General features: G+C 37.0%; 4 protein-coding genes and 1 long non-coding RNA gene across 16 annotated transcripts; 3 read left to right on the forward strand and 2 right to left on the reverse strand.

The window, feature by feature from the left end:
- Positions 1-4,927: 4,927 nt before the first annotated feature.
- On the reverse strand, positions 4,928-7,077 carry LOC129445181 (high choriolytic enzyme 1). Its single transcript, XM_073859071.1, has 7 exons — positions 6,919-7,077; positions 6,550-6,693; positions 6,290-6,411; positions 5,900-6,074; positions 5,576-5,660; positions 5,348-5,475; positions 4,928-5,085 (listed from the first exon to the last, which is right to left on the reverse strand). Exons 2-6 carry the CDS (start codon positions 6,665-6,667, stop codon positions 5,352-5,354), a joined length of 624 nt encoding a protein of 207 aa, XP_073715172.1. The 5' UTR covers positions 6,668-6,693; positions 6,919-7,077; the 3' UTR covers positions 4,928-5,085; positions 5,348-5,351.
- Positions 7,078-10,534: 3,457 nt separating this feature from the next.
- LOC129445193 (hatching enzyme 1.2-like) lies at positions 10,535-45,746 on the reverse strand. 11 transcript variants are annotated; one of them, XM_073859063.1, is made up of 10 exons: positions 44,736-44,817; positions 41,058-41,088; positions 40,903-40,965; positions 40,738-40,803; positions 40,395-40,538; positions 40,135-40,252; positions 39,746-39,924; positions 39,576-39,657; positions 26,607-26,731; positions 26,178-26,341 (listed from the first exon to the last, which is right to left on the reverse strand). In XM_073859063.1, coding segments are annotated over exons 1-10 (876 nt in total). In that variant the 5' UTR covers positions 44,802-44,817; the 3' UTR covers positions 26,178-26,339. The 11 variants fall into 11 exon arrangements, with proteins under 11 accessions (XP_073715166.1, XP_073715167.1, XP_073715170.1 ...); XM_073859062.1 differs by lacking the exons at positions 39,576-39,657; positions 39,746-39,924; positions 40,135-40,252; ... (2 more) ...; positions 40,903-40,965; positions 41,058-41,088 and adding exons at positions 26,832-26,913; positions 27,002-27,180; positions 27,400-27,517; ... (2 more) ...; positions 28,213-28,275; positions 28,372-28,402 and having other exon boundaries at positions 44,736-44,816; XM_073859064.1 differs by lacking the exons at positions 26,178-26,341; positions 26,607-26,731 and adding exons at positions 38,918-39,081; positions 39,351-39,475 and having other exon boundaries at positions 44,736-44,824.
- Positions 45,747-49,555: 3,809 nt separating this feature from the next.
- On the forward strand, positions 49,556-53,862 carry mtch2 (mitochondrial carrier homolog 2). Its single transcript, XM_073859072.1, has 13 exons — positions 49,556-49,723; positions 50,582-50,661; positions 50,865-50,976; positions 51,146-51,169; positions 51,314-51,370; positions 51,624-51,681; positions 51,782-51,833; positions 51,919-51,978; positions 52,166-52,259; positions 52,392-52,439; positions 52,574-52,641; positions 52,817-52,892; positions 53,075-53,862. The coding sequence occupies exons 1-13, from the start codon at positions 49,637-49,639 to the stop codon at positions 53,159-53,161; spliced, it is 903 nt and encodes a 300-aa protein (XP_073715173.1). The 5' UTR covers positions 49,556-49,636; the 3' UTR covers positions 53,162-53,862.
- A 2,716-nt stretch (positions 53,863-56,578) lies between these two features.
- psmc3 (proteasome 26S subunit, ATPase 3) lies at positions 56,579-63,295 on the forward strand. Of its 2 annotated transcripts, none has more exons than XM_055206423.2 (11): positions 56,579-56,715; positions 57,279-57,359; positions 57,479-57,604; positions 57,750-57,854; positions 57,988-58,050; positions 58,795-58,932; positions 59,027-59,170; positions 59,283-59,528; positions 59,632-59,777; positions 62,368-62,449; positions 62,960-63,295. In XM_055206423.2, exons 1-11 carry the CDS (start codon positions 56,674-56,676, stop codon positions 63,068-63,070), a joined length of 1,284 nt encoding a protein of 427 aa, XP_055062398.1. In that variant the 5' UTR covers positions 56,579-56,673; the 3' UTR covers positions 63,071-63,295. The 2 variants fall into 2 exon arrangements, with proteins under 2 accessions (XP_055062398.1, XP_055062405.1); XM_055206430.2 differs by having other exon boundaries at positions 56,636-56,709.
- Positions 63,296-66,051: 2,756 nt separating this feature from the next.
- Positions 66,052-70,793, forward strand: LOC129421555 (uncharacterized). The gene is made up of 7 exons (XR_012359980.1): positions 66,052-66,196; positions 66,686-66,818; positions 67,556-67,624; positions 67,930-68,082; positions 68,564-68,643; positions 68,907-69,389; positions 69,500-70,793. It is a non-coding gene; the product is annotated as an uncharacterized lncRNA (long non-coding RNA).
- The last annotated feature ends 599 nt before the right edge of the window (positions 70,794-71,392 follow it).

Genomic DNA, 71,392 nt, shown 5'->3' on the forward strand with positions numbered 1-71,392 from the left:
GATTAAGCCATTGAGAGAAAAAGGCGCACGGATGCACCCTCCCATTCTCGGTAGGCCGCTGTGACAGAACGGCACCTACCCCGACATCCGAAGCGTCCACCTATACTATAAATTGAACAGCAGGATCTGGAATAGAAAGAACAGGAGCAGAGATAAAACGGGACTTTAATTCATCAAAGGCCTCCTGAGCCTTATTATTCCAACTGAAACAGACTTTAGTAGAGGTGAGAGCAGTAAGAGGGGCAGCAATCTGACCAATGTTTCTAATGAATTGCCGATAAAAGTTGGCGAAACCCAGAAACCGCTGCAAAGCCTTACGGGAGTTGGGAACTGGCCATTCAGCGACCGCTCTGACCTTGGCGGGGTCGGGACGTATCTCTCCAGCGGCGATAACAAACTCTAGGAACGAAACCGATTGCTTGTGGAATTCGCACTTCTCCGCCTTAATGAATAATTTATTCTCCAACAGCCGCCGTAAAACCCTGCGAACATGCTGAGTGTGTACCTGTAGAGAGGGGGAAAAGATGAGAATATCATCCAGGTACACAAAGACAAATCTATTAATCATGTCTCTCACCACGTCGTTAATCAGAGCCTGGAAGACAGAAGGTGCGTTTGCGAGGCCGAACGGGAGAACGGAATATTCAAAATGTCCGGAGGGTGTATTAAAGGCTGTCTTCCATTCATCTCCCTCTCTGATGGGCACCAGTTGGTACGTGTTGCAGAGGTCTAATTTGGTGAAGAGCTCCCTGTAATAACTCAAAGGCAGGAGAAAATAAAGGCAGGGGGTACCTATTCTTTACCGTAATGTCATTCAAACCTCAATTTTTCAGGCCGAAATCATGACAATTTCTTAAATTTGTATCATCTACAAAAATGTAGTCATACAATAGTAATAACAGCAAACTGTTATTTAGTTTATGAGCATTGCTGACAGCACTACATTAGCCTAACGGCCAAGGGAAGTTAAATGAGCAACATGAAATCAGTAACACAAGCTGCTGGTATGAGAGGTGCCAAAACTCATGCCTCATGGCAGCAATCCGTGATAAGAAATGTGTCTGTGCCTTTTTTGTGTATGTGTGCCCCCAAGAAAGAGACTGAGAGTAAATACATACATCCTCAAACTTAATCTGCAGCCTACCAAATCTCCCACCTCCCTCAATTCCTGAAAGTCTCAACGTCTCTCAAAGTCTCTTTTCACCTTTTCTTCATTTGGCCATTCTCATCAATTTTTGTCACTTCAAGCATTGAGATTTTGTGCTTTTAAAAGATGTCTTTGATGCTCTTTCACTGTCCAGGTAAATGTTTGGTTTTACATGCATACATGACTCATTTAGTTTGTTGCATTTTAATAATTTATGCTTTTGCTTGTTTACAATCTTTTTAAAGCTGGAGAAACTAAAGTGTGTAAACAAAACAAAGAATTGTAAACAAACTGTGCAGTAAGAGTAAGAGATAAAGAGAGATTGTTGGGTGGATTCAGGTTTGTTATTATGTTGAGTTTGCTAATAGACTCAGGGCCGTCGCCAGAACATATACAAAGGGTGTGGGGGGTATTTTGTTTTCATGGGAGGGCACACTTCATAAAGTGAGAAACTGGCCGTTTCTCAATCCGAAGGCTGCCTTTGGAGGTCACATACGCAGTCTGCATACATAAACAAACCTGATTTATTTAAGTTAACTGAGCATTACATTCGCAAGTCATAAGTACATTACAACGATTTACGAATAACTAATAATAATAGTCAAGTTTTTAATTGTTAATATTCTTGATGACGTATGCAGCCTTCAAATGCCACCTTTGGAGGCTGCAGCCTTCGGATTAAAATAAACGGCCACAGACTGAACCAACTCATTTGAAATAGATCAATATAAGTCCAGTCAAGCACAACAAAATACATAAGTTACCTCACCCCTATACACAATGTAACGAGTCTTCATTTCCACCAACAACGCAATAACAACAATACACACCAGGTAGCAATAAAACAAACGTGATCTGGACTGGAGCATATAAAAGTGTACCCACCTTAAAATAATTGCAGCGGGTCACAGGAGTAAAATCTCATAAGAACTCAATCTTTCCTCTCATGTTGATTTTTGCGCGTAAGTTTTTCTCAGACATGAGCTGATGATGGCACAATAACCAGCTGCCCCTTACGAAAATTACGAAAATGGTTTTACAGTTATAAACCTACAATACGTATGCTTACTGTATAAACATCTTATATCATTTATATCTACTATGTACCATACTACAACCAAACTCTTATTTTAATAAACAGAATGTCTGATACAAAAATCTAAACGTATTGAAAGGTATGCTGCTGGAGACTTGCCATTGGCTGTTGTATTTGAATAAATATTTAGGTGAGTCTATTCTTAATATTATTTTGTTTCATATAATTATGTTTTATGTTATTACGTTTAATGTAACAATGCGTTAATTTATCTTTTTAAGTTACCGTTGTAGAAATCAGTAGTACGTTTTCGGTGGTTAAATAGGCTCCTACTGAAGAGAACGCCTATTCACTAAGAGAGAGCAAGAACGTTCATACGTAATGAAAGTGAGCAGGTTCACGTCATTTTTTTACCTTCAAAAAGAAGTTTGACCATAAGATTAGGGGTGCACGTTGTGTCATCTGGGGTGGCACGGTCCCCTAATGAACCTCCATGGCGACAGGCCTAAATAGACTTTTTCATGAATAGCAACATATTACACAGAAATTACATGAGCTGACTTAGAGCAACTCTTTAAAAAATAAATAAATAAATAACCCTGCAGAATGCAAAACTAAAATACACTTTAAAACACTATCATATAAGAAGAAGATCCTCCTGGAGGAATATGAGAAGTTGTGGTTTAAAAGTGCATATTTTTATTTTTCTTGTCAAAAATGACAATCGTTTCGCTAGATAAGACCCTTATGCCTCGTTTGGGATCATTTATAGTCCTTTGAAACTCTGTTGAAAAAAAACTGTTACGTGTTGAGTTAAGTGTTAAGTGTTGGTGTCCATTAAAGTCCATCAAAATGAGAAAAATCCTGCAACGCTTTCCCCAAAAAACATAATTTCTTCTGGACTGAACAAAGAAAGACATCAACATTTTGGATGACATGGTGGTGAGTAAATTATCTGGATTTTTCTTTTGAGAAAATGGACTATTCCTTTAAGGCTGGTTTTATTAAGAAAATGATTTTAGCTGGATTTTCATTCGTCATTTTGCTATCTCAGCTTTAATTTGTGGTTACGAAGCTGAACACATAGCCGAAGCTAAAGGCATGAATGACAAATACCCTGATAAACGATTAATAAAGCTTATTAATATTTATTGAAATTAATTTAAAATCACTTTAAAAGCTTTGTCAAGGGAACAAACAAAGTGATATTAAGCATACAGTAATATTACTTGAAGTTAGTTGCAAGCAAGGTGGAACATCCCTTATGGATAACAAAATGTCAATCAAAATAAAGTGATACCAAACTTACACAAACATTTTTCTTTTATTATCTCCTCAATGTAAGACTAGAGGACCCACAGTGACCTTAAACACAGACAATGAACAACTGAAGTAGGATAAATGCAATTAATTAGATATCATATGTACTAACAATAAACCAGTGCCCCATGCAGAGCACAGAATCTTAAAATTTTTGCATATGAGTTTAATGACTCTTAACTTATTAATTCTGTTAAGTTACTGTATATTTCATTACCTTATTAGTTTTGTTTAATGTATTTGGTTGATGTCCTACATGGATATTAGCATAAATAAATACATTCATAAAAATAAAATAAATACAAATTAAAGCATTTAGATCACATTTATTATATATTTTCTTTGTATGTTTTCAACATAAAGTATCATTTTTGTTATGTAAAAACATTTTAAGTACATGTTTATTATATCACTTTAAGATAAGCTGTTAACATATATATCCCTGTGCATGGCTTATTAAAGTTAACACATACAAACCCCAATTCTCAAACATTTCCACTGTGAAAAATGTAAATGAAACAAGAATGCAATGATTTGCAATCTCATGAACCCCTATTTTAGACATAACATAAAAAACATATCAAATGTTTGAACTTGGCAAAAGGTACCATGCCAAGAGAAAAATGAGGTCAATTTAAAGTTGATGGCTGCAACATCTCCAAAAAGTAAAAAAAAATGTTACTAAAAAACACACAACTGGAGGGACATTTTGCAAATATTAGGTTAACTGGCAAAAGGTCAACAACATAGAAAAATATCTTATAAAGGCTGAGTCAAATAGTAACACATTTGAATATATCAGTAGTATTATCAAAATATGATATTCAGAGAATCTGGAGAAATCTCAAGGGACAAAGAAAAAATCTATAATGGATGGCTGTGATCTTTGGGCCCTCTGGTGGCACTACATTAAAACAGGCATGCTTCTGTCATGAAAATCATTGCATGAGTTTAGAAATCCATCCAGAAATAATTTTATTTAAAACAGTTGACTTTGCTGCCCACAAATGCTGTCTAAAGCTCTATCATGCAAAAAAGTGATACAGTATGTGAACATGACCCAGACATGGCATATCTATTATACCATCAAATAAGCATGTCATTATTTTTACTTAAAATGGTCTTCCCAGTTAAAACATTTGTTTCAGTGTTCAATTATGAAACACAAGGTGGGCTGTTTTCATCCTAAATTGTAAAAATGTTCCTTTTAAAAAAAGCCTGTAAATGCTCTGTAAATCGCTGATCTTAATTCAGGATTAATCAGTTTCTTTTGGACAGTTTTAAAAATTATGCGTTCACCCAAATATTGCAACTTTCTTAATTGTGATATGTATTAGCAATTGTGAAAGATGCTTTTAATTGCAGAAACGTGTATCTACAATCACAATGACTTTTGATGAATAAACTGACAAAGAGGCTTAATGTTCTTATTCATTAAAGCTTTATTGGTGTATTATTTAGCTTATTACATAACTGATAAAGTGAGCACAGGAGACAAAACCATCAGGGAGACTGAGACTGCGATGAATGTCTTTTCTGCATGTTTTCTGTGCTGCATGTCAGGGTGCTGAAGGTTATTCAGGTCTCTCTAAATAATGAAACAATCATCCAGGGTCAATAAAAAATATGCATAGGAAAGTTTCAAGTAGCTTTGTGCATATCATGATCAGTAAGCATAACTATCATTAATGTTCTTTTGTTAAACTTTAATCAATGTTATGTGAATGAAGACAATGAGCTTAAAAACTAAGCACAATAACTTCACTGTTCAAACAAAAACTCTGCAAGCATGTTTTGGGCAATTTTTTGAAAAAGAGAGAGAAAAATGAATATGTCTATTTCATGTCTCTAACAATTGTAGAGTCTGTTGAGTCTGGTGATGTCATTCTGGCTCATCTGAGTAGCTCCGCCCAGCTGAACGTTGCTATTTGGAATAGGGACCATAGTGGCATAGCCATTCTTTGAGAAAGCATATCTGATGATTCAGGAGACAGGTACAGTTAGAAACAATCTACAATCTGTAACATTTTACATACAGTGAACACATATCTCGTCTTAAGCCAAAGTGATTTTATCTCTCGTACTGCATCACAGAACGATAGTCATAGGAAGTTCCCTGGTTTAGGGTGTTGATTTTGTTGAAGTTGTACTTCATGTCTGATAAATAAACATAACATTTACTTTTCTCATTCAGAAATTTAAAAGTCTTTAAGATTTAATGTGTATTTTTATTCATATCTTGTTTTATTATTTTATTTCTTATTCTTATTTTTTGTTAACTGTGTGTCGTTGTTGTCTCTGTCTACTGGAAGCTGTGACACTAAAACAAATTCCTTATATGTGCAAACATACTTGGCAATAAAGCTTCTGATTAATGTAATTTTGATCTAACTTACCATCTTGGATGTTGTCCCAGACGATCTGGATGTAACTGTCGCGGTCACTGCGGGTTTGCTCGTGGTTGAAGCCAAGAGCATGGAGCAGCTCATGCTGAATAGTACTGTGGTAAATACAGCCATTACGGGCCAGAGACACAGTCTGGGCATTTCCCTGACGACCGACGTATGAGTAGCATCTGTAATGTCAAAATAATGCATCAATTTCTTTATCATTATCTCGGATCCGTGTCCGCCTGTAAAAAAAACTTGATTTAATATCAATCTTATTTTGATTGAAATTCTACTTCTATCTCTTCTGGTTTGTTATTTGAATGATTGTGATATGCTAAGAGTCACATGATGCTGATGTAAACCTTTATTTGTGTAATATTTTCTCTAATCTGTTACGCATCCACTGCGAGACTCAATGCTGATGTAGTCTCTTTCATTGGAACGAGGGAAAAAACGAATACAGGAGACAGACGAGAAAGAGTCCAGACCACGCTGAATTGCTTGTAGCTCACTGGAGGCTGAGAGGGCAAAGAGCAGAGGTTACTTATTCGATTTTAACTTCACATTTACATTGCACTGATTATAAAACTCTAGCATTCATCTACTATTTTATTTTTTTGTACTCTAGAGGAAACATCATTATATATGTTACTTACAGTAGTGATTGGCAATGACATAAGGTACCCAAATATTGCCATCGCTGTACTTTTGCCAAAGGCAACCATAGGATGTGCAGGGATCAGCATTTTTTTCATTCACAGCAATATCATCCATTAGCTTGGGCTCATCAGGTTCAGGAACTGAAACAGAAAAAAACTTTTTAGCTGTGATCTTAATTCATCTATTAAAAGTCTTCCATTACAAGATGGACATTGTTTGTTCTTGTTGATTGATCTAAGTATAAATGTTGAAATATCACAGATAAAGAAACAATGAATCTAAAACAAAATTATGTGAATCATAAAATAGTTTTGGTGTACCTGTGCTATATTATGTCTTTTGTTAAGTGTATGATGTATGCTTACCGATGCCTCTGTTTGCTCTATGCAACAGTTCACCCACAGGCAAATCAGCAGCATTCTCCTCAATAACTATTAAAAAAACACATCAAGCCATTCAGTAATTAACCATTACTTCACCAGTTAATGATGAATGTCAAAATCGTTTCTGAGTTTGAATGTTTTATATCAAGTTGTTAATATTCTCATTTATATAATCTAAGCTGCTGGAGTATTTGACTTACCAGGCTGCAAATGACGTTTGCCAAAACACCACACATAATGAAGACATGAAAAAGAAACATTAAAGGATTCAAGTCTTTTTTTCATTCTGAATTATTTGAGGTAAATTCAAAAATGCATAAACAATATATTCCTTACTTGCAATGCACAAATATAAGTGTTTGTATGTGTAAGCACATCTCATACCTTTCCTTCAACAGAGAAGACCAGCAGCAGGGCCAAAAGGCCAAAAGTCACCTTGGACAACATGGCAGCCAAAGACCTGCAGACAAAACAACAGCACAGCAGGTTTGAAAATGTTTAGTCATCCCCTATAATAATATATTCATTTTTTAAAATAACAAGATAATGTGTTTAAAATGATGTTAAAGATCATGATGTTAAAAAAAATTGAGGTAAAACAAAGATATTCTACTAAATATAAATGCTATTCTACATCTGTTGACTTGTATGTTACTTTAAAACTTCAGACTCGATGTTTTAAAAATCTGTTAAAATGAAAAATATCTCACTTACAAAAAAATCTACAATAGGATTAAACGTATATGCCTTGCCTCGGCTCTCATACTGACATTTAACAATTTCATGAAATATTAAACAGTCCTCAATAGGAGAAACACAACAGTTCTCTTACCTTAGGTTTCCAAAGCCAATGCAACACTGCAGACACACAATGTTTTTATACCCTGATGTGAGTCTGTATTAATATGACCTTTACATATATGGGCAATAGAAAATGCTGACATACACTAAAAATGTTGAGATTTATATAACCTTGGTGCGAACAGGTGTGAAATTCCCTCACCTGAAATCTGGATCCTCTGTGAACTTTGTTTTTATCTGTTTGTTTGTTTTTTGCTGTACATCTGGGTATTGAATGCAGTTCTGGTGGTACTAAATTATTAAAGGGGTAGTTGAAAAGTAGGAAAATGTTCAGGTCAGACTAAGAATTCATATTAATATCATGATTTCTGTTATTATGGACTATGCTATGCTGTACTATTCTGTTTTACCTTAATAAAAAAATGTACAGCCATAAATAACATGCAAATGACTTCGAATAGACTTCTGAAATATATACAAACATTATTCCTACATACCTCACTACTTCAAAAATCATAGTGCGGGTAAAATCTGTTTTGAGTCTGTATCAGTTTAATTTTTACAGTTATGGGCAATCACACAAACATAAACAAAATGTTATATTTTAGAAAATATTTTATTAAATCATTTTGGATTTTAACCTTGTTGTAAAATAACAGATGTAAAATTCTCTCACTCTTCATTGCTTAATAAGAAGCACATTGTTTTGAAACTTTTGGAAAAGGAACCAGACTAATTTATTGTTTTATTTAAAGAGCTCAGATGCAAAACCCTCTAAGTACGTCAGACTTTTAATGGATTCTGCCAACAAAGAGTATTTATAAATGCACTCTCAGAAATAAATGTACAAAAGTTGTCACTGGGACAGTACCCTTTCAAAAAGGGATACCTTTATACCCAAAGAGTGCATATTTAAAGGTATATTTGTACCTAAATGGTACATATTAGGACCTTTTTTAAAGGGTACTGCGGCTGCCCAGTGACAGCTTTGTACCTTTATTTTTGACAGTGTGGCCTGAGGCCGGGATTCAGTGATTTAAAGCGAAAGTATTTAACGTATGTATATAATACATGCAAAAAGCATTTGGTTAATATCATTATCTCATTTTTGAAGGCGTTTGTGGCATTTAGCCGCTTTTGCATATGAGCTCCTTATTTAATTCCTTGTATACTTAAGCTGTGTTATGTTCTGTCCATTATCTACAAAAATGTACTTATACAACATTAGTTTATTTCCCCAGTTTTTCACAAATGTGCACTGTGGTACAGTAACCGAAGACCTACAAATCTTTTGCTGGTTGGATAAAAGAGCAGATTTTGATCGTATCACACTCATTGCTTTGCACTGATTGAGGAAACAAAACCGTATAACCTATTACAGAATCTGGCCTGCTCTTTCTTCTGAGCACTGAGCAAAAAAATAATTATGTTATTGACATACTGCAGTGTGACCTTTTAGGGGCAGTTTCCCGGACAGGGTTTAGATTAATCCAGGCCATTTAAGTCGTTTTTACAAACATACCTTACAAAAACAATATAGTGTGCATCTTAAAATACAATGGCACTGATATATGTTAAGTCAGGGCAATGTGTTTTTTTAAATTAAGACAGCTCAAACATGCATTTTAGTCTGGGATTGGGATAAGCAGAGAAACTGCCCCATTAATATAAGTATTATAGTGTTTTATAGTGTTTAAAGTATATACAATGCAGAAGAAGAACTATATCACAGGTCCTGAACTACACATCCAGACACAGAAAGCATGAAACAGGGCACTGGTACAAATGAAACATTATCTTTGTAACCTTCACAGAATTTTTGATAAACATGTAGAGAGTTCAGTCTGTAATCTTTATGTTAGTTCACAGGTGTGAATTTCCCTGTCACAGTAGGCGGCTTCACAGGACGAGGAATCAATAACAGGACTCTTTGCTGTTATTTCACTATTTATGTTCTTTTTTCATTAATCATTAGTGATTGTGGTAGATGTCATATAAAGTTCACATTGTTTGAAAAAAGGGGCATACAAATGATTATTCTTACATCCTTCTTGCTCTTATCAATCTATAAGCAACCACACCAAAAAGATATGGGCAATTCCTTATTAGTCAGTGTTTTGATTGAAACGTTATTTGTGGCTTTAGCCATTTCTCTGATTGTATAGCTTGTTGCATTTCTTTCAACTTAAACACCCCTGTAAAACTCACTTTTTAATTATATTGTTTGAAATACAGTGCTTCCTTTTCTGTCAAATGCATTCAACTTAGGCAGGATGAGCCATGAGGGGAGATCTATTTAACGCTTACAATACATGAAACAAGATGGGCATTAAGAGAGCATATACTACTTGTAAAGAAAGTGTTACAAAACAGAGGACAGTATTTAATAAAGGTTTTCACAATACACATTACTTCAAAACATCAAGATTTAAGTGCCTTAGAGTGCCTGTTGAGCTGTTAAGCGAAACTTCCTTGATGTTTTTGTCTTTAGGCCCCCAGTGAACAAGAAACTAAAAACAAATTACCATTTTATTTTGACATTAGACGTTTAGATGTTTGTTTGTGTATGCATGCATTTCTCAAGTAATGTCATTGCAGAATGGTCTGTTTAAAACTTTTCATTGTTTTTTAAGTTGTTGCCATTCTGTAAGCTCTGCACATTAAAACATTACACATTATTCTAGTCAGACAAATTGAACACTAGTGCATAGTTTTTATATTGATGTTTTTGTTAGGCATGATTTATTTATATTAATGTTTTACAACAAACAATTAAAAAAAAAAAAATCTCATAAAGTCATGAAGAATTTATTGTTTATTCAAGCATTTGCAAGCATTTGAATTTTGTCTCATACCTTTGAATAATATGAATCATGTTATCTTTACAGTTAATGTATAAGTGACAGATTGTAAGGATGTGCTGAATAGAGGAAGTGGCACCTTTAATGAGATGTAAAAAAAAATGCATAAAAACATAAAAGTATCTTCAAAAATGTTCTTTATGCAGCCTGGCATCATTTTGCTTAACCTGAAAAAATAAAGAGCAATGAACATGACTTGAAAGACAAGACTACATGGTAATGACAGTTAATAAAACAATTAAGCCTGCTGAAAACACCAACATAGCATGAAATGTTGGTTTGCTGTTCAATTGCAACACTTCACTCTCTTGGTCAATCTTCACCAGGAAGGCCAAGCTGGTTGACCGGTGTCACCAGCTAAGTCTTACTTGTAAGCAACTAATCAACTTGCAAATGTGGGGATTTCAGCAGGAAAACACAAATTGTTTATATTACATGAGAAAAGATTAACGTACGGCAGTAAAGCCTGTTAACACGCTGGATGTCGGTTTTGCTCATACGTTTTGCTTCACCGATCACAGCATTTGAATTTGGAATGGGAATGATGGTTGCTTTATTGTTCTTGCTGAAAGCATACCTGAAACCACATTACAAAAAAAAACCATTAGACAGATGATCAAGTGTTATTTTTAGTTTGTAAAAAAATCATTTTTGGTCTAGACTAAACTAAAACTTGCCTTGGATACTGCATCACAGAGTTGTAGTCATAAGGAGTCCCCAGATTGTTGGTTTCTTTTTTGTCAAAATTGTATTGCATTGCTGTTACATTGTATAAGAAAGTGTTGTTAACTGTAAATGTGAAACTGGTGATACACTGTAAAGAGTAATCTAGACTACAGGTCATGCAATATTTCTGGCTGAATTGTAAGGTTCACTAAGGTATACATTTTGTATATGACCTGCTGAATAGAATAACCACATCTGAAGTAATTTCTCAGAAGAACTCAGTGTACCTGGTATGACGTTTTTATATAGGATTTTCACATGTCTGTCGCGGTCACTTCGATTCTGCTCGTGATGGAACCCGAGAGCATGAAGCAGCTCGTGCTGAACAGTACTGTGATGAACACACCCATTGCGGTCCAGAGACACAATCTGCCCTCCACCTTGACGTCCCAAATATGAATAGCAGCTGTAGGCACACATGGGGCAAAAACAGCAGGAATCTTTATTGTGAATCTGATGCACACATTTACTATATGCACAACACAGAAAGAGAAAAATAATCTAGAGACTTACCCCGAGACAGACTTTATGTTGACAAAGTCCCTCTGTCCTCTGTGAGGAGTGAACCGAATGCAGGTTGACTGGTGAAAGGACTTCAGGCCTTTTTTAATCACACGTTTTTCTTTGGGAGCTGTGAAAGAAGCAAAGGCTTGAGCAGAATTTGTACTGTCTGTCATGAAGTAATGCAAAATTATTGAGAGTAAGAGTTGTCAATTACAGTACTGTTTGGAGATGACGTAGGGTACATAGACCTTTCGATTTTTGCTTTTACGCCATTTACATCCACGAGCTGTGCATGGATCTGCATTCTGGAATCCTGTTGCTACAGCTATGTCTCCAAACATGATCAAAGGATCGTCCAGTCCCTCTCCTGTATGATATCATTTACTTATTTATGCAACCTGTTCATTCTGGGAATGTAATTTTCAAAACATTTATTGTTTAAATACCTGCATGTTTGTTGGCTTCAAGTATTGTGGACACTGGAACGTCATCTTCATCATTGCTGTTATCTATGTATTCAAAATCAGTAAACCATTAATAAAACACACAAAATGCAGTATAATAAACATCATTCATAATTGTTCTAACAATTAAACCCCTTTTACCTGGCGTCTCAGGAATCCTTCTTAAGAAAATCTGTTTTAAACACATGTAGATTAGGTATCTTTAATTAAAAAGAAATGTTATTTTATTTTTTTTATATCTGATGCCTTTGCTCTCACCTCAACAGAATGACTTTGAGCTGGAACAAAGCTCAGCAGAAGAGAGATGAACACCAGCAGGTACATGATGAGAGCTTCTGGAACAGCAGTACTGGTATCAAACAGAGCTGAGTGTTAAATAGTTTTCTGAGAGCTATTAACTTCCCTTTTTGTATCCCACCCCCTTATAAATGCACAAAATACACAAAACAAAGGTCTTCCTGTTTATGATAAAACTAGACACCTAATTTGGTAATTCGGTAAGACAATAAGGTCTCATTCATTAACATTAGTTTACATGAACTAACAGCACAAACAACAAATCTGAGGTTGATTTAAGGCAACAAACATGAAATCGTTTTTAAGTTTACTCAACTTTTGACCCACGTTGTTCACCTAATTCAGTTTACTATGTCCAATTACAAAATTGATCAAGGGACTGTTAAACAGTTTGTGTTGAATACTTTTGAGCTGTACTGCATCTTACACTTATGGGCTGTTTACACTTGGTGGTAAGGTGTGTTTTGGTCAATCGAATCACAAGAAAAGTGAAATGGGGTGTAAAACGTTTTGAGCTCATCCACTTTCGACCACATTCGGATTATTTTCCAGTGTAGACCCTCATGTGTTCAAATGTGTTGTTGACACAAAAGACCGCATAGGTGCCTACCCAGTCAACAATTTGATCTCTCAGTGAAGTCACCGTGAGCTCACAAGATCCTCATAATGTCCTCACAATGTGTTGGTCACAGTGATCTAAAAGTGTAACCACACTGCGCACTCACTGTGTGCTCATACTACCCATAAAGCACATGATATACAAAGATGTCGCTTAGAGAGCTAATATATGTTTGCTATTGGAATCATGTTGCCGAGACGTTGTGAGAGAGACAAGATTGTCTATGCATTTAATCCATCCACTGTACAGTGAATCCTTGCAAGTCATGAACACACATACACACGGCAACACCCCAACAATCAATCACTTTCTGCCAGCTGTGGGAATCGAACCAACAACTTCTGGGTTACACACAAGTCTGACTCTCTAACGACTAGTCCAGTGGTTCTCTAATTTTTTTGTCGTGTGGCCCCCCTTGTGTACGGTGACCCCCACTTGTGCACTTTGTGGCCCCCCAGAGAAAACATCAAATTTGATGAAATGCTGTGTAGAAAGTGTCCTAAATTTGATCCTATGATCATTCTTATAATATTTCTTATTAAATTATAGATAAGAAGGGTGACGTTCTACTCTTGGGGCCAACATTTTCCAGACATGTGTGCTGTCCTGCTATAACAGAATGAGTGTGCCGTTTCCCTAAAATTATGACCATAGTATGAGCTCACTGTGAGTAAAACGACTTCACATCATGACTTTAGTATGAGCTCACTGTAAGTGTACCATGACCTCACACTGTAACCATAGTATGAGTGCACAGTGAGTGTGGTATGACCTCACATCATGAGCTATTGTCAAAATGTGAGGTCATGATACACTCACTGTGCACTCATACCATGAACTCAACATTCTGAATTGACAATGAGCTCACATATAGCTCACACTGTGATCATGGTATGAAAATGCTGTGACGTCACTGTGATCCTCCAGTATCCACCTTTTCCTAGTGAGATATAGGAAGTAGAATGCCCCCCTAGTGTTGTATTGCCTCCTTTTAACCTTCTCAACCTTTTGAAATCACAATGAGCTCACATCTAGCTCACACTGTGATTATCACGGTATGAGAATGGTGTGACGTGACTGTGATCATTGCGTGATCTCAATTGTTGACTAGGGGTACTCTCTGCAAATTGATTTAATGTGTCTACCAATCAAGCACTATTTTTTCCCATCCGTTATGGCTTCCAGCGTGAGCCCACAGTGTTCAGCACAGGCTATAATTGATTAAACTAAAGAAAACTTTAATTTTTTCAGTTTTATATTGCAAGCAGTGGCGTAGTGACTTCACTTCCGAGGGGCGCGAATTCAAAATATGTGTACAGAGTGTTATGTGGGCTGCTTGTCATTTCAAAATATGTGTTTGTTGTGTCATGTGAACCATGTGCATGACACGCCGAACACATATTTTGACATGACGAGTCAGACACATGATGGGCTACATACATTTTGTGACAAGCTTCATATTGTGCGCCCTCGAAAAGAAGTCACTGGCCGCCACTGTTTGCAAGCATGTGAAAGTTGCACAAGCTTATTTAGTCAAATGCTCTAATATCTAAGAATGCCCTTACATATACATGTACAAAACGTTGTGTAGCATGCTTAATAACAACACAAGCAGAAGACTCTGACATAATATTAGTGTGCATCAACTTTAACCCATAATGTCTCCCGCTGGTGTTTTAGCAACTCGCACACAGACCATCACGTCCAAGTATTCAGGACAGAAGAGGTCAAAAGTGGACAAAAGAAACGGATTAAATCTTATGTGCACTGGAATTTGTCTCTGTCTCTCATCTACTTGTGCCAGTGACTTCTCATCAAAACATGGCTCGTCATGTCAAAATATGTGTTCGGCGTGTCATATTTTGAATTTTCTCTCCTTGAAAGAGAAGTCACTGACTGCCACTGCTTGTGAACCGATTGACCAAATGCATCTTAATACCAGGTGTGAACATAGACTTAAAGGGGTGGTTCAATGGTATTTCAAGCATTCTGACTTATTAACACAGTTATAGAGTTGTTTCCTCATGCTAAACGTAGGCAAAGTGTCAAAAAAGCATTTGGGCGTGTTACAGAGTATTTCTGTGCCGAATGCACTTCACCAGGATTCGTACAAGTTTCAGAAAGTTTTTTCGATTACAGGTCCAAATGACGTTTCAGGGGTTTTCTATACGTATCACTTCTATATATGGGCACTTCCCCCGGAAAACCCTGCCCACCCGTCAATCAGCGGGAGATGCTAGGACTTACAAAAATTCACATCATGCGACAGCTTTGTTTAATTTTAAAAAACTCAACAATGGCACGAATGAAGAAGTGTGTTTTTGGATGTAAGGAAAAGAAATCCAGCCTTATGAAAACAATGGATATGGTTTATTATCCGGGGTAGCAGCAGAGTTTTGCGTGTGTGTTTGATGCGCTGGATTTTCCCAACCGGGTCACGAGTTACATGCGCTAAGACTTCTGTCTTATGTTGTAAATATCCGCGTGCATATTATATAAATGACATGAACATGTAGTGAATCATTATCTTTCTTTTATAAATCTGATTAAACTAAAGACTCTTCGGAGATGTAAAGGATGTAATACTACTCTATAGGTACTCCAGATTAACATCAGAAATGCAGAAACAGCGTGTGTTACGTAAGCTTTAAACCTCAACACTAGACATATAAACCTCAACAAACGTTCATTAAAAGAACTCTAAATACTATAGACAACTAACAGAGAGAAACAATAACAAAAGCATAACACCAGGTCTCTTCAGAAAAATCATTCAGACCAGAGTTGTTTTCTACAACTTTGACCAATTGTGACCAGTAATGAAAGTATGATGTTGATATGATGTTCACACTGAAGACTATGTATATATATACATACATACATACATAATTTTTTCTAGAAAAAGTAAAACTGTATATATGTATGACTGAACTACAATTAACAAGAAAAGAGAAGGAAATGCTTGTGGGTTGAAGGGGATGCTTATGGTTAGTAAAGAGGTTGCTTTTAAGCAATACGTTGTTGATACATTCTAGGTTTATTACAGTTTTTCTTGGTTGCTTAAACACATTTCTTGAAACTTTGCCTCATATTCTTAAAACAGTAAACACAAACCCATAAGGTCTCACCCAATTCCTAAACATCCTATTTTCGTGTCAAAATGAAGCTCTACACTTAAAACCATTCACTCTTGCTGAAAAAACTTTTCCCTCAGACATCACACACAAGCGTTCAATAACACAAACACTATAACATAGAATTACACACTGGTGCAATAAAATCAAAACAATATATCCAAAACAAGGCTCTCCCCCTGAAAAACCCTTTCACATGACCAAAAAAGACACAATTAAGGTATGCATTTGCACATTTTTATTCATCCATATGCTACACAGCCCAACTGTAAAAAAAGATATTCTGCCTCAACATCCCGTCTTTGTTCTGGGTTAGGCCAGAGAATCTCGTCCACATCACAGGCTATATTGGCCCTAGCCAGGCTTCAAGGGTAAAATCCTCTTGCATGTCTGATGCACCACTGGCATTAATCTAATGTTTACCTGTATGCAAGGCAAATTGATGCATTTCTTAATTCCAGTAGAATAATCCAACATCGTATGCACTCTAAAGTTTCTGTACAAAGCAGTTTTACTGTAAGTAAACCTACCAGTTTTTCTCCCTGAAGGTTCTGAAGATGGAGGTGACGTGAAGCGACTCAAAGTTGGCTGTACTCGTTGCTTAGCCTTCCTCATAGTCATACCATGGACAAGGACATGGTCAACTAAAGTGGCTCAAGTTTCATCTGATACTGCTTGTCTCCTTGCCCTTCCTTTTCCTCCTCCTCTATCACCGCATCCTCCTCCTCTTCTTCCTCCTTAACCGTGTCCTCTTCCTCCTCCTTCACCACATCCTCCTTCTCCCTTCCCTCCTCCTCTTCCTCCTCCTCCTTGACCTATTCCTTCATTGTGGATCCATTGTTTCAAAGCTCAGTGAACTTATTCAGGCCCTTTTATCTAGGATCTGATTGATGTGTGTTCAATTTTGTCTTTTAGTGTTTCCACCTTGGTAATTGTTTGCTAATAGGCTTTATGCCCAGCCGCACTACTTCCTGAACTTCAGCCAGCTCCTTGTTTCTTGTCTGCCATTATTGGACAAACTGATTAATCCAGGTGTGCCTGACCTCAGTAGTCACAACAACAATAATCAGACACACCTGGATTAATCAGTTTGACCAATAATGGCAGACAGGAAACAAGGAGCTGGCTGAAGTTCAGGAAGTAGTGCAGCTGGGCATAAAGTCTATTGAGCCTAACCTGTGCTGACTTGAGTGAATAGTATTGAATGCAAGTGCTTTCCATATGACCACATGGTGTAAGCAATGAGAAATGTACGGATTTTTGTATAGAGTTTTGAAGTAACAGTTCACCAAAAAAGCAGGGGGATAGTGTTTATAGTTTAGCAAAATGGGTGTGCGTTTTGATAAATGGCGTTATGGTTTTGAAATTTTAGTTCAAAAACCTGGTTATAGTGTTTTAGCAATCGGGAAAAACTGTAAACATGCTGTAGTTATCTTTTACAAAACAAACAGCATGTGCTCAATTTATTCAATAACCTATGCAAGTTTCCACTTGTTAGCTTCCAGGTCTGTGTATTTGTGTTGTATGAAGTAAACAGTGGTTTCTAAAGACAATGCAAAAAAAAATGGAAATGTTACTTTTTTGTGCAATTTTCTTTGAAGCAGAACATCTAAAAGACGAACCTGGTTTACACAGAAGTAGCGGTTTTGTATTTTTCATTAACCAGATTGTAATACATGTGGTTAGCAAAAGAGGATGTGGAAATATTTCGAAATATTTCAAAAGAAGAGCACCTTTGGCAAGATATGGCAGACAGATGGGTAGATAAAGGGAGCATTATGTGTTTGTATTTAATAATTTGTTCTGTAATCCTTATAAACATCTGTTCAGTTTAGGTTGGAAACGTTGCATTCAGTCATTTGTGATTTATCATTACAGAATCTTGTACACTGCCATTCAAAAGTTTAGGGTCAACTATTAATTTTTTTAATATATTCACATATTTAAACAATAGTAAACTCATGAAAATTAACTCATGAAAAATAACTCAAATGTAACTTACAGAATTAAAGTGAGGCTAGAAATAAAAAATCTAAACAATTTTTTAGCATCTTTAAAAAATTGCCAAGCATTGGAAAAATGTACACGTACTTCAAAAATGTTATCAAGCAGCCTAATTATATCAAGCTTTTTTAAACAATGTTGAAGGAGTTATTTGTCTAATCTCTTTAATTTTTAAGATTTTCTTCAAATTGATTCAACTTGGTCATCCATTTCAAAATAATTTTAAATTATTTTTTATTCTCTAATTAAATAAATTAACATGTTAGAGCAATTATAATTTTCTCAACAAACCTAATTTTAAACATTCTGGCATATCCATTAGATCAAAGGTGATCCAAGTCATAAAAAAAAATTAACATTTGAAACTTTGAATGCATTGTAAGTCACTTTGAATAAAAGTGTCTGCATGTAAAAATGTCAGATGTTTTTACATAACAATTCTTTGAGATAAATGAAAATTAGCAGTTTGCTTCAATAGTCTGTAGTAATTTACGGAATTACAGTAATGAGAAAAAAAGGTAGAAACTAAAAGTACATACTGTAATTCAAACAAATAATTGAGGGGCTTATCCTGCCTCTCTATAGCATCAGGCAACTTACCTGCCACCCTTCTCCCTCCACGAACCCGTCTTCCTTGTTCCATTTCCAAAATGAGTCCTTCTGAGCTCTATCTATATCTATCTATCTATCTATCTATCTATCTATCTATCTATCTATCTATCTATCTATCTATCTATCTATATATATATATATATATATATACTGCTGTCAAAATATCTATATATCTATATATATCTATATCTATATATCTATCTATCTATCTATATATCTATATATATATATATATATATATATATATATATATATATATATATATATATATATATATATATATATATATATATATATATATATATATATATATATATCAGCACAAGGCTGAAATCAATTCTGTTTTGAATGTAGGGTTCACAGTTTTGACAGCAGTGTGTTAGCATTTGAACATAGTGCTGTAAATTTACAGTGTTGTGCAGGTTGTGTTTAAAGTCATGGGATAAGTGTGTAGAGTTGAAACTGAAAACTGTGTTCAAGCAATGAAAAACGAACTAGAGTTTGGTACTGCTGCTATGTGGACTGTAGTTAGAGTTTTGCAAATGTGACTCCAGTTGTGCCCACTGTTGTTTAGCAATCGAAAAAACTGTAATAGTTATTGTAATAGGCTTACATCTATGCATTAAAATGTTTCACTTTAAGAGGCACAGTATGTAGCATTGTTGCCTAGCAAGACTTTACTACTGCGTTCACGCAATCTGTGCTTGAGCTATTGTGAAATCAAAGGCATTGATGAAATAGGCGCCTGACCACAAATAAGATATACACATTAACCCATCATAAGTCCTATATAATGCTACTAAATGATTCACACAGATACACAACTTTAATGTAAATATTTCTCCAAAGACCATGGCCACTTTAATACTTTAAGTTTAAAAGAATTGTATGCTTTGCTCCAAATGAAACTTCTGTGAGATAGCATGCAAATATCTATTGTTTGATACATGATATTTGTAGTATTTTAGGAAATTCTATTTTCAACTTCATTCATAATTTGCAGAATGAAATAATAATAAAATATAGGCTATATGATATATTCATGTCCACAGTCTGAACATTGTTTAACCCTTGTGTGGTGTTTGTGTCTGTGGGACCTGTTTTTAATGTTTACTAAAAGAAAAATGATACAATTAATTGTTGTTTCAACCTCAGATGCATTGGCCTTGGCTCATTTTCTATGAAGATTGAATTGAAACATTGAAAATTGAATGTGCTGTGTCACTTCATTTAGTTTTTTCCTTCCTGGGACTTCTGTGAGTGCATGAGTGTGTTTGTATATCTGTACATATGTAATGGTTTTGTCCTTCTGCTCTTGCTGTAACAGTGAAACGATACAACATATTATATATCAAGCATGAACACCTGTCTGTACCCCTGTCCCAAACACTTTACCTTCTGTCTAACAGGAACCATTCTACATATCCCACTTACAAAAAATGACCATGGTTTTGTTATAGGAAAAGTGTAGTAATCATGGATATTTGTTATATGGATCACCATTTGTAAAACCATGGGTTTACCACAAAACCTGTGTGTGTGTGTGTGTGTGTGTGTGTGTGTGTGTGTGTGTGTGTGTGTGTGTGTGTGTGTGTGTGTGTGTGTGTGTGTGTGTGTGTGTGTGTGTATCCCTGGTAGGCTTGCATGAACAGGTGTTCAGTGAGTGTTGATGATGTGTTATAATAAAAAAATAAAAAAAATAAAAAAATAAAAAAATCATCAAAAGTGTATTTATTTCACTATTTCCATTCAAAAAGTGAAACTTGTATATTAGATTAATTCATTACACACAGACTGATATATTTCAAATGTGTATTTCTTTTCATTTTGATGATTATAACTGACATCTAAGCAATTTGGGATTTTCCTTAGTTGTCAGTTATAATTATTAAAAGTAAATGAAATAAACATTTAAAATCTATCAGTCTGTGTGTAATCAGGGTTTCTGCAGGTTACACCAAGTCAAATTTAAGACTTTTTAAGACCAATATGAATGAAATTTGAGACCTATATCACGACAATGAAATCTAATTTTTGTAAGACCTTTTATCTTTTATGACAAAAAATAAAGATGTATTTTCATAGGGTGGGACGAGACACTCCGTAAAACGAAACTAGACATAAAAGCCTTTGTAACGAATGGTAGGAGATTATTCTTCCTAGTCCTACCACCAGGTGGCACCCTCTCCACCAACCGGACATTGGACACTCACTGTGCTTCTACTGTCACTTCCTGGTCTTTCTGTATTTAACCATGCCATTCATTCATGTTGCGAAGTATTGTAAGTTGTAACCTGCAAGCTTTGCCATTGTGTTTATCATTGTTGATTGCTTCATGTTGCCTTGCTATAGCCTTTTTGCCTGTTCTTTGGATAAAGTTTTTGGATTACCCTTTTGTCTTGTTTGCCTGGCTTTTTTAATAAACTTCTGCACTTGGTTAAGTCTCTGCACGCTACTGCCTTATAATAGAAAATAGCCTTTTATTTAATTGAAGTCACAAAATGTTTTCACTAACAATTATTTTGGTAATGGATAATGCTTAAGTAATCTGATTTTTTTGTTAATAAAAATAGACATAAGCGACAATAGAAGTCCAAAAAGCGTGGCCATCATGTGATTCATGGAGACTTCAGTTAGTTCCTGGAAGCTAGTGAGCCATTGAAATACAGCGAGTTAGAGGCAAAGAGCTGTGATTTTTCTTAATTAATAGTCAAGAAATGCATTTATTTACTATATTTATTTATATAAGTAGTATTTTTATAAAATTCTATCAATAATGTTTTTGACAAATAAAATCCACTAATATGACAAGAGATTAGTATGGTCAGCTGCTGGTTTGTGCCTTGTTAACATGTTTTACGCTGCCTCATACAACTTTAAAGCTTTAAAGCAACACTATGTAGTTTCCATGTAAAAATGACTTACAGCTCCCCCATGTGGTTGAAAAACGCAACAGTGCCTGGTATCAGACACTCTTCTGTAGGCAGGGGGAGGGGCTGTGTGCTCTACCCTCCACCGTGTACTTTCAGAGTGTGCTTGTAGCAGCTAGGAGGCTGCTCAGGTTGCAGCAACAATACAATTTGTCCAGTTAAAAGTTGTTCTATCACTGAAATAATTTTAGAGACATTATTTCACCCCTCTGGGGTCCGACCATTTTGGGACACTGTCAGAGGTTTTGACATGCTCTTACATTTGGTCTTTTTTCAGTTGCTTTAAAATATAATAATGGCAAGTGTCTCATACCACTGCGTTCAGCACAAACTGGGCTAAAATATTATATGAGCTGCATGTATGTACATGTTTGTATTTTTGAGAGAAAAATGTTTATGCGTGGTTTTTATAAAAGCAAAATTTTTAAGTCACTGATATAAGTCCACAAAACCCATACTAAACATGTTTTAACAAGACTTTCCTAAACAGAATCTAGTAGTCTAGAGTTTTTTCTTTAAAATGATGTGAAAATCACCCAGCCTACTTATTCACATAAAACAATGTATTGATTTAGAAATTATAAGACACTTTTTGTTTAGAGTGGCCGTATGCGAGAAGGATTGATTGACAGCTAGCAAACAAAGGCTTGCATAATGAGCTGCATAATGAGCCTTTAGGCAGGAATCTGAGAGTGAACTACAGTAAAGAATGTGAGGACAAATGTATACATGTTTGTTTGAGGTTTATTAAGTTAAAGGTAAAAAACCTACATAGTGTTGCTTTAAAATGCATCACACTGTGTATTATGTAAGCTTATAGGGGTCTCAGGCCCGGCTGCAGGATGAAATCACTGAGGGGGCATGTGAAATTGTTGAGGGGGCTTAACTTTATACCATCAATGATACACTGAGATCTCGCTTTGAAAAGACATTTTTAAATGCAGCGGTCCATAAAACACTCCATATGCAACTGCACAGCACAGGTAACCACATTTTTTACACACGTAGGTTATTAAGTGTATTTTGGATTTTAATTTCATTACTGTCTGTGCCTACCCATCTCCGTGGCCTCATCTGAGCGCACTTTCTCCGCATTGTGTCTTTTGAAGACCCAGAAAAGACTCACACACCTTTGGCTGATGCATGCCCACACAAAAATTCTGAACTCCCTGGACATTCTTCCTCTAGCTCATGAAAGACTCTGGACTTGGATTATACAACCGGGGCAATGCGCGACGCGAGTGTCTTTTGCTAGAGTAAAAAGCGCGTTGATAATATGCGCAGTATTAACGGGATGACAACGCGGGTTTGCATACATGGATGCGAAGCAGCACAAAAACGCGTTTTAATATGAAAAATTAAAGGATTAAAATGTAAAAGATTATTATTGAGTCTCTTGGACATAAATGATGACCGATTATAAGAACGTTAGAAGGCGCAAAGAGCTGCTTCATCTGTAGCTAAGTAAAATAAATGCTTTGCTTTAAACAAATGCATCTATTTTTAAATGTTTTTTTTTAAGTGCAACCCCACGAATTTATTGTATATAATGACTCTGTACCTGTGTATATGGTGAGATGAGAACGTTTGTAAATTCTTTATCTCTTGTTTGTAACAAAGTATTTTTAGAGTACAAACTTATAAGCCTAATATATTCTAAAAATGTAATTATACACCATGTATTTCTTTATACAATATCAGAACTAAACCCATTATCATTTTTGTTCAATTTATGAATTATTTATAAGTTTAAAAAAAAGATAGTAATAGTACTATTTAGTAAAAAAGAGCTATATAAAAATATACAAGGTATGTTACTGTGAGAATATTTTACCACTGTTAATCGACGTGTGATCCTAACTTTAAAACGAAAAAGTAAAAAAGTAAAATATGTTCGTCCGCATGGACATTGAAAATACGTTGTTATAATATTATATGTTGTCTGTATATCTGAAGTTGTAATGAAAGTAATTTCCCCTGGGATTTTTAAAAGTATTTCTCCTTCTGATTAATAGCGCATATTACGGGTAGCCATCTGACTGTCTGTGTGTTTCAGACCCTGCTGTGTGCACTGACTGAAGTGTATATGACAATAAAGTAGTGAAACTCAATGTATTTATTAAAAAAAAACTATTTTCAAAGAAACTGTATTCTGACAGTAATTCAAAGATGCACACATTTTTCCGCAAATTATTTAAATATTAAACGAGAGAATGTATATACGGCAATGGACGTCTCATATGGCAATAAATATCCACATAGGCTATAACTTAACATAACAGCATAATGAAATGAATGAACAAACAAGGAAGCAGGATTGACGTGTAAATTGTATTATAATTACCGGAAAAACAGCAATATTACTCAAATAAACTCTGAGGTAGGCTTAATGCGCAAACACGCTGTTAACCGCAAGTTAATAAGCAATAAAAGTGGATAAAACATTATTATCTCTTAGAACTTTATATGACAAAAATGATATTTAAAGGAAATGTATTCTTACAGTTATTCAAAGATGCACAAATTATTCCATATATTATTTCCTGTTTAAGAGTGCGTTCGTCTCTGGCCTCGCTCTGTTATAATAGCTGATTGACAGATGCGCATCTCCGTCTTTCAAACAAGTATCATTATAACCTTTATAACACAGTAGAGTAAACTTTATAGTTGCTTCCACTGTGTTTGTCTGATATGAATAACACACGTCGGCAAATTATTATTATTTGAAAATAATTTGTATTTATTATTTGCAAATTATTATCTTATTTGAATAGATTTGTATTGCTTCCACAGACATCAGGGTTTATTTTACAAACTATAGGCTATTGTTTTACCAGTGTATTTTAAATGTCTGAAATCTAAAATAAACATTATGAGGTTGAAAACACATGCATAGTGTTGATATATGACAGCGCTGAGCTCGTCCATCTGGCTCAGCGTCAACCAACGCGAAAGACATTTGAATCTGATAGTAATGTCACGTCACTGAACATTCTACCCATATGGGGATAAGGTTAAATTATTATTTAAATCAAAAGGATAAAATTTTTATTTGTAACCATGAATAGAAAAATAAAACAGAGGGGGCACAAATCAGATCTGAGGGGGCAATGCCCCCTTTTGCCCCCTTGTGGCGCCGGGCCTGTAGGGGTGGTTTCCCAGACAGTGATTAAACTAGTTCTAGACTAAAATAAATGTAAGACCAGGCTTCGCAAACTGCAACAAAAACAGAGCGGTCAAACCTACCACCACGAAACATAACAAAGTGTTCCAGCCAATAAACGACAAGAAGGATTTGGGAGTGGGGCTTGGGCGCGTTCATAACTCGTTCAGAAAGCACGGAAGGGAGAGGGAGGGGAGAAGTTAGGTACACTCCGTTTTGTTTGACAACACTTCGAACGTCAACAGGAAGGGACGTCACACAGATTCGCTTAGAGCGCCTTTAAAACTAGTTATATTTCCTAATTAAACAAAGGCCTAGTCCTGTCTTAAACTAATCCTTGTCCAGGAAACCACTCCGTAATGTTTATAATGTACAACTGACTGTGTGCTGTGTATTTAGCTTGTGCCTGTTTGATTTATAAGAACAAAAGATCACTTTCAATTAATATTAATCCCTGAACACATTAATATATGCATTTTATTAATACAAGTTATTAATACATTAATATATTTCATTTAATTTAATAAACCAGCACAATCATAGAGCCAAAAACACTCCACCAATACATTTTGTGTACCAAATTGTTGTAATATGCTTATGACTTTCGAATGTAATGTTTAAATTAGGGAGGCTACATGAACCCATATTTTACACATATCAAATGTTTAAACTGAGCGAAATGTAAAGCAAACTCAGTGGATAGCATGATGGGTTTAGAAACACCTCCAGAAATCATTGTTTTTCAAAACAGTTCACTTTGCCATCCACAAAGGCTAGTTGGTTAAAGCTCTATCATGCAAAGAAGCAAACAAGACCAGGACATGCCAGATCTGTTGTGCAATCACATTAAAAATTTAATAATTTTTCTTAAAATGGTCATCAGTTAAAACATGCAATACATCTCAATGTTCCATTATGAATACATTTTTGGGCTGTTTTAATCTTAAATTTTTTTAAAGACAGTATCTAAAAATTATAATGATCGAGATCACTGATCTTAATTCAGGATTAGTTTCTTTAGGACCGGTTTTATTATAAGCAACTTTGAAAGATGCATTTTATAGCAGAAACTTTTAGCTATAATCACAATGACTTTTGATGAATAAACTGAGAAAGAGGCTTGATGTTCTTATTCATTAAAGCTTTATTGGTGTATTATTTTGCTTATTACATAACTGATAAAGTAAGCATAGCAGACAAAACCATCAGGGAGACTGAGACTTCAATGAATGTCTTTTCTGCATGTTTTCTGTGCTGCATATCAGGATGCTGAAGGTTATTCAGGTCTCTCTAAATAATGAAACAATTATCAAGGGTCAATTTAAAAAATATTCATAGGAAAGTTTCAAGCAGCTTTAAACATAGCATTAAAGTGATCAGTAAACATAACTATAATAAATTATCTTTAATTAAAATAATGAATGTAAATGAAGACAAGGAGCTTAAAACCTAAGCACGATAACCTCATTGTTTGATGAACAAAACCTCTGCAAGCATGTTTTGGGCAAATGAAAAAGAGAGAAAAAAAATAATGTGTCTGTTTCATGTCACTTACAACATTGGTAGAGTCTGTTGAGTCTGATGATGTCATTCTGGCTCATCTGAGTAGCTCCGCCCAGCTGAGCATTGCTATTTGGAATAGGGACCATACTGGGATAGCCATTCTTTGAGAAAGCATACCTGATGATTCAGGACACAGGTACAGTTAGAAACAATCTACAATCTGTAACATCTTAAATACAGAAAACACATATCTCGTTTTCAGCCAAAGTTATCTTACTTCTCATACTGCATCACAGAACCATAGTCATAGGGAGTTCCCTGGTTTAGGGTCTCGATTTTGTTGAAGTTGTACTTCATGTCTGATAAATAAACATAACATTTACTGTTCTCATTCAGAAATTTGACTGGCTTTAAGATTTAATGTATTTTTGATCTAATGTAACCTACCATCTTGGATGTTGTCCCAGAGGATCTGGATGTAACTGTCGCGGTCACTGCGGGTTTGCTCGTGGTTGAAGCCAAGTGCATGGAGCAGCTCATGCTGAATAGTACTGTGGTAAATACAGCCAAAACGAGCCAGAGACACAGTCTGGGCATTTCCCTGACGACCGACGTATGAGTAGCATCTGTAATGTCAAAATAATGCATCAATTTCTTTATCATTATCTCGGATACTTGTCCACATGTAAAAAAAAAGGATTTAATTTCACTCCTATTTTGATTGAAATTCTACTTCTATCTCATCAGGTTTATAATTTTGATGATTGTGACTGTGATATGCTAACAATCACTTGATGCTGATGCAAATCTTTATTTGTGTCATATTTTTCTATTCTGTTACGCACCCACTGCGAGACTCAATGCTGATGTAATCTCTCTGATTGGAACGAGGGAAGAAACGGATACAGGAGATAGTTGTGAAAGAGTACAGAACATGTTCAATCATCTGTAGCTCACTGGAGGCTGAGAGGGCAAAGAGCAGAGGTTATTTATGAGATTTTAACTTCACATTTAAATTGCACTGATTATAAAACTCTAGCACTCTCCAATCTCCTACTATTTTATTCTTAGGACTCTAAGAGGAAACATCTTTATATTATGTACTTACAGTAGTGATCAGCAATGACATAAGGTACCCAAATATTGCCATCGCTGTACTTGGGCCAACGGCAATCATAGGATGTGCAGGGATCAGCATTTTTTTCATTTACAGCAATGTCATCCATTAGCTTGGGCTCATCAGGTTCAGGAACTGAAACAGAAAAAAATTATTAGTTTTGATCTAAATACATCTATTAAAAGTCTTCCATTACAAGATAGACATTGTTTGTTCTTGTTGATTTATTGGTCTAAATATTAATGTTGAAAGAGCACAGATAAAGAAACAATGGATCTGTCACACACACAAAAAAAATGTGAATCATAAAATAGTTTTGGTGTAACCTGTGCGGTATTGATGTATGGGGTTAAGTGTGTGATGTATGCTTACCGATGCCTCTGTTGGCTCTATGCAACAGTTCACCCACAGGCAAGTCAGCAGCATTCTCCTCAATAACTATTATAAAAACACATCAGGCCATTCAGTAATTAACCATTACAACCTGTTGATTGTGGGAATGTAATTTTCATACAATTTATTGTTAAATGTATACATTTACCTGCATGTTTGTTGGCTTCAAGTATTGCGGACACTGAAGCGTCATCTTTCTCAGTGCTGTTAACTATGTATATAAAATCAGTAAACCAATAATAAAACATACAAAATGTAGTATAATAAAAATCATTCTTAATTGTTCTAAAAGTTAAACCCCTTTTACCTGGCGTCTCAGGAATCCTTCTTAAGAAAATCTGTTTTAAATACATGTAGATTAGGTATCTTTAATTAAAAAGAAATGTTTTTTTTATTTTTTGATATATCTGATGCCTTTGCTCTCACCTCAACAGAATGACTTTGAGCTGGAACAAAGCTCAGCAGAAGAGAGATGAACACCAGCAGGTACATGATGAGAGCTTCTGGAACAGCAGTACTGGGATCAAACAGAGCTGAGTGTTAAATAGTTTTCTGAGAGCTGTTAACTTCCCTTTTTGTATCCCACCCCTTTATAAATGCACTAAATACACAAAACAAAGGTCTTCCTGTTTATGATAAAACTAGACACCTAATTTGGTAATTCAGTAAGACTTGACAATACAGTCTCATTTATTAACATTAGTAACAACTAACAGCACAAACAACAAATCTGAGGTTGATTTAAGGCAAGAAACATACATTTTGTACTTAACTTTTGACCCATGTTGTTCACCTAATGTCCAATTTAAAATTTATCTTAAACAGTTTGTGTTGAATAAACTTTTGAGCTATACTGCATCTTACACTTGGGGGCTGTTTACACTTGGTAGTAAGATGTGTTCTGGTCGATCGGATCACAAGAAGACAGCACTAAATACAGGTGAAATGGGGTGTAAAACGTTTTGAGCTCGCCTCCTTTCGACCACATTCAGATTACTTTTCCTAGAGTAGATGCTTATGTCATCAAATGCTTTCACACAAAAGGCCGCCTATGTGTCTACTCTCTGCAAATTGATTTGATGTGTATACCAATCAAGCAAATTTTTCCATCCATCATGGGTTCTAGCGTGAACAGTGTTCAGCGCGGTCTTTCTGCTATCATTGATAAAACTAAAGCGGCTGCTCTCCGCTTCTTTAATTTTTTTTATTTTGCAAGCAGTGGCCGCTAGTGACTTCTCTTTCTAGGGGCGCAAATTCAAAATATGTGTACGGAGTGTCATGTGGGTTGCTTTTCGTTTCAAAATATATGTTTGTAGCGTCCTGTGAACCACGTGCATCATTCATCTTGTCAAACTATATGTGCCTGCTGCAAAGACATTTATGAAGTGTTTTATGATAAAAGAGATGCTCATTTTCACGAGATACTCTCAAGATACTCACTTAACACTAAACTTACACATGAGATTAAGCGAGTATCTGGCGAACGCAAGCATCACTTTTGTCATAGACCCTTTAGACGCGTCTGCAGCAGGCGCTTATTTTGACAAGACACGTGATGCACACAGCATCACATGACGCGCTGAACACATATTTTTTCATGACGAGTCTACGGGCTACATACATTTTGTGATAAGCTTTGCATCGTGCGCCACGAAAAAGAAGTCACTGGCCGCCACTGTTTGCAAGCATGTGAAAGTTGCCTGAGCTTATTTAGTCTTATTATATCTAAGAATGCCCTTACATATACATGTACAAAACGTTGTGTAGCACGCTTAATAACAACACAAGCACAGGAAAGACTCTCACATAATATAAGTGTGCGTTAACTTTAACCCATAATTTTTCCCTCTGGTGTTTTAACAGCTCACCCACAGACCATCCTCTCCAATTTGAAGAGGTCAAAAGTGGACAAAAAAACTGATTAAAATCGGATAACCAAGTGTGAACAGGAATGTGTCTCTGTCTCTCATCTACTTGTGAACAGTGGCGGCCGGTGACTTATTTTTCGAGGGCAAAGATCATCAAAAAATGTATTTATCCCATCATGTGTATGGCTCGTCATGTCAAAATATGTGTTTGACGCATCATATGATACTCACACATGACACTTCAAACACATATTTTGAAATTGCACTCAAAAAAGTCACTGAAACAGAGAGAGACAACAACAAAAGCAAAAAGCAAGTCTCTTCAGAAAAATCATTCAGACCAGCAGATTCCTCAACAACATTTTCTACAACTTTGACCAATTGTGACCAGTAGTGAATGTATGATGTTGATTTGATGTTCACACTGAAGACATTTAAAAAATTCTAAAAAAAAATAAACTTTATTATGTATGACTGAACGTCTCGGTTACGGATGTAACCCTCGTTCCCTGAAGGAAGGGAACAGAGACGTCACGTTGTGACTGACCAATTGGGAACTTGCTTAGAAAGACCAATCTGCTTCGATAACTACTAAAACGCCAATGAACTTGGCATTGAGGTATTTGCATAATGCTGGCGCCGCCCCGCCAGGTGTGTATATAAGCCACAGCTGCAGAATACGAAATTAGCTTCTTTTTGCTGAGAACGCCGAGAGAATGTGACCGGCCGTGACAGCAGGGAGCAGCATCTGTGGCGATGGGACGTGACGTCTCCATTCCCTTCCTTCAGGGAACGAGGGTTACATCCGTAACTGAGACGTTCCCTTTCAGTCGGTCACTACGACGTCACGTCGTGACCGACGAATTGGGAATCCCTACCAAAACGCCACTGGAGCTGACCTCTTCCAGTGTCTGCAAAAAGCCCTCCGGTTCCACTTAAGGAGAATAGGATTAAGGCAGAAGGCCGGGCACTAGATGTTCCTTAAACCCACAGTAGTGCCAGCGACTGGGAAGCGCCCTATCTGAGCAGGATAGGAATGCTGCGGAAGCCACCGCCCTGTTAAGGGCTAATGGTGGGCGAAAGACAACCGTAGTTGAGAATAGACAGCCGTGGCTGTTTAAGCAAAGCAGTGCTCTGCTGAGGGAAACATGAGCTAGTAGGATTAACCCCACGGAAAAATACTCACAAAGGAACCCCGCTTAGGGGATGCAATGTGGATGCCCGAGCCCAACACATAGGTTTGTGAGGATACAGCTAGTGAGAGGCTGACTGCCAATGCTCCGCAACATCAGCTGCCAAGGCAGCGGAGGAAGGACAAATCAAACCATTAAGCATTTTTGTCCTAATGGCCATCCATACTGACACTTATTGTGAAGCACCAGTCGGAGGCTGCAAGCCGACGTGCGAGTCTGTTCTCCATGCTCCCCCTGATGAGGAAAGAACACGAGAGGAGACAGGCTTGAACCACGAGCGAGTGCCCAAGATGAGGCAACACTCCTAGTGGAGTGCGCTCTCAAATTAAATGGACAAGGGATGCCCTGCAGATTATAAGCAAGGGCGATAGTATCAACCATCCAATGAGACATCCTCTGCTTAGTGACAGCTTTCCCTCTCTGCTGACCACCATAACAGACAAAAAAAGAGGCCAATGCTAGCAGGGAGTTTTCATTGACAAAAACTTAAGACTCACAGACTGCAGAGGCTCGAATGGAGGTTCCTGCAGGGCTTTCAGCACCATGGACAGGTCCCAAGGAGAAATAGAGAAGGGCGCGAAGGGTTCAGCCTTCGAGCACCTCTTAAAAATCGAATAACTAGATTGTGCTGGCCGACCGATCTGCCTTGATGCCTTCCTGCCTTGCAATAGGGTTTTCGGACGCATTTCAGTTCAGGGAAGAGAGCGGAAGAATGACTGAAGCAAGAGACATTTACCACTACCACAACCATTCGCTGCAGGGAGCAACGCGCTCGGAATCACAAATAAAATCTGATAAATAAAGGAACCGAACCAGAGTAAATACTGGCACTGCTTTTCATCGCTGGAGACAACTAATGGACATGAAAGAAATGAGGTTCGACTCCAAAATGACAAAATTTATTTTCGATTGGTATGTAAGATGCTGTTAGTATTCCGCTAGAAGTTCACTTATAATAGGCCTTGGGATAACCTATGCTCAGCTTGTACATGAACTACGGCTTTGTGCATTAAATGTGGCTCCATCTGAAAGCAGCTGATGGCGATTCACTTTTAATCAAGAAACCGGCTTCACTGGTGAGAAGCGCAATGACTATCGCATGCAACTTATCGCGCATCCTTAGCTGTTAGCGGTTAATACTTAGCTCTACCCATGGATCCGATCCGGTTTTCACCCGTTATCTTCCAAGCTGATGCTAAAATGTAACATTAGCTAAGAAGCTTGAATTGTCTTCGATGATAATGAACACCAAATGGACGCACGAAACGTAGCGGAAAACATTGCAATTTTAATGAGACCGAATGTTTTTTTTGTGACTAATGATAACTTACTTAGTTGCTTATGTAAATCAAACTTGATATATGCTGCTAAATTAGCAGCTGCTAAATTAAAATAGACCAGCTCACTTTCTGGAGGTATACTGCCCCCATCTGTTTGGAGTGTGGAGTATGAATTGATTTTTTTTTTGGCGGACATTTTAAATGGTCTCTTTAATGGTGGAGGGTGACAGCCTACGCTCCAACCGGTGTTGAAGTTATGAGAGCGAAGAGCACCATATGACGAACAGGTTATTTAAGCGTTTACGCGTGTCTAGTAGATGGCGCTCGCGCTGCAGTGATGGTGTTAGATACCGTTTGCGATAAATCACCTAAACCTACCGTGTGCTTAGCGACCACCATGGAGATATCACAGGTGGGGGCGCGGGTGCAAATGTGCCAGGGAATGCACCAGGGAGGGGCTGTCGAGAGGAGCATCAGTTCTGGAAACCAATTCCTGGTCGTCCAGTAAGGCGCGACCAGTAGAAGGCTCTCCTCATCCTGCCTGACCTTGCACAGCGTCTTTGCAATTAAGCTCACTGGAGGGAATGCGTATTTGCTCATCCCCCGCGGCCAGCTGTGTGCCAACGCATCCACGCTGAGGCTGCCCTCGGTTAGTGAATAAAATAGGCGACAATGGGTATTGTCCGGCAACGCAAACAGATCTATCTGCGCACGACCGAACTTCTTCCAAATTAGCTGAACCGTAAAGTTGAAACGACACGCAGGTGTAATGGTTACACAGTGTATGCCGGTGCGCCACGCTCTCCTCGGGACTACAAACATCTACAGTGTGCGTGTGTGTGTGAGACACTGACCTGAGCCCGCTAAGGATGATGGTCGTCTGGTCTCCTGAGAGGAGAGCGCAGACTCCGGTGAGGGTGATGGTCGTCTGGTCTCCTGCGCAGAGAGCGCAGACTCCGATAAGGGTGATGGTCATCTGATCTCCTGAGAGGAGAATGCGTACTCCGGAAAACACCCATTGGCGATAGAGGAGGAAGAGGGTGAGCTGGTGTGTGCCCGCTCACGGCTCTCTCGATCCTCAGGAGACCTGGAGAGGGAAGAGGAATGCACTCTTATGTGTGGTTATGTGGACAGCCGGTGGAACAACAATGTAACCAAGGATTTTTCCACCCGACTCTCTTCCGGGGAAAGGAGCGAATCACCGTCTCCTGAAGAGTGATCCTCTCCAACTCCGGGTCGCCCATCTCCGGGCCACTTAAACTCCCGATTGTCATGAGAAGCGGTTGAGCGGGCGGGGCGAGCTGCTGACGACCGGTTCCCCTGCACTGCCGAGATGAGGTCCGAGCAGGGGGAACGAAGGTGGCCGCCGCAGGACGCCCTCGGCGAAAGGCAGACTGAGGAGCCAGCATTGGTGGACCAGGGCAGCTCTCTTCTGCCGGGGCACGACCTAGGAGATTGCCTCAGTTGCGCCGCGGAGCTGAATGACTCCCCGGACTCGCCAAAGAGGCCGGTCTGTGAGACAGAAGCATTCAGGAAGTTCTTCTTGTCTGCGTCCATCGTGTCAGCCAGACACAGCCAAAGGTGGCGATCTTGGACCACTGTGGTGGACATCGCATGACCGAGGTTCATGCCCTCCCTCGTGCAGATCTCTAAAGCCTTAGCTTGGACCTGCAACGGAGCCATGGCAGCGAGGGAGGTGAGGGCAGAAGGCTGAACGGCTGTAGAGGGCCGCAAATTCCATGTTTGAGTCAGCTCTTCATGCCGTCAGGAAAGAAAGGCACAGGAGATAAGGCTTGAGAGGCCCGAGCAGCTCCGAAGTACCAATAATGCAGACGGACTGGTTCGGGAGGAGGGGGGTTAACCCCTCCAACCCTACCGGTTCTGCCGCTCGAGCGGGCACGGCCGCCATCTCTGGGTCGAAGTCCTCCTCGGAGGGAAAAGGGGGGGCCCCCTCTGATGCTGCTGAAGTGGCGGGACCAGAAGGAGGTCCAATGGATTCGGCAGAAATCGTAGAACACAACTCTGCGGTCTTCATCGGAGCCTCAACTGGCTAAGAACGAGAAGGCTGGGAGGTGGAGGACGCATCTCTCGACCTACTCAGCATAGTGATGCGAAGAGCGTCCTGCGAGCGCTTGGCAGCCGCACCATGGCGGCATTCAGCCCTGCAAAGGCCCGGACGTTGTTCCCGTAGAAACGACAGTGGTCTCCAAGAGGGTATGCTCTCACAGAGAGAACAAAAACCCTCCACAAACGCAGCCTCAGAGTGCTCGATGCCCAAGCACGAAGACAGCGCTCGTCTCTGGAACCCCTGTACTTCTCGCATCCAAGATCGCAAGGACGAAAAGTTAACCTGAAAAGGACGCTGATCTCCGAATATACGAGAGAGTGGCTGTCTTTAAAAAGACACACAGCTCTCACGTATCACTCTTTTAGGGAAATCACTCTATTGGTTGCTCAGCTGATGATGCGCACAGGGAGAGGCAACGCACACACTAAACTCAAAAAAAAAAGATGCAGAGTAGTGGAATACTGCGAGCGTCCGCTGTGTTAGTACTGCTTGTCAACCAACTTCAGCAACCGTTCCCAGAAGAGCAAGTAGCTTCTTAGTAGCACATAATGCCGGCTTTCGAAGCGAAAAAGCTAATTTTGTATTCTGCAGCTGCGGCTTATATACGCACCTGGCGCCAGCTTTACGCAAATACCTCAATGCCAAGTTCATTGGCGTTTTATTAGTTATCGAAGCAGATTGGTCCCTCTAAGCGAGTTCCCAATTCGTCGGTCACGACGTGACGTCGTAGTGACCGACTGAAAGGGAATCTTCTTTATCAGGTAAATATTAACTCATAATTGAAGAGGTAATGTGTCAATGGCAGCAAAAGAGTTAAATAATGTCTGTCACAACAAATAAATAAAATATATTCTCATCAGCTTTTACATACGTAAATATGCTTAATTGTGATTTTAACACCAGGTCATTATTTACAAATTTTAAACTTTTGATGTTTAAACAAATAATATTTTTTTAAATGCCTTTAAAACCAATAGGTGGCGGCAAGTGACCGTATTACAGTTTTTTACGCACTAAAATAAAATAAAAATTTCCACACAATTTGCAAAATTCTACTCCAGTGAGCAAAACACCTCCACATATTTGCACAACATTACACACAATGTTTGCTTCACCCTTTTTGCTAAACATTACACTTAGTGATTTGTAAAACTCTACACACATTTTCACACCTTAGACACAGATAGGAATTGTGAGGTTACTTCCTTGTTATTACAAAGCCCTGGATTGCCAATGACCACACTAATGAATGAATTGGATAATTACATCCACCAGGTGTGGAAGCACACATTTGCTAATTTGAAAACGCAGCACTCAGGTGCACTGTAAAAAAAGTCTGTAAAAATGTCAATGTTATTGCAGCTGGGTTGCCGGTAATTTACCGTAGATTTACATTTATGTTATTTACTGGCAAGAGTTTGTTCAAAGTTAAATAAATTTTAAATATTAACAAGTCTTTATCTTTACAGAATAAAACTATACAATAACAGCCTCATGCAAAGCATTCTGGGAACCAGAAATCATCATCAACCTTTTTCTGTTTTTTGCTTCAGATTTTGTTTCCCAGAATGTTTTGCTTGATGCTGTTTTTTAGTTTTACTCTGTAAAGACAAAGACTTGTAAATGTTTAATGTTCATTTAACTTTGAACAAAATGTTGCCGGTAAATAACATAAATTTAAATCTACGGTAAATTACCGGCAACTCAGCTGCAATTTCTACAGATTTTTTTTACAGTGTGTGCTATAAAATGCACCTGTGTTTAATAAAAATGAAAGGAGCTTGAAGAAGAAGAAAAAGAAGAAGAGTAAGAAATGTAATTAGACACAGGGCAATCACCAATTTGCCAGGTCAGAGAGGGGGTAGCATCACCCTTTGCGTTGCTATTACACAAAATGGGGTCCTCCACCACCATGCAACTATGGGACCCTATAATGCAATCTATTACTTGCATTTCTTGACAGATTGCTCAAGATTGTCACAGCATTAAACCAAGTGGACCAGATGCGGTACATTGTTGTTTGGGACAATGTCTCATTCCCCCTTCCTGAATCCAATAGAACAGTTTTTTTCAGCATGGCGGTGGAAGGTATATGACCCGTGGCCCTATGACAGTGTGCCACTCATTCAGGCCATGGAGCAGCCTGTGATCATATCAAAGCAGCTTCTGTGCAGGGGTGGATTCATCACACGAGGTGATTCTTCCAACGGTGCTTTGCCAATGAAGACATGACCTGTGATGTGGATGAAATCTTACGGCCTGATGCAGCCAGACAGAGAGATGATGAATAGTTACAGTATTCTTGTTGCTTTTACAGTAGTTTTTCTTCAGAGTCAAAGTGTATGTACTTCATGCATTATTTTTTATTTGCCTACAGATGTTATTTGTTTCAACGATTTCATTGTTGGTTGATTACTAGCTGATTGTGGTAAGAAATACTGTAAGTATTGAAATAAATACTTAAAATATTCAGTATGCAGCATCAGTGTGTTAGGACGTCAGTTTGATTGGTTGCTTTGTTTCTGTGTTTTCATTGTCTGTGTTTATGTTTTACAGCTCTGCTCATGCGCGTCTGTCATTTGGGTTCTTCATCAGCGTGATTTCCTACACCTGCGTCACCACACCTGTTTATTATTTACCCCTCGTTTGGTTGCTATATCAGTGCCCTTAGCCTTTTGTTCTCTGCGAGTTCGTCATTGTATGTGCCTTGCCATATCTCCTGTCCTGTCTTGTCTAGTCGGTCTAGTTCCCAGTATTATATAACTCTAGTTATCTGTTTATTTTGTTATTTTATTTTGCTTCAAAGTCTAGGTATTATTCATAGTTCCAGTTTATTTCTTTAGTTATTTTCCGTATTTTACCTGAGCTCTCTGCTGTCACCATCTGCCAGGTTACCCACTGCTGTACCATCTCTGAGTGGTCGCCCTCTCACTCTCCGCTGCAGCTTTGGCTGCTGGGCTGCCAGAGGCGCTGTCCAGCATACCCACGCAGGGTCTGTAGCCGCGGTCCGGCTCGCCCGGTTAAATTCTCCGCGGAAGATATATTATTCACCCTGTCATCGCGCAGTGGATTATTCACCCTGACATCGCTCAGTGGATCTGTCACCCTGTCTCCAAGCAGTGGATTTCTCAAGTTGGCCTTCGCTCTCTGGAACCTTCACCCTGTCTACGCACAGCGGAAAATCTCACCCTGTCTACGCACAGCGGAAAGTCTCACCCTGTCTACGCGCAGCGGATCTTTCTCTCTCTTTGATTTATTCTCTACATTTTTCACCCAAGCTCAGCCTTGTGGACATTGACTGCCTTTAATAAATTATTATTTTTCTGCAATTGGATCCTGTCTCAGTCTCCCTCTGTAGTCCCTGACACAGTGTTGTGCAGTGCTTGGTAAGTTTACAGTAGGCCTATTTCTCAAACTAATCATGAAGATTGTTGTGGGTTTGTCACAATTATTTTTTTATCTAAATTATCCCTTACATAACAATGTCTGGCAAAAAAAGAAAAAGGAAAAAAAAACATAACAATGTCTGGCCAAAAATCTAGCACATGCTATTTCCTAAAATTAGTTTTTTTTACAAAGTTTTTATCACAGCAGTGTGAAACTGGCAGCGATTTTAACCGTTTCTCAATATGCGTTCTTCAGCAATCTTGCGTCCTTGTGGTCTCGCTTTACATCATCATTAACTGTCGAAGTTCAATTGACCTATGGCTAAGCCACGCCCCCAAACGCGATGAGCCGATTACAGTGCCCTAGGTAACCCACTCGGACATGCTTTCACGTCCATTGAAATGCATTGCAGTTAGTTGGTTTTCATTCGTTTTTGTATGTTTTATTGTCATTTTAAGTTTAAAATGGTCAAACAGTGTGCATGGGGTACATGCAACTAGGTATCCCGAGATGCTGGCCGACGTTGTGTATTTTTTACCCGTGTTTTTTTACCCTTTCTCAAGCCACGTCTCAACCGAAATAAGTGTTTGCTCTGGATTAGGTTATGCAGTAAACCACAACACCAACTAAATGTAAAAAACATTCTTAGTCAGTCTTTACTATAAGACACTATAGAATCCATTTAATAAAACTGTTAACATTTATTCCTGTGCATGGCTAATTAAATCTAACAAAAAATATAAACCCCAATTCCAAAAATTTAAATAAAATCACTAGCAATGATTTGCAATGACATGAACCCATATATACATTAAAACATATCAAATGTTTAAACTGAGCAAAATGTACAGCATGATGGGATTTCCAGAAATCATTGTCTTTCAAAACTGTTCACTTTGCCATCCACAAATGCTGGCTGGTTAAATCTGATCTTAATTCAGGATCAATCAGTTTCTTTGGGACTGGTTTTATTATAAGCAACTGTAAAAGATTTATTGCAGAAACTTGTAGCTATCACAATGACTTTTGATGAATAAACTGACAAAAATGCTTGATGTTCTTATTCATTAAAGCTTTATTGGTGTATTATTTAGCTTATTACATAACTGATAAAGTGAGCACAGTAGACAAAACCATCAGGGAGATTGAGACTTCGATGAATGTCTTTTCTGCATGTTTTCTGTGCTGCATGTCAGGGTGCTGAATGTTATTCAGGTCTCTCTAAATAATGAAACAATCATCAAGGTTCAATAAAAAAAATGCATAAGATAGTTTCAAGTAGCTTTGAACATAGCATTAAAGTGATCAGTAAATATAACCATCATATATTCTCTTTAATTACATTTAAAACTATGAATGTAAATGAAGACAAGGAGCTTAAAACCTAAGCAAGATAACCTCATTGTTTGACAAACAAAAGCTCTGCAAGCATGTTTTGGACAAATGAAAAAGAGAGAGAAAAATGAATGTGTATGTTTCATGTCACTTACAACATTGGTAGAGTCTGTTGAGTCTGATGATGTCATTTTTGCTCATCTGAGTAGCTCCGCCCAGCTGAGCATTGCTATTTGGAATAGGGACCATACTGGGATAGCCATTCTTTGAGAAAGCATATCTGATGATTCAGGAGACAGGTACAGTTAGAAACAATTTACAATTCAGAACATTTTACATACAGTGAACACATATCTCATCTTAAGCCAAAGTTATCTTACCTCTCATACTGCATCACAGAACCATAATCATAGGGAGTTCCCTGGTTAAGGGTGTTGATTTTGTTGAAGTTGCTCCACATGTCTGATAAATAAACATAACATTTACTTTTCTCATTCAGAAACTTAACTGGCTTTAAGATTTAATGTACTTTTGATCTCATGTAGCCTACTATATTGGATGTTGTTCCAGAGGATTCTGATGTAACTGTCGCGGTCACTGCGAGTTTGCTCGTGGTTGAAGCCAAGAGCATGGAGCAGCTCATGCTGAATAGTACCGTGGTAAATACAGCCAAAACGAGCCAGAGACACAGTCTGGGCATTTCCCTGACGACCGACGTATGAGTAGCATCTGTAATGTCAAAATAATGCATCAATTTTTTACCATTATCTCGGATCCATGTCCGCCTGTTAAAAAGTTTAATATCACTCCTATTCTGATTGAAATTCTACTTCTTTTTTTTTCTGGTTTGTAATTTGAATGATTGTGATATGGTAAGAGTCACATGCAAACTGATGCAAACCTATATTTGTGTAATATTTTCTCTAATCTGTTACGCACCCACTGCGAGACTCAATGCTGATGTAATCTCTCTGATTGGAACGAGGGAAGAAACGGATACAGGAGATAGTTGTGAAAGAGGCCAGACCACGCTGAATCATCTGTAGCTCACTGGGGGCTGAGAGGGCAAAGAGCAGGGGTTACTTATAAGATTTTAACTTCACATTAACATTGCACTAATTATAAAACTCTACCACTCTCCAATCTCCTATTTTATCCTTTGGACTCTAAGAGGAAACATCTTTATATTATTTACTTACAGTAGTGATTGGCAATGACATAAGGTACCCAAATATTGCCATCTTTGTACTTGGGCCAACGGCAACTAAGTGATGTGCAGGGATCAGCATTTTTTAAATTCACAGCAATGTCATCCATTAGCTTGGGCTCATCAGGTTCCGGAACTAAAAAAAAAAAAAACATTTTTTAGCTGTGATCTAAATACATCTATTAAAAGTCTTCCATTACAAGATAGACATTGATTTATTGGTCTGAATATTAATGTTGAAATAGCACAGATAAAGAAACAATGAATCTATCACACATAAAAAAATGATGTTAATCATAAAATATTATTTTGTTAAGTGTGTGATGTATGCTTACCGATGCCTCTGTTGGCTCTATGCAACAGTTCACCCACAGACAAGTCAGCAGCATTCTCCTCAATAACTATTATAAAAACGCATCAGGCCATTTAGTAATTATCCATTACAACCTGTTGATTTTGGGAATGTAATTTTCATACCATTTATTGTCAAATACATTTACCTGCACGTTTTTTGGCTTCAAGTATTGCGGACACTGAAACGCCATCTTTCTCGGTGCTGTTAACTATGTATATAAAATCAGTAAACCATTAAACACACAAAATGCAGTATAATAAAAATCATTCTTAATTGTTCTAAAAGTTAAACCCCTTTTACCTGGCGTCTCAGGGATCCTTCTTAAGAAAATCTGTTTTAAAAACACATGTAGATTAGGCATCTTTATTAAAAAATAAATGTATTTATGTCTGCCTTTGCTCTCACCTGAACAGAACGACTTTGAGCTGGAACAAAGCTCAGCAGAAGAGAGATGAACACCAGCAGGTACATGATGAGAGCTTCTAGAAAAGCAGTACTGGGATCAAACAGAGCTGAGTGTTAAATAGTTTTCTGAGAGCTGTTAACTTCCCTTTTTGTATCCCACCCCCTTATAAGTGCACTAAATGCACAAAACAAAGGTCTTCCTGTATGATAAAACTAGACACTAAATTTGGTAAGACTTTACAATAAGGTCTCATTCACTAACACTATCAACATGAACTAACAGCACAAACAACAAATCTGAGGTTGATTCAAGGCAAGAAACATGAAAACATTTTTAAGTTTACTCAACTTTTGACCCACGTTGTTCACATAATTCAGTTTACTATGTCCAATTTAAAATTGATCAAGGGACTGTTAAACAGCTTGTGTTGAATACTTTTGAGCTATACTGTATCTTACACTTGGGGGCTGTTTACACTTGGTAGTAAGATGTGTTTTGGTCAATCGGATCACAAGTAGACAGCACTAAATACAGGTGAAATGGGGTGTAAAACGTTTTGAGCTAGTCTACTTTCGACCACATTCAGATTACTTTTCCAGTGTAGATGCTCATGTCATCAAATGTGTTGACACAAAAGACCAACTAGCCTACTCTCTGCAAATTAAAAAAATTGAATTAATGTGTATACCAATCAAACAATGTTTTTTCATCCATCATGGCTTAGTGTGAACCCACAGTGTTCAGTGCGGTCTTTCTGCTATCATTGATAATGATAAAACTAAAGCGGCTGCTCTCCGCCTCTTTTATTTTTGTTTTATTTTGCAAGCAGTGGCTTCTCTTTCGAGGGGCGCAAATTCAAAATATGTGTAGAGTGTCATGTAAGTTGCTTTCATTTCAAAATATATGTTTGTAGCATCATGTGAACCACGTGCATCATTCATCTTTTCCAACTATATGTGCCTGCTGCAGAGACTTTAAAGTTGTTTATGATAAAACACGTTCACAAAATACTCTCAAGACACTCACTTAACACTAAACTCTGATTACACATGAGATTAAGTGAGTATCTGGCGAACGCAAGCATCACTTTAATCATAAACCCTTTAGACGCGTCTGCAGCAGACACTTATTTTGACAAGACGCATGATGCACATAGGTTCACATGACGCCCTGAACACATATTTTGGCATGACGAGTCACACACATGATGGGCTACATACACTTTATGACGAGCTTCGTATCGTGCGCCCACATGTGAAAGTTGCACACGCTTATTTAGTCAATTGCTCTAATATCTAAGAATGCCCTTACATATACATGTACAAAACGTTGTGTAGCATGCTTAATAACAACAGAAGCAGGCGAAAGACTCTGACATAATATTAGTGTGCGTCAACTTTAACCCATAATTTTTCCCACTGGTATTTTAACAACTCGCCCACAGACCATCCCCTCCAAGTAGAAGAGGTCAAAAGTGGACAAAAGAAACTGATTAAAATCGCATAGTAGCCTACTATGATGTTTTTGTTAAAAAATATATTTATATTAATGTTTTACCACAAACAGTTTCAAAACTGACAAAGTCGTAATTAATTTATTATTTATTCAAGCATTTGCATACACAATTTTGAATTTTGTCTCATACCTTTGAATAATATGAATCATGTTATCTTTACAGTTAATGTATAAGATGTGACAGATTTTAAGGATGTGCTAAATAGAGGAAGTGGCACCTCTAATAAAATGTTTAAAAAAAATAATGCATAAAAACATAAAAGTATCTTCAAACATGTTCTTCATGCAGCCTGGCATCATTTTGCTTAACCTGAAAAAAAAATAAAGAGCAATGAACATGACTTGAAAGACAAGACTACGTTGTAATGACAGTTAACATTTAAGCCTGCTGAAAAGACCAACATAGCATGAAATGTTGGTTTGTTGTTCAATTGCAACACTTCACTCTCTTGGTCAACCATCTTCACCAGGAAGGCCAAGCTGGTTGACCAGTCTCACCAGCTAAGTCTAAGAAACAGCTAAGGAAAACACAAATTGTTTATATTACATGAGAAAGACTTAACGTACGGCAGTAGAGCCTGTTAACACGCTGGATGTCAGTGTTGCTCATACTTTTTGCTTCACCGATCACAACATTTGAATTTGGAATGGGAATGATGGTTGCTTTATTGTTCTTGCTGAAAGCATACCTGAAACCACATAAAAAACATTAGACTGATTATCAAGTGTTATTATTAGTTTGTAAAAAAATCATTTTTGGTCTAGACTAAACTAAAACTTGCCTTGGATACTGCATCACAGAGTTGTAGTCATAAGGAGTCCCCAGATTGTTGGTTTCCTTTTTGTCAAAATTGTACTGCATTGCTGTTACATTGTATAAGAAAGTGTTATTAACTGTAAATGTGAAACTTCTTCATACATTGTAAAAGACTACAGGTCATGCAATATTTCTGGCTGAATTGTAAGATTCACTAAGGTATACATTTTGTTTAGAACCTATGACCCGCTGAATAGTTTAAAACCAAATCTGAAGTAATTTCTCAGAAGAACTAGATGTACCAGGTATGACGTTTTGATATAGGATTTGGACATGTTGGTCCCGGTCACTACGATTCTGCTCGTGATGGAACCCGAGAGCATGAAGCAGCTCGTGCTGAACAGTACTGTGATAAACACACCCATTGCGGTCCAGAGACACAATCTGCCCTCCACCTTGACGTCCCAAATACGAATAGCAGCTGTAGGCACACATGGGGCAAAAACAGCAGGAATCTTTATTGTGAATCTGATGCACACATTTACTATATGCACAACACAGAAAGAGAAAAATAATCTAGAGACTTACCCCGAGACAGACTTTATGTCGACAAAGTCCCTCTGTCCTCTGTGAGGAGTGAACCGAATGCAGGTTGACTGGTGAAAGGACTTCAGGCCTTTTTTAATCACACTAATTTCTTGGGGAGCTGTTAAAGAAGCAAAGGGTTAAGCAGAATTTGTACTGTCTGTCATGAAGTAATACAAAATTATTGAGAGTAAGAGTTGTCAATTACAGTACTGTTTGGAGATGACGTAGGGTACATAGACCTTTCCATTTTTGCTTTTACGCCATTTACATCCACGAGCTGTGCATGGATCTGCATTCTGGAATCCTGTTGCTACAGCTATGTCTCCAAACATGATCAAAGGATCGTCCAGTCCCTCTCCTGTATGATATCATTTACTTATTTATGCAACCTGTTCATTCTGGGAATGTAATTTTCAAAACATTTATTGTTTAAATACCTGCATGTTTGTTGGCTTCAAGTATTGTGGACACTGGAACGCCATCTTCATCATTGCTGTTATCTATGTATTCAAAATCAGTAAACCATTAATAAAACACACAAATGCAGTATAATAAACATCATTCACAATTGTTCTAACAATTTAACCCCTTTTACCTGGTGTCTCAGGAATCCTTCTGAAGAAAATCTGTTTTACACAGATGTAGATTAGGTATCTTTAATTAAAAAGAAATGTTTTTTATTTTTTGATATATCTGATGCCTTTGCTCTCACCTCAACAGAACGACTTTGAGCTGGAACAAAGCTCAGCAGAAGAGAGATGAACACCAGCAGGTACATGATGAGAGCTTCTGGAACAGCAGTACTGGGATCAAACAGAGCTGAGTGTTAAATAGTTTTCTGAGAGCTGTTAACTTCCCTTTTTGTATCCCACCCCCTAAATTTAAACCCGAAAAGTACAATGTACATAAAATGAGTGAACTATACTCAAACAGTGAAAAAAAAGTTTATTCAACTTAAAATTTTTGTTTGTTCAACGATTTCACCGCAACGAGTTCCACAAACTCAAATAAAATGAGTCAAAGAACATTGCAAACTCACAAATTTTATTTATAACTTCCAAACTGAGTAATATAAACATTTGGGTTGAGATTAATTTGTATTTATAAATATTATTTACTTAAAATTTTTAAGTTGGTTTACTTAAAAGTTTTGAGTACTCTGAACTTGTCGGGTTTTACAATGAAAATATTTAACCTCTTAGAGAAATTTCACAAACCAGTTACCTCAAATTTTTCTGTTCTGTTCTGCTTATTCAGATTCTAATGTGGTCAAATGTGTTCACACAAAAGACAGCCTAGGTGCCTACTCTCTGCAAATTGATTTAATGTGTATACAGTCAAGCTCAAAATTATTCATACCCTTTGTAAATATGACCAAAGAAGGCTGTGAAAATATATCCGCATCGTTAATAATTTTGATCTTTACTTTAAAAAATCTACAAAAAATCCAACCTTTCATTGGAGAGGAATCATTTCAAAATGGGGGGAAATCTCATAATTTCTCAAGAAATATTTTTCTCTAATACACACTGCCCACAATTAATCATACCCTTTCATTAAATTCTTTTTGCAACCTCATTTCCTAAGAGAACAGCTTACCTATAATGCCTGATGAGTTTGGAGAACACCTGACAAGAGTTTAGAGACCATAACTTCATGCAGAATCTCTCCGGATCCTTCAGATTCCAGCTCCATGTTGGTGCTTTTTCTCTTCAGTTCATCCCATTCATTTTCTTTAGAGTTCAGGTCAGGGGACTGGGATTGTCATGGCTAAAGCTTCTTTTTGTGCTCAGTAACTCATCTTCGTGTCAGTTTTGATGTTTGTTTGGGATCATTGCCCTGAAAGAAGATCCAACCATGGCCCAGTATATGATTTCTAACAGGGACAGTCAGGTTTTTATTTTTTATCTGTTGGTATTTCATAGAATCCATGATGCCATGTATCTGATCAAGATGTCCAGGTCCTTCAGCAGAAAAATAGGCCCACAACATTAAAGATACAGCTGTATATTTCATTTTACACGTGGTGTACATTTTACCCCTGTGTGCACCAAACTAATGTTGAGTTTTTGCTGCTAAAAAAGCTATTTTTTGTTTCATTTGTTCTCTTGGGAAAGGAGGTTGCAAAAAGAATGGAATAAAAGGGTATGATGAATTGTGAGCAGTGTGTATTAGAGAAAAATATTTCTCTCATAATGAGATTTTCCCCCATTTTAAAATTATTCTTCTCCAATGAAAGGTTGGATTTTTATAGATTTTTTAAAGTAAAGATCAAAATTATTAACGATGCAGATTTATTTCCACAGCCTTCTTTGGTCATAGTTTCAAAGGGTATGAATAATTTTGAGCTTGACTGTACCAATCAATCACTATGTTTTTCCATCTGTCCTGGCTTCTAGTCTGATAAAACTATAGCGTCTGCTCTCTGCCTCTTTCATTTTTTTTTTTATTTTGCAAGCAGTGGCGGCTGGCGACTTCTCTTCCAAGGGGCGCAGATTCAAAATGTGTGTAAGATGTCGTTTGTCATTTCAAAATGTTCTTGTTGCGTCATGTGAACCATGTGCTCGTTATGGTTAAGCACCTTCTTACCTCTCCGAATTGATTATCCCCTATACCGCTGCCTGTACCGTGAGATCGAGCTCTGAAGACTTGCTTGCAGTACACAAACCATCGCAAGACCTTTGTGATGTCTTTTCTCTTCAGACCTTTAAAACCCTTCTCAAAACTCACTTATTTACTTTATGTTTTGTTAAGTGATTGTCTATCTTCTTCAGCACTATGGGTGTTTTTGTAAGTCTAGTGTAGATTGTTTGATTACATGTAGTAAGTATACTGACTGTTTGCTTATATGTATGTTTGTATGCCATCTTCATGTAAAGCGTCCTTGGATTCTTGAAAGGCGCTATATAAATAAAACATATTATAATTATTATTATTATTATTATTATTATTATTATGTGCATCATGAGTCTTGTCAAAATATGTGCCTGCTGCTTTAAAGTGGTTTATGATAAAAAAGGCACTCACGTTCACGAAATACTCTCAAGACACTCACTTATCACTAAACTCTGAATACACATGAGATTAAGCGAGTATCTGGCAAACGCGAGCATCACTTTTATCATAAACCCTTTAGACACGTCTGCAAACATATCCTATTAATACCAGGTATGCCTTAGAACTCTACACTGGACATACAAACCTCAGCAAACATTTATTAAAAGAACTCCAAATAGAGACAGCAACAAAAGCATAAAACCAGGTCTTTTCAGAAAAATCATTCAGACCAGCAGTTCCTTTTACAACTTTTTTACAACTTTGACCAATTGTGACCAGTAGTAAATGTATGATGTTGATATGATGTTGATATAGAAAAATTTAAACTGCATATATGTATGACTGAACTACAATTTATGGGAAAAGAGAAGGAAATGCTTGTGGTCTGTGAGAAGGGTGTTTATGGTCAGTAAAGAGGTTGCTTTTGTGCAATACTTTGTCTATACATTCTCCATAGGTTTATTAAACATGCTGTAGTTATCTTTTACAAAACAAACAGCTGTTTAAATTATTCTAACCAATGCAAGTTTCCACTTATTAGCAGGTCTGTGTATTTGGATGTATAAAGCAAATAGTGGTTTCTGAAGACAATGCAAAAAATTGGAAATTATACTTTTTTGTGCAATTTTCTTTGAAGCAGAACATCTAAAAGACGAACCTGGTTTACACAAGTAACGGTTTTGTCTTTTGTTTTCCATTAACCAGATTGTAATACATGTGGTTAGCAAAAGAGGATGTGTAAAAATTTCAAAAGATTTCAAAAGAGCACCTTTGGCACGAAAGGGCAGATAGATAGGTAGATAGAGGGAGCATTATGTGTTCGTATTTAATTGTTTGTTCTGTTTAGTATATAAACATCTGTTCAGTTCAGGTTGAAAACGTGGCATTCAGTCATTTAGAATCTTGTACACTGCCATTCAAAAGTTTAGGGTAAACTATTAATTATTTTTATATCCACATTTTTGAACAATAGTAAACTCATGAAAATTATGGAATAACACAAATGTAACTTACAGAATTACCATGAGGCTAGAAATAAAAAAATCTAAACTCATACATTTTTGTATCTTCAAATTAAAGAAATTAACATGTTAGAGCAAATACAATTTTCTCAACAACCCTAATTTCAAACATTTTGGCATATTTATTTAGATCAAAAGTGATTAAAATCATAAAAAAAAAACATTTTAACATTTGAAACTTTGTGATCAAAATCATAAAAAGACATTTTAACATTTGAAACTTTGGATGCACTGTAAGTCACTTTGAATAAAATTGCCTGCATGTAAAAATGTTTTACTAAGATGCTGTAGCCAGAACTCGAAAACCAGAAAAGCAATAACTTTCCATTGTCCTGATAAATACGAAAGAATATTGGCTTTGAATATGAATACTGTATCCCATTGTCTATTATGATTATCCTAGATTACTTTATTATGATTAATAGTTATTGTAATAGGCCTACATCTATGCATTAAAATGTTTCACTTTAAGAGAGGTACAGTGGGTAGCATTGTTACCTAAAGCAAGACTGCAGTCACGAAATTTGTGCTTGGGTCTGTCTGATGAAATAGGCCTCTGACCACAAATAAGATATACACATTAACCCATTATAAGTCCTATAATGCTACTAAATGATTTACACAGATGCACAACTTTAATGCAAATATTACTCCAAAGACCATGGCCACTTTAATACTTTAAGTTGAAAGGAATTTTATGCTTTGCTCCAGTTGAACCTTCAGTGGGACAGCATACAAATATCTATTGTTTGATACATGATTTAGGGGCGGTTTCCTGGACAGGGATTAGGCTAGTCCTAGACTAAAATAAATGTAAGAGCTCTCCAAACTGAAAACAACTTGCACTGACATATCTCAAAATACATCAGGGCCCTTTGTTTTACCTCAAAATGCACACAGGTAATGTTTTTAGTAAGGCATGTTTGTTTAAACTAGTTATATTTCCTAATTAAACTAAGGCCTAGTCTTGGATTAAGCTAATCCTGGTCTGGGAAACTGCTCCATAGTAGTATTTTTAGGAAATTTTATTTTAACTACATTCATAATTTGCAGAATGATGTAATAATAAAATATAGGTTCATTGTATATAACTATAGTATGTCCAAGGTCTAAACATTGTTTAGGGACATATATATTTTACATTCACAAAACCTTGTTTAACAAAGGGGAGGAGCCACCACAGGCCAGATCGGCCCATGACAGCAGAATACCGCGATATCATATATTTGAATTCGCTCTCGTGGTACTTTGATGTCATACACCATTCGGTCCATGCAGCGCCGCGTGTAGTCGAATACGAGGCTCGCTGTATTCCCGGAGCTAGGGGCAAATAAAAACAAATTGGTACCTCTTACCATAGATATGCCTCTTACAGCAACTATAGTTACAAATCATGTGAAAGTACGCCATCTGCCGGATAACGAGGTAACAGCCCTGTCACGTGATCAAAGTGGATCACGTGATTCGTGCTATGCCAACAGTCCTGCTCTGTCGGGGAGGGTGACGTCTCTTATCGTATCGTATCGTCTTAGTAATGGCGGACACATGTGGCCAAATCCTTCTCGGGTCCGGACTAACTGTCCTGTCCCACCCTCTTATGTACATCAAGGTTTTAGTTCAGGTAAGGCTGCACATAAAATTCTGGAAAACGGCTTCCGTGCTAAGTTTACTCCTGCGCACGCGCTGCATAGAGTCCTTCACTTGCCGATTCAATAGCATGTTGATAAGCGTTAGCTAGTTCGTTGAATTAAGATAAGAGTATATAGCGACTGTTTAATGCACATGACAGCAACTCCTTTTGAGATACGACCAAGTTTTTGTCCAGGTCGTGTATTTAGGTAGATAATAGTGTTTATGTATAGTTTTTAATCTTCCCATCATTGTGTTGTTAGCAGGTTTATCAATGATCTCTAACGTAACGTTAACTGTTAACGTTAGTGTATGAGTTTTTGTCCTAATAAGTTAAGTCATTGTGTACGGTCTGTCAGGACTCATTTTAACTGCTCGTGTTATTATATATATATATTGTGATTTTCCTTCTGTCAAATCAAAGCGAGCATATATACACCAGCAGCTGTGTTTAGTGTTATGGTAAAGCCTGTCCTTTGGCCCACTGATTAAGGTTATTGTAGGTTACTGAGATTTTTCATTAGCAGTACGGGAGTGTAACGTTAACGTTATATCACATAATGCACTTGTATTAATATCAGTATGGTTTAGTAGGCAAACACAGATGCCGCGGTCTCTTGATCTTTTGTGTAACGTTAGAAGTGAAAGTAAGTTAACCAGACGCTCATTTGTTTCCGTAAACTGAATGTGATTATAGTCTAACAAAACACAGCACATGTTTGTTTCTTATTCATTTTTTCTTATCTGCTTTACTATTCATAGGGAAACTGTCTTTCAGGTTATGACATTTACACCCTTCATTTACATTCTACTGACTTACTGGAATTATTGTGTGTGTGTGTATATATAGGTTGGACACGAACCCCTCCCTCCCACTCTAGGAAGGAATCTATTTGGCAGACAAGTGTATCAGCTTCCAGGGCTTTTTGCATATGGTAAGACTGTAAAGTGACTAATTGCTCTTAAGTATTACTCTGGGATTATATTTTACATTTCATTTGGCAGTTGCTTTCATCCAAAGTAACTTTCATTTGTATGTATGTTCTCAAACCCTTGTCCTTCGTGTTTGTTGAGCTGCCTGTTTATTTCAAAGTTCATTTTAGGAAAGTTTTTCCACTTTGTATTTGTCTCTTATATGCCAAACACATCATAAAGATTGATGGGAAGTCAGGCCTGTTTAAAGGCCTCGCCCCAAGGCTTTGTGCTGGGACCATTGGAACTCTTGTACATAGTAGAGCATTACAGGTATGAATTTTTCACCATCTATAATAACATTGGTGGATGTATGTTGTAGTGCTCTTGATGTTGCTATGTGACTTTTGTGTTCATCTGGCTGCGCACAAGCACATGAGAGTGAAGCAAGAGTTATTTATACTCAGTTTTATCTGGCTTTAACCTTTATTTTAACCCACAGAAATGCCAAGAGAAGAATATTGAGGTGAGAACATGTATATGTCTTCAGAAATATATTTATAACTCTTGTCATTTAATGCATGGATTATATTTGTTCATTTAACTTTCCTGTTTGTCATGGTTTAGACAGTGTCACATTTGGGTAAATGATTGTTTTCCACTCCTGCAGGTGCTGGGATGCAGTCAGAAAGCAGAAGATGGTTCTCTGGAACATGTAGTAAATGAGGTAAGACTAGCTTTTGTACCTCCTTATATGTTGGTAGAGCTCACCAAGCTGTTTTGTATCTGAAACAAACTAATTCAAATGGCCCAGTCTCTGAGAGGAAACTACAGTGCAATCTTACGGATTTGTGTGAAGGAGTTTAAATAAATGCATTGTCTTATTTAACATTTAAATACCAAAAAAGTCGCCTTTAGAAGATAATTTTGCAGTGCTTATTTTGGCTCTCTTTATCTTCCTTTTCATGTTATCTTCTCAGACCACTAAAGAGATGATTGCACGATCCTGTGCCACAATTGTCACGCACCCTTTTCATGGTAAATGATTAATGTAATTTGTACAATTAAATTAACGCTGTAAATTCAAACTTTTCTCTCAGTTTGTTGGTGTTACAATTTATTTTTTTCTTCACCCCAGTGATCACGCTCAGATGTATGGTACAGTTTATCGGCAGAGAAGCCAAATACAGGTTAGTTAGTTTTTTCTGATTTTCCTCTCCGTTTTCGTCTCTTTCTCTGTTTTGCTTAATTGATGTCTTTGTTTGTTTACTGCAGTGGTGTATTTGACTCCATTATTACAATCTACAAAGAAGAAGGGATCCTGGGTTTTTTTGCGTAAGTTCTACGTAAACGTGCAGGTGACATTAGCTTGTACCTGCACATCCCAAAGCACCTGCTATCACAAACCTAAACTGAAATATTTTTAACTACTTGAACATTTTAATTGTACTTTGCTTCAGAACCTCGCTGAAGTTTTGTCCTTGTGTCCGTAAATTCTCTATTTGTGTTTGATGATCCAAAGTGGCCTCATTCCTCGTTTACTTGGTGACGTTCTTTCCTTATGGATCTGCAACATGCTTGCGCACGCCATCAATACATACGCTATCGATGACTCGGTATGTATGCACATGCATATTTAGTTGATGAACAAACAACAAGGCAACTTTACATCAATTCTATTCATGTATAACAATTACATTTGCATTATATTCACTGAAGTTGATTGTCCTGTTGTTCCCGTCTTTCAGACAAGTCATACAGGAGAGATAAAGAACTGCTCTCAGGCTGTGACTGGAGTAAGTAATATAGCTCTGGTTGTTGATAACTGTCAGATGATAACTCAAATGAATTATCTCATTTTATGTACCACTCTGGGTATTTATTACATTTGCTATTACTCTCACTGTAACATTTTATTTCTCATTTACAGTTTTTTGCCAGTATGTTGACGTATCCGTTTGTATTGGTGTCCAACCTGATGGCTGTTAATAACAGTGGGTAAGGAATCCTGTTTATGTCCCACCTATTTAAGCACCTTTACCAAACTAAATGGAAACTAAATCTGTTTGGTGAAATAGAAATGACATGACCTTTAGGACAACTGGTGAAAATGTTATTGATGTAAACAGATAATGGTAAAACCAGTTTGTATCTTTTCTTTTGATCTGACCAGGCTGGCTGGAGGTAAACCACCCTATGCTGACATTTATCCCAACTGGCTTCACTGCTGGGGTCACCTGAGCCGAGAGGTGAGCATATATTCTTAATATAAGCAGATTTAATTGTTTACTAGACTATCAAGTGACCTTTTTTGGTTTGTGGTGTCTTGAGTAACATTGACTGCAATGTCTAGTAGAGTATTAATGTTTTTTATAGAAACACTGAAGAATAAAATACATAAAGTCTGATTCTTTCTTTTTGTGTTTATCAGGGTAACATGAGCAGAGGCAACAGTTTGTTCTTCCGAAAGATTCCTGCAGGGAAGACGTATGCCATTGATCAGAAGAGATTTTTCTGATTGGGAAGCCATTAGCATAGAGATTAATTATAATAATTTAATTGAGCTGGCCCATAAAGTTGGACTCCTAATCCTTTGTATGCACTTGTCTACGATAACAGACTTTTCTTTTTGATAATCAGTCTCTAGGATTATTACTGTTTATTTTATCAGAACATTATTTTCACTACATTGTTGTTGCTTTGATTTGGAAAGATAAAGAGTTTTATTTTAAAACCCTTGGATCTGTATACATGCCCTACTTAAAGATACCCCAATAGAATTGTATCAGTAATGCACTTGAGGGCGCTCTCCTGGCTCCATCTATGCCTGAATCCAGTGCAGGCCTCTCACATGCATTTTTGTTTTCATTTTCCCCGTCATGATGCTCATCAGTAAATTAGTCCTTCTACACCTGCTGTTGTCTCTGCTCTCTAATGTAATGACTAGCTAACTGGCAGACAGACAAATGAGAAATGTTAAACTCTGCAAACAGTAGACTGACCTTAAAGTGAATCCAACAGGACCCTTTATGAGGCATGTGGTATCTCAGTCAATTTATGTGTTTTGTGTGTGAGAGAGGGAGATTATGTGATTTTATATCAGTGAGTTAAAACAATATGGAGGTTGACCTCTACCTCTATTTAAGATCCTGGTCCCATTCAGAAGCAGGTTTAATTTATGTTCATTATCTGATTGACCAAAATAAATCTGAGAATGTTTTTTGTCTTACTTGTCTATTATCTGCACTGCAAACTAATAATATACATACACATACAACGTTTACAGGTCACTGAAATATTTCTCATAATTGTAAAAATTGGAGTTATCGACAAGCATATAACTGTGATTACATAATTCATTGCAAAACCAAAATTACAATGTGAGGAAAAAGTGGTCAAAATATTTACCCCAGCACTCTCCGGGACCTTACAAAAAGTACAGAATTGGACCTGGCTGTTTCCCGGACTGACAGTGATAAGACTAGTCCTAGATAAAACAATTTGTAAGAGCAGTCCAAACTGCAAACTTGCACTGACATATATTAAAATACAACAGTACCCTTTGTTTTGCCTCAAAATGCACACAAGTAATGTTTTAAGTATAGCATGTTTGTTAAAACTAGTTATATTTTTAATTCAATTAAGGCCTACTCCTGGTTAAAGTAATCCCCATCCCAAAAAGTTTAAATTAGGACCTCAGAGGTACATATTGGTAACAAATGTATACATATCTGTAGTAGTGATGGGCAGTCCGGCTCTTTTCATAGATTCGGCTCTTTCGGTTCAAGCGCTGGCTCTACATGTTAGTGATGGCAGTCCGGCTCTTTTCATAGATTCGGCTCTTCTGGCTCGGCTCCCTTAGAAGAGCCGGCTCCCCTGCATGCGTCTGAAGATTCGGCTCTGCTCGTTCGCTACAAAGAATCAGCTCTTAGAGCCGCTCGTTCGCGAACGACCCATCACTAATCTGTAGTGATGGTCGCTTTTGAAGCACTGCTTTATGAGGCTTCGAAACTTTTATGAATCTTTTGTGTCGAATCATTGGTTCGGAGCGTGTCTAAAAACTGTCCAAGTCACGTGATTTTAGCATACGAGGCTTCATTACTTCAAAGCAGGTGTCGTGAGCAATCCAGTCCCCCCGAGCAATTCTGCCCCCCTAGGACCCCAATTGGTACCTAGCAGTAATGCCTGGTCAAAAACTTGTCATCGCGATATCTTGATGCTAATGGCTAATCGAAGCTGCGTTAGTGGTTTAGCAAGCTAGGTACTTTTTACAAAATAGAAGCATACAAAATATTTTTAAAATAAAAGCTTACAAAAATAATATAATTAATGAACTAATATTCATGTTGCAAACACGTGAGCAGCTTTGTGTCATCCTCTGCTTTACAAAAACAATACTTTTATTTTTGTAAATATTAACATACCTTACGTTTTTTTTTATAACAAAAGTGTAGTAATCATTGCTTATACATTATAATTTAAAAGTGTTATTCAACTATGTAGTAATCATGTACATGTATTTACAGGTAAGTTATCGACCATATTATTGACACTGCTCACGTTAAATGAGTTTGAAATTATGAGATATGTTTATTTGTAAATGTATATGAATGCTGCAATACGCTTGATTGGTAATGCGTGAGAAAATCATTTAAATACTTTTTCGAGATTTGGTAGATCTCACCACCTAGAGCATCAGTTATATACTACTATATTAAACGGATAATTTAAAATACACCAATTGTAATTTTAACAACATTCTAACGATATAAATCATCACGAAATTTTGAAGGAATTGTAATAAGGCGCTACAAAGGCTACCCATGAGGAGTTTTTTCAGCCAATGGAATTACGCGGGGTCCTAGGGGGGCAGAATTGCTCGGGGGGACTGGATTGCTCATGACACCTGTCAAAAGGTTTCGAAAATCCGATGAGTCACCACTAGGGGGAATTGTAAAAAAGTGTAAATTGCTTGGACATAACTGCTTTTACACAATTTTGACCAGCAGGTGTCGCCATCGTGTGTGGTGTTTCGAATGCTTCGAAATTTTTTTAAATATGAATGTTATATTTATATATATTTGTTGTTGATTTTTTTAGAGTCTGGGATAGAGGATTTTATATCCTGTACCAGAAATCTTTTCAATTATATAATTTTTTTTATTGAACAAAAGGCACAGGGGATACATTATTAAGCACAAAAATTAAAAAGACAGCAAACTCAAAATAAAGCAATGGATAAGGGATAGTTCACAAAAAGCAAAAGAAAAAAACAATTCACAAAACATTCATAGACACTACAAGTGCAAAAATTACAAATAATTAGAAATAAATAACATTGGTAATACATAAAAAAATAATTTTCAGAAAGTCAGGAAGTAAATTATATCTGTACCTAATTGTATAAGGACCTTCTTTAAGGGTTCTGCCCCAGTGACAGCTGGGGTACATATTTTGACAATTTTTCTGACAGCGATAAACTTGTGTATTAACTTGTTTATAGATTAACCGGTTCTCGCCATGAATATGGCCATGGAATTGCGCCAAGAATAAATGAATAAACAAAACCATAATGTAATCTAATGTTATGTTTTGAAATGACTGACTTGGATTGAATGATGAAGAAAACCCAGCCAATTAAAGCCCAGAATAGATGTGAACCCTGTCAAAACCCTATTAAAAATATCTCAGGGTGGGACATAAAAAATGCCAAAGTACACTTTTGCAAATTCCTCAATTTCCAAAAATTCTTCATAAAAAACAGTTGTGATTTATTATCACTTTTTTTAGCAACATAACTCATATAATGCAATAACACAGTTAGTTACAACAAAGTAACATTTTGGTTATTCTAAAGTTTCAATGAGTTTACTATTATTGTAAAATCTTGAAATATTAATAAAGATAAATTAAGTTGAGCCAACAGTCGAGCTGAGAGCAGTTTTCCTCCGCGCCAGATGGGCGCAGTGTCGTTCACTGACGAGATAAACTAAAACAGTGTTGGGGATCTGCGAAGAAACAACATTCAAGATGTCGTCGCTGAATGACAAGTCAGTTTGGGATGAGGTGGAGGTTTGTTTTATGTTTCTAATAGGTAGTAATTAATGATAACATAAGTAATCATAAAGTATATTCTGTTTTGCGTGTAAGCATTTTTAAATGATGTTTGAGCGTTTGTGCAGTGTGGAGGCTTTCTGATCAGACAGCACAGCATGACAGTGTATTTTATTCTGCTTCATTCATTCGTAATAAACGTGTATTTTTAAATGTCTGTATTACATTATCGGCATGATTAAAAGGAACAAAAGAGCTGTGATCGGTTATCTCAGCGAAATTGACATAAAAGTTAGTCTTTAGTAGGAGGTTAGCGGTGGCTTGCTAGGATAACATTAGCTTGGCAGTAGCAGAAATATGCTAACGTTAACTGTGATCATGGTTGCTCGCATCATGTTTGAGATTACGATCAGCAGATATTTTCTTTGAGTTATTGGAGATAATTTAATTATGAGGCAAAGGATTCAGAATAGTGATTAAAACATGCACATGAACAAACGACGTTCACGTGAATGGTTGTTTTGTTTATGTTTCTGCTATTACATTACAGTTTCCTTATTGTTTAATGTTTTATTTTAAAGGATGGCATCGGCGAGGAAGTCCTTAAGATGTCGACGGAGGAGATTGTTCAAAGGACTCGACTTCTGGACAGTGAGATTAAGGTTGCATTCGTGTTTTTTATATATTTATATACATACAGTGGCTGGATGATGTAATTAGTTTTTTATTGCAATGCTTTCTGAAATACTCGACTCTGGGTTTATAGTGTATTTTGATTAAGATCATGAAGAGTGAAGTTCTGCGTGTCACTCATGAGCTGCAAGCTATGAAAGACAAAATTAAGGAGAACACAGAGAAGATCAAAGTTAACAAAACTCTGCCATACCTTGTCTCTAATGTCATAGAGGTAAGGATGTTTTGTCAAAGCTTTCTTTAAGAAGGAGGACAAGGAGGAGTTTTTAATTGTGTGTTTTTAAATTGACACTGTGTGAATTCAGTTAGAAAGCATTTAAAGCACCTAAAGTATTTATTTTTGTGTATTTCAATGGAAGCTGCTGGATGTAGATCCTAATGACCAAGAAGAGGATGGAGCCAACATTGATCTGGATTCGCAGAGGAAGGGCAAGTGTGCTGTCATCAAAACCTCTACACGGCAGGTAATTCTTCATAGATTATTTGAACATACTTCTCTATCTTGTCTCGTGTGGCCATACATTTCTAAAATATGTTGTAATGTAAATAACATTTATAGTGTTATGGAATATGAACTATGTAGCGCTTTAATTGCAGACCTATTTCCTGCCTGTGATTGGTTTGGTGGATGCTGAGAAACTGAAACCTGGTGATCTTGTGGTAAGTGAATATTTGTGCTGTAAATCAATACATGAACATTTGAAGAGCTCAGGTGCAAAACACTCTAAAACCCCATAAAGAGGATCTTGTAACATTGCCGTTTTCACACAGAGCCATGTGGGTTTGAAATAAAAACCTTAATTTAAAAACTGCATGTTGTGTTTACTTGTTATCTTGATTAATATTACAATTTGTTTCATGATCTGAAAAATGTGACAAACATTCAAAAAAAAAAAAAAAATTAGGAAGGGGCCATCACTTTTTCACACCACTGTATGTGTGTGAATGCACATACAGATTCAGGAAAATCATTAGCACTGTGAATGAACCAAAAATCAATTCATCCTGAACAAAACCAGGACCCATTTTTTGTAATCTCTGTGTGAAAATGGCTTAAATGTGGTGTGTGTTTTGTAAATGAGCATTTTTTTTATCAGACTCTTTATGGATTCTTAAAAAAAAATTCTGAATGGCCTGTGGTTAAGCAGATTTGTAGCAAAGGTATTTGATGAATGTAAAATATGTCTTAAGAGCATTTGGATTGTATCATTATCTTATTTTTGACAGAGATGATGTTTAGTGGCTTTTGCATCTGAGCCCCTCATTTGATAATTCAGTGAATTTTTGCACGACAGCAGTTTTTTTCAGTTACTACATAAAAATTACTTTTATGCTCCTTGCCCTAGAAATGCTGCAATGGGTTTTGCCTAGATGTTTTCAGTGTGTTTCTGTACCTGTTCACAGGGTGTGAATAAAGACTCCTATCTGATTTTGGAGACTCTACCCACTGAGTATGACTCTAGAGTTAAAGCCATGGAGGTGGATGAGAGGCCTACAGAGCAGTACAGTGACATTGGTGGTCTTGACAAACAGATCCAAGAGGTACCATCCTGTCACCAGCATTAACAGTTTTTTGTTTGTTTGATATAACCCTATTTTTTATTGATTTTTAAGCTCACTGGTTTGTGTTTCACAGCTGGTGGAGGCAATCGTTTTGCCCATGAACCACAAAGAGAAATTTGAGAATCTGGGCATTCAACCACCAAAGGGAGTTCTGATGTACGGCCCACCAGGCACAGGAAAGACCCTGCTAGCAAGAGCCTGTGCTGCCCAAACCAAGGTAGAGTACAGGGGCATCAGTGCTATGCTGATGGTAACAAACTACAGTGGAGCTACCATCAAAGTTTCTGCATCAAACCTTACATTGTTTGGTTTCTTATTGTCCCTCTTAGGCAACATTTTTGAAGTTGGCTGGCCCACAGCTGGTGCAGATGTTTATTGGTGACGGTGCCAAACTGGTGCGTGATGCTTTTGCTCTAGCCAAGGAGAAAGCTCCCTCTATCATCTTCATTGATGAGCTGGATGCTATCGGCACTAAGCGTTTTGACAGTGAAAAGGCTGGAGACAGAGAGGTGCAGAGGACCATGTTGGAGCTGCTTAACCAACTAGATGGCTTTCAGCCAAACATGCAAGTGAAGGTATGCACAGATCATAAACAAACAGTTTTAATTTTATGTTAAAAATTGTGCATGGTCCCATTATAAATAAATAAATAATTTAAAAAATTGTCATTGTTCTCAGGTGATTGCTGCCACTAACAGAGTTGATATCCTGGATCCGGCTCTGCTGCGGTCAGGTCGTCTGGATCGTAAGATTGAGTTCCCCATGCCCAATGAGGAGGCTCGTGCTCGCATTATGCAGATCCATTCGCGGAAGATGAATGTCTGGTACTGAAAGTTTGTTCTTTTGTGTCTAGACTTATGTGAGGGTTTCTGAAAAGATAATATAAATTGTTTTGAATAAGCATTTACTCTGTGCTTGTACGTGGTAGAGATAAGTCAACGTCTTCTCACTGTTTGCTGGTAATTGGTATTTTCCTTACAGTGCTGAAAGCACGCTGTGCCTTAAGGCTAATTTGTACTCGATACGTCTGCATGAGCAGACTGAAAACTAGGGATGTGCACTAGGGCTGCACGATTAATCGTTTTTAAACCGAAATCGCGATGTGAATGGATGCGATTTTCGAATCGCAAGAAATGCGATTATTTCGATTCAAAACTATTAAATATAACAATCATCTAGTACGCAGTTTTTGACAGTTCGCTTCATGCGCATTTTACGTTTGATGCAGTTTAGACCAATAGAGTGCATGAACACTGAGGTGCTGACTACACGTCATCACACCATTTGGAAAACATGAGCGCGAGCAGCAGTTCAACTCCTTAACAAAGTGTACGGCCATATGATTTCCGCGATGCACGCGCACATCTGCACCGCTTTGAATATTTACAGGCATGAGGGTTCATGAAGCGCGCACACAGAGAGCAGTCAGCACACGCGTGATCACTAAACTTAAGTTTTCTTTCTTGTCTAAGTGAACATAAACAGCTGGATGTTTATCAGTAGGCTATATTAAAGCAGAGCAGTTTAGCTGTCTTGTGTCTTAAAGTGATAGTAACCTGGTGCTTTCTGTGTCAGAAATGTTTATTACACACCAAAAATTAAAATCACTCCTTACTCTTAACTGAACAAGCTTCTGCAGCTCCACATTTAAAATCCTACAGTGAGGACTGTGCAGTCTTTTATTTGTATTTTTTGCTTATGTTAAATCATAGATTCAAATAACTAATATATTTACATTTATTACAGATGCCTGAAAAGTAAAACAAGATGAGTATAGTCTTATGATTAAAAGAAATACTAAACATTTGCTTGTCAGATGCATTGTTGTAGTGACAGCCAAAATACATTGGCCTATATGTTATTTTAAATAAAACTTTAAAAAAAAAAAATTTAAATTGTATTTTTTTTAATGTTCTTAGATTTAAAAAAAAAAAGTTTGTCTGCAGAATAGCAAAGTCCTGCAGACAACTTGGTACAATGTTTAAGAGGTTTTAAATAAACAGTAGCACAGCATCTTTCTTTGGTGCTATTAAAACCACCACAACAAACCTGGATGTACCTCTTTTATTATATACAAATGAATCGCTCTTTAAATCGCGAATCGCAATTTTGATCAGAAAAATCGCAATTAGATTTTTTCTCCGAAACGTGCAGCCCTAATGTGCACGAATGTTTGAATTTTCAAATGTTTGATCTTCAATAATAATTTCGAGTTAAAAAATGCAATTCGAATGCTTGTTTATTTATAATATGCCACCGAAGGGTTACGACTTATTTAATGCTTAATATGCAAATAATTTCTTCATCTAATTTCACAGACTTTAATGTAAAATATACATAAATTATTTGTATGTATTTCTGATTTGTTTGGCAATTCAGATTGCAGACTAATTTAAGTATTTAGAGTTTTAACTCTGGGTTGTCCGTTTTTGGCCACCGGCTCACGTGTTATTTAGACGTGCTTCTCTGGCGCAGCGCATCATGAGAGCATATGTTATGTAGCCTATGTTTTTTCATTCATTTCGGCTTTTACTTGGTGTTTGGGGTTAGGGTATAATATTTGCTATAATTTCTGTAATATCAAACAGTAATGAATTTGTACTAACTACTGACTTGAAAAGATTTGAGTCAGACTTCGCTCCTCGTGGGTTTTAACACCATTTTTCTGTAGGCTATTTTTTTAAAGAATTTTTAAATATCTTTTTTTTAATGTTTTCAACTTGTATATATCTATTTTTTATATCTATTTTAGTGGATATTTTCTAGTATAAGTCTTCTGTGAAATTGTGACAAAACGAAAAATACAAAAACGTATGTCTTGATTAACGTACTTTAAGCTTAATTTGAGCTTAAATGTTCAAATATTATATTACTGAAAAATGCCCATCCCTACTGAAGACCCCGTTTGCATGCCATTTTGTTACTGTTACCGTGCATAGCTGTGTTACCGTTACTGTGCATTGTTCAGAATCCAAAAATGGCAGACCTCGAGGCGTTTCAGGCTGAGCTGGTACAGCTATGCCACCTCTCTATGAGCAATCCAATGCACAGACTCTTTATCTTACACTTTTGAAGTAAATTTACATAGGATTCAAAACTATTGTCTTAAATTTGTTTTAAATGTTTATTTATGTACTTGCATTTTTAGTTCTAATGTTGAAGGTTTTTTTAGTGAAGAACTTTTATCTGCTACTTTTTGTTGATTTTGGACTCGATTGCCCCCCTCTGGTGCAAAGAATAGTGCAAAGCGAGCATGTCAAGTAGATTCCAAATGCACAATTATTGTATATAATAGAGAGAGACTGTTTGTAAACTGTTATCCATTAGATTGCAATTCCATAAAAGCATGAATATGCATTTGTGCACCTGCTGTTTCATGTAATGGTGTTATCTCTGTTTCTGTATATGCTGCAGCCCTGATGTGAACTATGAAGAATTGGCACGCTGTACTGATGACTTCAATGGCGCTCAGTGTAAAGCTGTGTGTGTTGAGGCTGTAAGTATGAATTACCCTTGCAAAGACATCTGCATATTCACCACCTTAATGAAGTGTTTTTCATTTTTTGTTTAGACTTATCACATGTCAAAGGTCTGTTTTTAATAGGGAGCACTTATTTACTACAACTAAGAGAAGAGTAAACTAACCTTTGTTTTTTTTTAAGACACTCCACACCAAGTTTCATTAAAAGAACAATTAACAAAATTTGTTTCTGCTCCAAAAGCACTCTGCTCATGTATGTGCTTTATTGCAGAGTACATTTTATGTGATAATACATTCACTTTAATGCCAAATTATATCTGACAGAATTTTTGCCTCTTGAAAACAGTCACAAAACATTCAGGATTTAATTCACAATTTTACTTATAAAGTAGCAATAAAGTAGTTTAATGATTCACCACTTTGATCTCTCTGTGATTTAAATAGAAAAAACATAGCTTCCAGGAAGGGTCAAAGTTCCCGAATGTTTGTTATTGCGTGTTTCTAAAATGGTGATTTGTGTGATAGGGCATGATTGCTCTGCGACGTGGGGCCACTGAACTCAACCATGAGGACTACATGGAAGGCATTCTGGAGGTGCAAGCAAAGAAGAAGGCCAACCTGCAGTACTATGCTTAACACAGTCGTAGACTGTCTGTCTGTGTACTTGTATGTATGAAAGCGTGTATGTGGTTAAACAACAGGATCGAGCACACTGTGCTGTTTGGATCCAGTAGTGTTCTGAATGCAATGTTTTGAAAGAGACAGATCAGCTAAAATCAAACTGGACTGCCTCACAATGATTACATTTTCAGTACTCTTGTTCTTGTCTCATAATCCATTAAAAACACAAACCTTTTTTCATTCATGTGTTATTTGTATTTATTCGTTTGTTTAACAGGGACAATGCAGTATAACATTGCTACAATTTCAAGCAGCCGATGCTCCACATATAGGCTTCTAGCCAAAGGCAAATTTGCAGCCCCAGTCCCTGGTTAGGCATTTTTAACAACAATAAAACAATAATCGCACAAAAAACGAAGCAAAATTTAAAGAATAAAAGCTGAGACTGTGTACGACCATCAGTGTTCACAAACCTGCTTTTGTTTGAACCACTTTTTTATAAATTTCTTTTATAAAAAATTCAACTCTGTTTGTATTTTCAGTTCAGTTGGCAGGCTGTTCCAAAGCAGTGTACCTTGAACTGAAAATGTTGATTGTGCAAATTTTGTTTTTCTTTTTGGTACTGTGCAATTCTGATTAGTTACACCTCTTGTAGTGATCCCCTTACTACTCTGTTTTGATATTAATTGGGATATAATGTCAGGAGCAAGATTATTTACACATTTAAAAACAATTTAATAAAAGACTAAATTAATACAAATGTTCGTAAGCAAACTATGTTTTTGTATAATATTACAATGATGCCGTCTAATTGGTTTCTTGTCCAGAATTTGTAGTGTTTGTTTATCTAGAGATCAAGCAGGTTTAATAGTCAGTTGACAAACCTGACTCCAGACAGTCACCCAATAAGATAAATGCGAAATGACCATTGCATACATAGAATCTAAAATAACACCAACTTTTGATTGATCTTAATTGTAAATCCACTCATTTCCTTCATTATTGAAAAACACATTGAGCAATTCATGATCAAACTTTGTTTTTCAGCCACTGCGACACACCAGTTACTTCATTTGATAATATATCTACAGCTGTCTGTGTCTTCTGCATATTACTCACATTTATTTTACTTATAACAATTTTGGTCAGTTATTTACATATAAGAAAAACAACAATTTGCAAAGTTGTCAAGAGTTTTGTTTCTGCGTTGCAATGGTTGCATTGCATTTAATATCGAGTAGCTAGTAATTAGGGATGTAAGAAAATATCAATACATTTTAGTTTTTTAAAGCATACAATATTTGTGGCATTTATTTTGTTTTGAGTTTCCCAACTGCTAGATAGTAGTCATCTTATTTCTAAATTTCAAGTGTGATAGAAAGTACTTGCTAAGGTTTGCATATGATGGTGTGTTCTTGACGACAGCTTTCCTAAAATTATACCGTATTTTATGATTTTTAAAAAAATCCCAATATATTGCCTTGTGCACAGTATCGCAATGTGTATTGCAACATCTGTGTCGTTATGCGTATTGTATCATCCGATTCTATCATCAGATGTGTGTTGTTACCACAGCGTCGTGTAATGACACAATAACGCTTCACCCTGAGCCCAGTCAGAGAAAACACACTGGCATACATGTTCAGAGCTATGTAACTGCTCACCCGGCACATAAAGTGCCCAAATGGCCAGTGGTAGCTCAACGCTGTGTATGCCAGGTCAGCCAATGCTACATTGGCTATTAAAGAATCTGTCACTGAACCAGATGTGGGGGAAGGCCTTGGAGTTGGATCAGGGGTCTGGGAAAGTTTGTAACAGCTTCCCATTCAACCTCGTCCTCTTGTTCTGCGGTCCAGGTATGCCCACAGCACCAGGCCATTACCTACACTCTAAAAAAAAAAGGTTCCTTGAGGTTCTATATAGAACCGTGGGGTTCTATACTTGGCCAATAGAACCTTTTACCAAAAAACGGGTTCCATATAGAACCCTTGGAAGGCAAAGAACCATTTTTATTAAAATGGTTCTATAATTCACGTTTTGTGACTGAAGTGTAAACTAAAGATTACACAATAATTGCAGACCTACACAACTCATTTACAAACCTACACAACTCATTCACAAACCTTTTTGTGTCAATAGGTTGTGGTCAAATAAAGAGAGAGTCAACAAATAGGCTAGTAATATTTAGTGTACACTGTAAAAAATCCAACTAATGAAATGTTGGACGGGCAAAAATATATAAGTTAAACCAATTTTTTTGTTTGAGCTAGTTGAGAAGATCTGTGTTTAAAATATTAAATGAATTTTCAAATCCAGTCAAAATTCAGAATGGTGTTGACTGAACTAATTAAGACAAATCAGGTAAGTATGTGGACTTATGACAGCTATGACAACAAAATGCTCATAATATTACTGTTATTTGGTCACAAAATGTAATTGTAAGAGTTGTTCATGCGTGAATGTATGTGCATAAAGTTTAAATATGCGGTCGGTTAATAAAGATAGCGTCTATTTAAAAATGTGCTCGGACACTTTCGGACGTAGATGAGCTCCATATGAGCTCCAGAAAATCACAGACACTTAAGCGCTCACACCCCGCCCAGCGCAGCCTCTCCTCGGCAAGCCCATCAGACTGCTGGCTCTGATATCTCTGTGGCGTTTAAACGTGTGATTTAATTCATTTTGATTTCTCATACTTAACAATGAAAGGGTTATGTTTTAAATCATATTTTAGGATTGCACTTAATTGATATTGCTGTTGAGTGATGTTTCATATTTTTTACATTTGTTATAACCGGACTGCATGCGAATTTGAACTTCAGAGCTGAAGAAGCGGGTGGAGAAATAGTCCCAATATCATAACAATCTTAAATAAAACTTCTAAATATGCCCGTGTGTGTACCCGTGTGCGTGCGCGCGTGCGCGCGACCCGCTCGTGCGCGCGCGCGCGTGTGTATGTACAGTATGTGCGTGAGTTTTTAATTTAAAATGTCTTAACTTAACTCGGAAGGATCTGAATCACAGGTCATTTCATCCATAGACATGATTTCATCTGAGATCATTCCGCATGTAACAGCCGGAATCACTCACTGTTTCCCACAACGACACGAGTCATCAGCCGTTTCCTCAAGGTCACGTCAGGTAAGTGTTTGTAAATAAATGTTAATTTTAGACTATATTAATTGGCAAAGACGCAAATACTCGACGTTTTTGTAAACATATAAGTTATATAAAGGTGTGTTATGTTATGTGACCGACTTAAAGTGTGTGTTATGTTATTTGTCCGAGTTAAAGTGGAGCTATTTTAGTTAAGATAATACCGGACAGGGTTTAGGACTCCGTCTTAATTATAATTGGGACATTTTTACAAACAAACCTTATAAAATACAATACTAGTGTGCATTTTGAGACAAAACAATAGCACTCATATGTTAACAGATGTCAGTATTTTAGTCAGTGATAAGTCCTGTCCGAGAAAAACGCCCAATAGTGTTTAATTCAATTACGTGTGATGTCTGAGGGAAACTTGGCAATTTTAGGGTATAAAATCTTTCACCGTCAAGCTTTATTATATTAAACATGTTATTTATGTATGTGTGTGTGTTTATATTCCTCTGTTTATTAAACCAGAGCGGTGATGATGTGGAAGAGGCAGATCAGACCACCACCATACGCCAAGATGAGCCTCGAGGCGTGACAGTTATTTTTTCAAACTGAGGAGTTCGGACTCCGGACCGTCATTTCTGCTTGTTTGTACCCTGAGGTAAGTAAACTTTCTACATTTTTGAAACGATATTACTGAAATATTTAGTATAATTAGTTAATATTTATTTTGTTAGAGTAGGTCTTGTGCTAAATAGTGATACTAGAAGCTACATTTATAATATTTACCTCAGTTAAAAAATACTGCTGGTAACGTTAAAGCACTGACGGGCTTCGTCAACCGTCAGTTATAAAAGCTCTGTTAAATACATTTTGTTCCGGGTTTTAATGAATTACGTTACAGTTCTGCTTTATTTCTTTGTCATTTTCAATTAAATTGCCAAGCACAATAAGACAGCTGTGTTGTAAGGAGACGAAATTCGAGACAGGGGTGTTATTTCAATGAAGCGCGTGGTCAAAGGAACCGGGTGGAAGACGGTGGAAGGGAAATTATATGTTTGTTTGTCGCTGTTTTACACATATTCCGTGAGTATTGTTCGCTTGTTCACGAGTGTTTTATCAGGGTTGGAGCTAAACCTTGAAGGAAAGTGGAAACTGCTGGTCACAGTTAAGAACTTTCTGCTGGTCTGTATTATAAATGCACGATTGCAGTGCAGCGTTTGTATCCGCAAGTCTAGATAGCCTATGCATGTTTTCTGTGATGCACACGATTAATTAATGTGATGGTAGCTGTTAAGACACTTACATTTAACATTCAAATGTTTTAAAAACCAAACGTGTTCAGGTTTTTATGTGTATTTGGTTTGTGAAGTGTAATTTTTTTCCTCTCCCTCACAGATAACCATGGTTAATAAATTATCAGACACGTCACTGGCTTTAAAATATAAACCCCATTGATGCAAAAAGGTAAGGTGCTTAAAAGGACCTTGTAAGACTTCGTCACTAATGTTCATTAAAGAGAAAATAAAAAGAAATCTGTGTTTTGTAGCTTTAATGATAATTCTTACTGTATGTATTTCATTTAGAATTTAGCATTAAAGACTGTAAAGTGTTTGAGGATTTAATTTAAATTCTGTATATTTCACACTATTTGTTTATTGAACATTGTGTTTTGAAAAATACATCACTAGTCAATTGCAACCTCAAGTTAATGTAGACTTTAAGGAACTTGTTTGTCTGAAAGTGGATATATAAAGATTTTGTGTTTTAAGATGCTGCATGGAATGACAATGTGGTTTGGAACAGACTTGGTGAAGAACATGGAAACATCTCTTCATAAAATGGCCCCAAACATCATCAGGAGTGCAAAAGAAGGAAGTAAAAACATCTCTACGCCAATCTCATTGGAGAGGAAACCACAGAAGGTGCTTGTTCTTTGTCCAGTGTAAAGTAGCCTTATTTGCATAGTCAATGTAAAGGTTCTAGCACCTATAAATTGTATAAGTGAAAATATGAAAATAATGTTAGTATAAACTTTTTCCTTGCCATTGAAGAGTAAACTTGTTAATTAAGAGACGCTGGCTGAGAAAGAGTTAAAGTTCACCCACAAATTAAAATTGTCGTCACTTTCTTCAGCAGAACACAACAGAAGAAATTTTGAAAAAGTATGGTAATCGAACAACAATGGTGCCCATTGACCTGCATTGGTTTTGTGTCCATTAAATTGCTAGCAGAGTTGTTCGGTTACAGACATTCTTCAAAATCTTTTTTGTGTTAGTGTTCTGCTGAAGAAAGAAAGCTGTGAATGTTTGAAATAACGAGTGAGTGAATGAGTTTTCTTTTTTGAGTAAAATGTCCCTGTAATTGATATCTGTACCTAATGTACAATAATTTGTATCTTTGTAGGTCTGGTGAGGAATGCGGCACTTATGTTATTGCAAGCATTATTTCAAGAAAATCCCAGCTTCCTTTACTGTGTAAATAGTGTAAGTATAGTCTTCTGTAATTTAGTTAGCATTTGAGGCACTTTATTTAAAGTAACATTCAATGTAAATATAAAAATATTACTCTGTTTACCCTTAAATAGCATACAGCTCTACATCAATTATTATGAGTCTTGTTGGTTCATGAGTGTCGCTTGCCTAGTTGTCATACTTTATTTGTGTTATTATGGGATAATTTTAAGTCTATTTGATGGCTTCTGTTAATTGGTAAAAAACACTTAAAAGGTGAAATGTTTGTTTTACAGGAACCCAAAGGTCCCACACTAACCATAGTGTTCAACGGCTCTCCTGATCTTTTCAAATCTGAATGTATCAACTTTATAATGGACAATGTGAACTTAATATGTGGAAGACATTGACATCACAGGCTGTGGAATGACTGTGTCACAGGTCGGAGAAGCGGACCGCCCCTGTCGCGGATCACGCTCCTCCTAGTTCCACCTCGAGGAGGTCCCAAAGCACCCCAATGACCAGACAAACCAGAGATAAGTAAAATATAGAAATAGAAACTTTATTTAAATTATTTAAAACTAAAGTGGGGAATGGGAAAGGGAATCTAAAAATCTCGCTTCTCGCCCTCAGGGGGAGTATTACGGGGCCAGGGACGTTGGAGGGGTTTCCACGTGACTCCAGCTGGAACACCGCTACAGAGCGTATCTGGGTGGGTTGGGCACACACCGTCGCGGCAGCCCCTGATGGCATCCAAAAAGGTCCAAGACCCTCCTAAGGTGAGTACGGACGACAAGGACACAGCACAACACTTCAAGAAAGCTTTGTGTATTTCCGTTTCAAGAGGTTCTTACTTGACTGTTGAACAGTGTTTCTTCTCTCTCCACAGCTCCTAGCCGTAGCAGAACTACGTATTTCAGCATCCGAAGGACTAACAACCCAGCCGGCATCTGTAGCGTATATCCAACGCGATCAAACTTCACGCTGACAAGTAACTTCCTATACACAACCACACCGTCCTTTCGCCCGGACCAGCCCCGCACTCTTTCCGCCCGCTACCTAGCGGTCGCCGGATCAGCAGAGCCTGCGGACTCTTCGGAGGCTGGTCTTCGTTGTGCTGCCCAAGGCGGAAGTTGACTCGCCCGAAAATCGGCCCTTCCAGTAACTTCTACCTTCTCTCTTTATATCCTCCTCCATGGCGTGGCTCGCCCAACCATCGCTCGCCACGTCACTCACACAGCTGTGCCTTGTTTCAGCGAGTGCGGGGATTCCCGGGGAACCCGGAAGTGCCGGTGTCTGTACAAACCGGTCGGGGCGGAACCTCTTCACTCTCCTTTTGGTTCCGCCCCGCATAGTCACTCCGTGACAACTGTTTGCGTTTTTTTTCTCCTCAATGTTCAATACCCTTTTGCCATTAAGCACACAGTGACTTTAATTTATAAAATATATGCTTAAGTTTTAATACCTGTACAAAACAAATGTACAATCAACTTGTGTAAATTGTCGTTCTATTTGATAGATTGTTCATGAATTGTCTTTAAATGCATTGTGATTTCCGTAACACTTTACAATAAAGTTCATTAGTTAACATTAGTTAATGTATTAACTAACTTGAACAAACCATAAGCAATACATTTGTTACAGTATTTATTCATCTTTGTTAATGTTAGTTAATAAAAATGTAAGTTTTAATTGCTTGTTCATGTTAGTTCAGAGTGCATTAACTAATGTTAACAAGATTTTAATAAAGTAATTGTTGAAATTAACATTAACAAAGATTAATAAAGGCTGTATAAGTGCAGTTCATTGTTAGTTCATGTTAACTAATGTAGCTAACTAAAGTTAACTAATGAACCTTATTGTAAAGTGTTGCCGTGATTTCTTTTCATCATTTCAGACACATGTAAAAGTTACTAAAACTTAGTACTGCATATACTGTACAGTATCTATGGGTAAGGGAAATAACTTGAACAAAATTTTTAATGTGTAGTGTAATTAAGAGTTTAGCTGTTTAATACAGAGATGCAATTTATTTATATATATTATTTATATATAAACGTATGTATGTTTATTAAAAAGTGAAAATTCCTAATGAAAATAATTAAATAACTAAATGGTTGAATGTAATGAGACATTTTAAATGTAAACTAAAGTTTTGCTGTCTAATACAGAATAAAGAGATGTGATTTTAAGTATTTTTTATAGATTTATATTTCTGTATAATACAATTAATAAATAGTAAACTTTTATAATTTTCTAGATCGGTTATAATTTCTTATCAATAATAAATTACTCATAATAATAAAGAACCTTTAATGGTTCTAAATAGAACCATCTAACTTTGATTCAAAGAACCATTTGGGGTTCTTTTTAATGAACCCATTAAAGTGGTTCTATATTGAACCATTTGGGGGTTCCATATATGAAGCGGGTGATAGAACCATTTCTGGTTCGATATAGAACCATTTTTTTTAAGAGTGTAGGGAGCCCACAACAAAAACTAGAAGGTACACACTTGGAATGAGCACCCAGGCTGGAGACCATTCGCTATAGTCACATGAGGGAAGGGGGAGGGAGAAGGGAAGGGAGGAGACCACTCAGACATCAAAGCAAGACCCAAACTCACACCTGACATGAGCATAGATTGTGGACAGACTGAATTAAGAGTTACAACTGCTGTAGCGATTCGTAAAAGTATTAGAAGACGCATGAGGAAAGCAATTGAGAGGGTTGTGATAATTTTTTGGGAACGGTTCTTTCAACAATGGAACTGGTAATGGGA

The sequence above is a fragment of the Misgurnus anguillicaudatus genome, chromosome 21 (genome assembly GCF_027580225.2).
Source record: "Misgurnus anguillicaudatus chromosome 21, ASM2758022v2, whole genome shotgun sequence".
Classification (NCBI taxonomy): Eukaryota; Metazoa; Chordata; class Actinopteri; order Cypriniformes; family Cobitidae; genus Misgurnus; species Misgurnus anguillicaudatus.

What these genes read in the sequence shown, in the direction of transcription:
- LOC129445181 (XM_073859071.1), bottom strand. Translation starts at nt 6,667, where the DNA reads ATGGATGATATTGCTGTGAATGAAAAAAATGCTGATCCCTGCACATCC. An exon ending in TGTCATTGCCAATCACTACT is followed by an intron (nt 6,412 to 6,549) that starts GTAAGTAACATA and finishes TTGCCCTCTCAG; the next exon opens with CCTCCAGTGAGCTACAAGCA. An exon ending in CTGGGACAACATCCAAGATG is followed by an intron (nt 5,661 to 5,899) that starts GTAAGTTAGATC and finishes TTTATTTATCAG; the next exon opens with ACATGAAGTACAACTTCAAC.
- LOC129445193 (XM_055206370.2), bottom strand. Translation starts at nt 45,681, where the DNA reads ATGAAGTTATGGTCTCTAAACTCTTGTCAGGTGTTCTCCAAACTCATC. An exon ending in TGAAGCCAACAAACATGCAG is followed by an intron (nt 44,382 to 44,460) that starts GTATTTAAACAA and finishes GATATCATACAG; the next exon opens with GAGAGGGACTGGACGATCCT. An exon ending in GACATAAAGTCTGTCTCGGG is followed by an intron (nt 43,917 to 44,023) that starts GTAAGTCTCTAG and finishes GTGTGCCTACAG; the next exon opens with CTGCTATTCGTATTTGGGAC.
- mtch2 (XM_073859072.1), top strand. Translation starts at nt 49,637, where the DNA reads ATGGCGGACACATGTGGCCAAATCCTTCTCGGGTCCGGACTAACTGTC. An exon ending in GGGATCCTGGGTTTTTTTGC is followed by an intron (nt 51,979 to 52,165) that starts GTAAGTTCTACG and finishes GATGATCCAAAG; the next exon opens with TGGCCTCATTCCTCGTTTAC. An exon ending in CATACGCTATCGATGACTCG is followed by an intron (nt 52,260 to 52,391) that starts GTATGTATGCAC and finishes CCCGTCTTTCAG; the next exon opens with ACAAGTCATACAGGAGAGAT.
- psmc3 (XM_055206423.2), top strand. Translation starts at nt 56,674, where the DNA reads ATGTCGTCGCTGAATGACAAGTCAGTTTGGGATGAGGTGGAG. An exon ending in AGCCAAACATGCAAGTGAAG is followed by an intron (nt 59,529 to 59,631) that starts GTATGCACAGAT and finishes CATTGTTCTCAG; the next exon opens with GTGATTGCTGCCACTAACAG. An exon ending in AAGCTGTGTGTGTTGAGGCT is followed by an intron (nt 62,450 to 62,959) that starts GTAAGTATGAAT and finishes TTTGTGTGATAG; the next exon opens with GGCATGATTGCTCTGCGACG.